Genomic DNA, 72089 nt, shown 5'->3' on the forward strand with positions numbered 1-72089 from the left:
ACAAATATAATTAATAAGCAGCTTTTCTGATGTTCCCTTCTCCAATCAGGTACCTTGGAGGAATCTTTGACATCGAGTCACTCGTTGAGAAGCTGCTTCAACAGCTTGCAAGCAAGCAGACTATCCTAGTGAATGTGTATGACACTACTAATCAGTCTCACCCTATCAGCATGTATGGTTCAAATGTATCAGATGATGGGCTGGAACATGTCAGCTCCCTTAATTTGGAAGATCCTTTCAGAAAGCATGAGATGCGCTGCAGGTAATCAATAAAATCTCTCTTTTGTTGAATGGCATGAGGTTCAACTTGTGTCTGAAATAGGCCTCTCTATTTGATTTACTATGCACTACCTTACCACAAGATACCACAAAAAGTTCTTTAATTCAATAAGAAAGATAGCCTTGTAGTATATTGATATGGTGAAATGGTATGTCCAAATTTTTATGTAATGATGTGCTTATGTCATTATTATTTAATAGATACAGAGAACCTTCCATCTGGGAGGAGCTAAATCGATATTGTAATGTGTTTGACTATATATATGTTGAAACAGTTGCGTAAACGAGTTGTCTCTCAATGCAGATTCAAACAAAAACCACCATGGCCATGGTTAGCAATAACAACATCAATTGGCATCCTTGTGATTGCATTGCTTATTGGGTACATATTCCATGCGACTATGAATCGGATTGCTAAAGTTGAAGATGATTGCCACAAGATGATGGAGCTTACAAAACAAGCCGAGGCAGCTGATGTTGCAAAATCTCAGGTATTTGGCATTTCTATTCTGCTCATTTTCTTAGGTTTTATGCATTATGGCATGCAGTCCTCAGTAACTTTCCAACTTTCTGTAGTTTCTTGCTACGGTTTCCCATGAGATCAGAACCCCAATGAATGGTGTTCTAGGTGAGTTTTGAAGTTATCCATCATTTGTCCAGTATAGGGAACAACACAAAGTTCATGCACTCATGATAGTACCTCTTCTCATATTTCAGGAATGCTGCATATGCTTATGGACACAGATCTAGATGCGAATCAGCAAGATTATGTTAGAACCGCACAAGACAGTGGAAAAGCTCTAGTCTCGCTTATAAATGAGGTTTTGGATCAAGCAAAGATTGAATCTGGTAAGATTGAGCTTGAGGAAATGCAGTTCGATTTGAGGGCAATAATGGATGATGTATTGGCACTCTTTTCTGGCAAGGCTCATGAGAAAGGGATTGAGGTAATATATGTTTCTCGAAATGTGTTACTTGGTTTCCTTTGGGCCATACTTCCTCATCTGTGATCCTTCTTTGGTTCTTTTTCATTGTCTGCTAACTAAATTTTAAATTTTCATTATACAAACTGGTGGGAGAACAGTTGGCAGTTTACGTGTCTGATGGTGTTCCTGAAATGCTAATCGGTGATCCAGGGAGGTTTCGGCAAATTATTACCAATCTCATGGGGAATTCAATTAAAGTAAGTACCCAGCCATGTCTTTAATTTTCTTTGGTAACGAATAAATTTAATTCTGTAAATTGATATGCAGTTGTGGTAAAACTCATTTAACTGAAAATTTGAGAAAACAAACAGTGGTACAGGAGAAAACACAACCTGCCACGGTGTATTGCCATGCAAAGCAAATTTATTTTGAGATTTGATATTGTGCCTCTTTTTCATTAAAACTCTTGATGGTAAGGCGTAGACTTTGGTCTTCACTTTTTTCTAGTTCAGGCAGCTGGATTAGCTAATAATTTCTTGCCCAGTGATCTTGAAGGGATCTCTCTTTGTGCTTGCTATGTTAGGTGGGAATCAGCCCCCTTTGTGACAAAAAAAATAAAAAAAATAACCTTTCTCAGGAACAGTGGAATAATGAATATTGTGCCTTGTCTTTAGGCTCTCCTTTGGATTTTTCCCCTATCAAAGAAAAGAAAAGATATGCTGATTGATGTTTTTTGTATCTCTCCTTCCAGTTTACAAAGAAAGGGCACATCTTTCTCACTGTTCATCCTGTTGAGGAGGTGATGGACTCGATAGATGTCGAGACAGAATCATCATCACTAAACACCTTGAGTGGTCTGCCTGTTGCAGATAGACGCAGGAGTTGTGCAGGATTTAAGATTTTCAGTCGTGAGGGCTCAAGTCATACTCTCTCACCATCCTCTTCTGACCTTGTCAATCTAATAGTGTCGGTTGAGGATACAGGGGAAGGGATCCCTCTAGAAGCCCAACCTCGTGTTTTTACTCCTTTTATGCAGGTTGATCCATCCATTTCCAGAAAATATGGAGGCACAGGCATTGGCCTGAGCATAAGCAAGTGTTTGGTTGGCCTTATGAATGGGGAAATTGGCTTCGCTAGCATACCAGATATTGGGTCCACCTTCACTTTCACTGCTGTATTCAGAAACGGCTGCTCCAATTCAAATGACACCAAGCAGCAGAAGCAGAGAATAAAAAACCAATGTAACACAACGCCTTCAGAATTTCAAGACATGACTGCATTGGTTGTTGACCCCAAGCCTGTTAGGGCCAATGTTTCAAGATATCAGATCCAGCGGCTAGGAATACATGTTGAATTGGTTTCTGATTTAAATCAAGGTTTATCTATCATAAGCAATGAAAATAGAGTCTTCAAAATGATCTTTGTTGAACAGGAAGTTTGGGATAAGGACTCAAGCATTTCAGCTCACTTTGTCAGTAACTTACAAAAAATTGAGAGTGGGGTTTCTCCAAAACTGTTCCTTTTGGGAAATTCTCTCAGTTCTTCCAGAACAAACACAGCAACTTCTGGTGCTTATACTCTAAGAGTCATAACCAAGCCCCTCAAGGCGAGTATGCTGGCCGCATCTTTACAACGAGCAATGGGCGGGAATAAGGGGAATCCCCGCAATGGAGAACACCCCAGTTTGTCTCTTTGCAACCATCTTGTTGGAAGAAAAATTCTTATTGTAGATGATAATAAAGTGAATCTCATAGTAGCTGCTGCTGCTTTGAAGAAGTATGGAGCTGAAGTTATCCTTGCAGATAGTGGCAAGAAGGCGATCAAATTGCTCAAGCCACCTCACCAATTTGATGCGTGCTTCATGGATATCCAAATGCCAGAAATGGATGGGTATGTGATAGTTCATGCCTTTAAGATTTTAATGTCAGTTTTCTTCCTGTTCATGCTTATTTTATTTGTACGCGATATTTTATCTGTATTTATATATCCTTGGATATATTTGGTGCTAATTCTAAAATCAATGCCCTCTCCCTTAGGTTTGAAGCTACAAGGAGAATTCGGGATATGGAGTCAAATGGGCATATACCAATACTGGCAATGACTGCGGACGTGATCCAGGCTACATATGAGGAATGCCAAAGATGTGGAATGGATGGGTATGTTTCCAAGCCATTTGAAGCTGAACAGCTTTATCAGGAAGTTTCACGTTTTTTACAGCCAACGCCCAACGTGAATTTATAGAGAGAGCTACTATTGAAGGCTACCCATGACAGGAGCTCAAGCACCTCTTCTCAAGGGCTTGAATGGGCTGGGAGTTCTCCTGAACAGTGAGTGTTCCATTTCCCAAAGTTGATTCTTGATTTTCGTAGTCTTGCATTGAAAGATTTTTCTTATAATATTACTGGAAACACATTTTTTTTTTCATTTTCAAAACCTGAAGCACGCCTTTCACAATTGTTCCTCGAGTGCTTCATTATAAACCTCAAGTTACATTGGCTACTTTACAAGCTTGTTAACTTCCTGATCTGCATGATCTTTCTCCAGGAAAATATTTGTTTTGTTGCGGAGTGTAAATACAAGCCATGATTGACTGGTTGGGCTCTAGTTTTCATTGATTGGTTTACGAGCTGCACAGTGAACCTGGTTCCCTTTTCCTTGTAGACCTCATCTCCTAGTTGTCAGTTATCATTAGAACTCTTAGAATAGGACTTCGAATTCAATACCACTTTCCATTGGATGAAGAAATCAACTTACCCGAGTGTATCATAGAAAACACGGAATTGCATTTCTCCTCCCTATGAAGTAAGAAATTGCTGACAAGCCGAAGAGGTCTCTCTTTCTTTCGTGGGCCACCGATTGTGGCATGGATACAAGATTCTGCTGGAAGGAAAGATAGCTTCTTGGCAACGAAGGAGAGAATGCTTCATGTATATTATCTCTTTAATAAAGATGTTGATGTATACCATGCTAGGTTACTTGTTAGATGTGGCTTCTAACAATACCAAGTACCATGCTAGGTTACTTCTTGTTAGATGTGGCTTCTAACAATACCAAAAGTTTGTGCTACGAAGAATTGATGTAACTTAAACAGTGGCATTCTAAAAAAATTGATTAATCTCAAGATTCTTGTCTACTCATGACATTTGACTCGCTTCATTATTGTTTTCGAGAACACGTGTGAATCATGGCCCATGGCCGTGTTCTTTGTTGCTGAAGTACTTTTTATCGGAACTTGAGAGGTTCGTCTCGCTTTGTCTAAGTGATAGATGCTGTTGTCCCAAGGTTTTATTCCTTCTGCTTTTGACGAACAGTGCTAAGAAATGAGAGTCCCGTTAGTAATTATACGAAGGATAGGATGTTTTTCGATGGTATACATTATATTATATACTCTTAATATCTTCGAATTTTTTATTTATTTATTTTTGCAATGCATTTAATGGCGCAATAAGTGCATCCAGGCACCGACAGGCATGTATATACGCCACGAGTCCATACATTCTCGGCAAGATTGAATTTAAATTTGATCATCAGCAAAGTGCTCTACTTGCATGAACGAATAAAGGGCAAACAAGCAGCTTTGTGATGTAACAACGTGTTTTATTTTTATTTTCTTCGGATACTCATGTGTAGAAGGGATCCTCATGTGTAGAAGCAGAAGGTCAGGTTATGATCTAGTATCATTGAGTTTAATTAAGCACTAATCTAGTATCATTAGTTTAATTAAGCACTTAGTTCACACCTGTACAAAGATATTTTCTGTAATAGAGTTGGAGATAGTTTTTCTTTAACAAAATCAGATATTTTTTTTCTCTAATAGAATTAGGGATATTTTTCTTTAATAAAATCATAAATATTTTTCTCTTTAAAAAGAAGAGTTAAATGCTATTAGATAAAAAAGATCTTCGAGTCATCTCCATGGGTAAGAAAAATACACTATAAAGACCTATTAAGTCTTCAATAGAAGGGGTTTTTAATCTCCATTTTTTAATGTATATTTATTTTTAAAGTTTTTATCTTAAATATCATCTTCTCTTAAAAATATGCTTATTTAAGTACCATGGAGTTCGTAAATTCACTAAAGTGAATTTTTAACAGGTATTAGACACCAACCACCAGTGACCTTGGCCAGGAAAAATGAGATTGCTAGAACTAAAAGATTTATCGATTATCTAAGATATAAGTTTTGCTTTCAAGCTACTTGAATTTTTTAGAACATAATCATTGGCATCGTCTATGAGAACTTGATAAAAAATCCATAGATAATTCTTCTAAAACTGGTCTATTAACATCCCAAATCACTATTAAAGGTAGATGATAAAAAAACACTTTTAGAACGGGATGTGTGACGGACCTTCTTGCAGTTCTTGACACATCTATTCCATTAGAGTTTCAACAACTCTTTAATGAGTAGGAAAAACTATACAACAACTTGATCGCCCTAAGTATTAGTTTTTCTACCAGCTCGTGGGCTTAATGAGACGAGCAAATTTAGACTAGACATTTGCCAACTTCATGAATATAATTAGACCCTCAATATTTTAGAAATATTTCAACAAGTGATAGAGGAATGTTAGTTTAAACCGTAAAACAAGTGAAAATTTTAAGCAATCTGATCTAATAATCATAATAAATACAGACTTGTTATAAGATTAAAAGAACATTATCAAAAAATTATCTAAAAATAGACTAAAACTAAAAATAGATTGTGGGTTGGGACAAAAAAAAAGAATTTTTCCACTATCTGTGATCAATATTGATGAATAGAATAGAATGAAAGACTCCTCTTCACTATCTAAAATGAAAAAAAGAGAGAGAGATCTAGAATGTGCTTCTATTATGTATCAAATTTATGGTTTTTATTGGTGCAAATTCAATTACTTTTGAAGCTTTTATCGTTAATGTATGATTTGATTTCTTGTACACTGCCCCTTTAATTTTTAATGAGTTTTGAAGATCAAAATTATTTTATCGGTCCATAGCCTGATTTAGGTAAATTTATGAACTTAGTTGTTAACCACCTAAAAGATATTTTTTAGAGAAACTCTATTCTTTCCTCCTTTAGAATGAGATCATGATCTCAACAAAAATATCATCAAGATGATTACACTTTAAAGGGCAATAAAAAATTATACCTGGTTAATGACTAAGAATATAAGTTATATATATATATATGAATTAAATTATTCATAATGATGATGTCTTCTTTTTCTAGGTGATATCCAGGGCAACAATCTCCTAATCTTTCAAGGATAGGATGAACTTATTCTTCATAATATGATTATAAAATTTACCTTGAAAAGGATAAATTTGGAGTCTCACTGATACGGTTGTATATATCTCCAATAACAAAAGAATAATGAAGCTGCATATTTTGCAAAGAAGCTTGATAATATCCTTTGGCTATCATATTGACTTTATACTCAGTTGAAGTTGAGGTGAGCGCAACATGTGTTTTCTTCTCGTCTGAGTTCAGATAAAGCTTGTTGTTTACATCATGAGGAGGAACCTTCCAGTAATAGAAGTAGCCTTAAATTTGTTGCATTCCACCTCTAGGACTAACTAGCCTGCTATACCTTACAATTAGTTATCTCCCCTTTTATTTGTTGACATATGCAGGCTTCCGATATAAAGTTTCTTTTAAGACTCTTATAGGTTTATTAGTAAAGGTAAAAAACCAATACATATCATTACCACCATCGATGTTAGTAACTAGATGGTAACAACTTCTTAAAACATTGACTATAGGCTCGATTCTAATGAGCTTATAAAACTTATCAAAAGTGGACAAAATGATCCATCTATTTGGATGCAACTGGCTTGAAACTAACTAATAGTATTTGAACTCTTCTTTAACTAAACTTTTGAGAAGGAAGGAATACCTTATCATATACATGTAAAAAAGAGTCTAATCTAAAAATAATACTAGGCAGAGCCAAAAGTTTCTCGGCTGGTACACTTAGTTTGGTCATGCATTTGAGTTGTATGGTCTCCTGTTTAAAGATGAGAAATAAACTCCATGTCCTCTGCACCTAAACTGCTTGAAACATCATCTTTAAGGGTTTAGGGTAGCTTTATTTTTTTCTAGAAATTCCTAGTAATGACAGGGGAACGACCTATATGAGAAGAGTTACTCTATTTATTACTAGAGGTGGATGCTGGAGTATTACTCCCTCTAGTTATATGGCCTAATCTGGTAAGCTCCTACCCTCTACCACTTCTCCTAGTCTTAGTTTAGAACTTGAACTTTATATCTTTTATTTTAAAGACAAATTTGACTTCTTTTGGGTCCATATTTTGGTATAAGGCGAAAAAATAAAGAAGTTAATGGTGGAAAATACCTAGAAATGAGTTTGTTTACTTGGATTAGAGCTAAAATAAGTTTGTGGTTTTCAAATAAAATAACTTTTCAAAAATTACAGAAAGTAAAAAGATAGAGGTAAGAATGACTAGGTTATAAAGAAAATATCTTTCTACCCATATCATTGGATGAATAACTTTTCATGTCATTTTAGGTTTTCAATAATTCACTCAATTACCGCACAAAATACAAGTCATCATTTTTTCCCCATGGGCCAACCCCTTTAATAAAGATAAGCCATCTTGCTAAGAAAATCGCAATAGTTCTATGCGGGATAACCAAATCCTATAAGGAAGGTAAAAAAACTTTTATATTCTACTAGTAACCATTAAAAAATCTTTGCATAAAAATACACAAAGACTTATAAGGCTACTAATAGAATAATATATTTTTTTGGATCCTCATTTAAAGGAATTAAAGCCCAGGTGATAACTGATTAGTACTTAAAAGTATATTTTTATCAAGATTTTATATCATCATTTTGCACTTGAAGTATCAATAACTCCTTAACTAAAATATATTTTATAATAACAAGTCTGATAATATAAAATACCTTGAATTTATAGTAAGTGTTCATCTTAAATGCAGTTCTATCACATAAATCAAATGATTTATTAATGAGTTTAACTACTGAAATTGAGAAGACAAAGAGAGGGCTAAGCTTATGAAAGAGATGCTGGTTAAATTCAAAGTGGAACACCATTTGATTACTAGATCATAAATGAAGATGTAAAACTTAGATTTAAGTCTGGTATATATAAATAAAAAGCTAAGACATAGGCCTAAAACTTTCATAAAGAGTTCAAGATTTAAAAAGTCAGTTTTCAAGTTCAAATTGTAGCAACAACAAAGAAGTTAGAATCTGTCCTGCACCCCATACATTGTTCAGTGTTATACCCATTTCTCGAGTTCTAGAAGTCTAAATGCACTAATTATTTTTTATTAAAAAATTGAGACAAATTTCTAAAACTGTCATGAAGACTATTTGTTCAAATTTTAATGTTATCAATGATATTTTATTCAAAGAAGAAGATAAAGATTGTCATAAAGTCAAGAGGTGGCCACTCACTCAATAATTAGTCATCAAATCAATAGTTCTGAATTTTGGCTTATAAAAGGAGGCATTTTCCATACGTTTAAGCATCTTTATTTTATTCAGAGAAGAAGATAAGGATTGTCATAAAGTCAAGAGGTGGTCACCCACGTAACAATCAGTCATCAAATCAATAGTTCTGAATTTTAGCCTATAAAAAAGGACATTTGCCATGCGTTTAAGTATCTTGATTTTCAGATCAAGATCATATTCTTGCTTTCTTTCTTTATATTTTTGTAATGTTTAAGTTTTACTTTCATTAATATCTTATTTATGCCTTTTATTTCCTTTACTGTACTTTTATAATCATGTTCTCTTCTTGTTTATTTATGTTTCTCTTCTTCATTATGTTTAGCTAAGTTTATTATATTTAGGTGAAAAAGTTTCACTAATGGTGTTAGGATAAGTATAATATAAACTTAATATTGACTTCAATGATTATATCCTAAACAACTTGCTATTAACATGTTTTATCATTTTTATCTTATTAATTCTTAATACCTTACTTGTTAAATGGTTAATTTAAATTTATGTTGTATAACACTTCGTACAACAAATACTTGATACTTTCATAGCCAACTGTATGATATAACGTACACCTGTGTTATGAAAGGAACTTGATTTATTGCTAACATAAGTTAGCATCATGAATTCCTGAAAATATTTAAAAGTTTGATATTACTTAAATAATGTAATTAATATGATCATGTTAATAAATTATGATGAGCTATTAATGAGCTATCCGATTGCAACCTCTTTTGTGTGTAGTTTCTAGTTAAGTAATAAAAAGAGTTTATATTATATTTATTTGAAATACCATTAGTGAATCCTTCAACCATAACAGCTGTTTTTTATTATTTAATCTTCACATTAATCTTACATCATCATTATTATTATTTATAATTTATATATTTAACCTCCTTGTAGTTCGACTCTGGTCTTATCAGGTTATTTATTATTTCGACACTCTTATATTTGGGAGAAGACATCAATGTTTTGGTCGTGTCGATAACTCATCATTTTTGGGCTTAACTAAACACTGAGCTCTAGCATATATAAGCCTAGCAAACCACCAGATGCAATATACCTGGACCTAGTCGAGCACTTATTTCATATAGTACAAATTTATTTTTTCTCTAATAAAATTAAAGATTCTTTTTATTAAAACTAGGAATATTTTTTCTTTGTCAGATATATTTTACTCTTTTATAAAGTCAAATAATTTTTTTTAAAAGGGTTAAATACTACTTTCAATAAAAAACTTATGAGTTATTCTTTCAAAAGAAAAATAAAAAAAATGAATTATAAAAACTCAAATTATTACTTTTGAATATATTTTTTTGATTAAAGATATATGAAAATAATATTTTTTATATTTAATAGTAATATGTTAAAATAATTAAAAATAATTTTTTAAAAATAATTTTTTTTAAAAAAAAACTGTTAGGTGGCAATGCAAAAGGGCACGTGACCCACCCTGCTACCTGTAATATTTAGCCTTCAAAGTGTCCAGCAACATTCTCCCAAAGTAATTAAAAAAACAAAAGAAAAAAGAAAAAGCTTGCGTTAAATGGACGCAGACAAAGGATGTGTACAGTACAATCTTCAAAATAAATCCCTTGCGTTTCCAACCAGCTGTCAATCCTAACCGTTGGATGATCAGATAAAATCAAAACTAAAAAACCCATCCCCAAACCCTCTCCCTCTCGCCCACTCACTGTGAAACGAAGAGAAGAAGAAAGAGAGGGGGAGAGCGAAAGGGAAACAAAAAGAAGAGAAGAGAAGAGAAGAATCGGTTGGAATGGATCCAGACCAAGTAGCAAAGGCGTTTGTTGAGCACTACTATTCTACGTTCGATGCGAACAGAGCTGGATTAGCGAATCTGTATCAAGACGGTTCCATGCTTACTTTTGAAGGTCAGAAGACGCAGGGATCCCAGAATATTGTTGCTAAACTTATTGCTCTCCCTTTCCAGCAGTGCAAGCATCTCATCACTACCGTTGATTGCCAGCCTTCTGGTCCTGCTGGTGGTATGCTTGTTTTTGTCTCCGGTAATCTCCAGCTCGCCGGTGAACAGCATGCTCTCAAGTTCAGCCAGGTATTTCTTTTTAATCTCTTTCTAAGGTGTGCTTGGATTGATCTGTGGTTTTAACAGATTTTATTCGCGATCTAATTGAAATTAATTGTTGCCGTTAGGATCTTAATTTTTTTTTCGAAATAATAATTTGTGTTTTGTTTTCTTGTTTATTTTTAATTATTTATTCGTTTTGCTAGATCTAGGGTTTACTTGTGGGCGCCTTCTAGAAATTACCAGTTATATTATTATATTTGTATCTATTTTATGCGTGTCTAGAGTCTTAAAGGCCTTTTAAGTTCTTGAAATAGCAGGGACCTGAAATGAATTTTTTTCTCGGTACCCATTTTTTTAATCTATTATTTACAATGGTGTAACTTTTTTGGTTTTTTTTCTGCAAATACTTTTGGGCTGGACCATTTCTTAATGTTTATGCAAATTCTTTGGGCTACTGTATGATTTTCAACCAAGTGTGTTTTTCCTTGTTTCCAATTGTTGCTCAAGGTTTTTTTTATTTATTGGATATATATGAGATGCTTAGACACTTATATTTTCTGTTCTTTGAAAGTTTGTTTGGTGCTCTACCTCCGACAATTTCATAGGTGGCTATTCATTTCAGTGGATAAAACTTCAAATGATTAAATCTCTTAGACAAGGGCAGTTAAACGTTGGAGTAAATGCTCTAAAGCTCAAACTGAAAACCCCAACTCTTTGTGGTCTTTGGAGTTGGTCTTCATTATGTTTCTTGTGATGAAACCAGTTTGATGAATGCTTGTGTTGTCAGAAGCTCGCATTGTTGTAAGATAGATTATGAGGACTTTAAGAAGCTCGTTATTTAGGTGGTTTTGAAAAAGGTTTTGGATGTGTTTTGCTAATTTTGTTAGACATCTTCCTGTCAGTGAACTACTGGGAAGTAGTAAGGTTTTCACTTGTCTTAAGGTTCATTGTTTATGGTTTATACAATTTTGGGTACTAAGTGCATACTTTTAACTAGCTGATAGACCTGCATATGCTTAGCAGGTAGAGGATGAGTTCTCCTGTTAGTGGGACGGGTTCTCTAATCATTTGTATATTGGCATCTATCAATTTGGTCCATCTGAATTCTTCGTGCATGTAATTTCGAAGGCCAGTGTTAAGTTAGCATATGATGATATGGCGCTGACCTTTTTTTGTCCTGTCCTTTTTCTAGCATTGTTAAAGTACTTGGTGGATGGTTATATTGATCTATGTGATCTTTAAATCTTTTGAAGTTTAATTCTGTGGTGTATGTTCCATCATGCATCTATTTCTTTATCTGCTATTCTGGGACAAAAGGTAAATATTTCCTTTTATTATCCTAACTAAAATTTCCTGCCGTACATTCTGCTCTCAGATGTTCCATTTAATGCCAACTCCACAGGGAAGCTTTTACGTGTTCAATGACATATTCAGGTTGAACTATGCTTGAAGACAAGAATGGTCACTCCAAATCTAATTTGCTCATAATGTCCTGGATTAAAACATCTTTCATTATATCTGTTCAGTTCTAGGCATTTTAAATGAACACTGGGATTTTTGGTTGGTTTTATTTAATGTTGCGTTGTTCACAAATTTTGTACATTGCTATATTGTGGCTGGTTGAATTGGTAAAGATACTTTGTTGGATTACTGTTTAAAGAAACTGGTGTTGGAGATTTCTGAACTTTCTCTGAAAAATTGAATTCTAAACTTCATGGTTCGGTGTTTGAGATTTTGCTTTCAACTACTGCCGTCTCTTGCTACTTGTAGCATGTGGTTTGTATCCACATTAAATTACCCGAGTAATGCCATTGTTTCCATGTTTAAATATCATGGTGGTTTCCGGGGGCCCTCCTCCATGGAGGGCCAAATGGACCCAATTGACTTGTCAGATATGAAAAAAATGTTGTGATGTATATGTTCCGAAGGCTCCAGATGCACTCTCAATTTTCGAATCTGTTTAGCCTGACCTGGTTGTCAAAGCAAATTCTTCCTGATAGCTGAAGCTTGCTATTGAATTGCACAGCTGTGCTCCATTTCAGCTGTAGAGCTTGCTTACTGTTTTTATGATCACTTTTCAGCTTGAATGCAGGCAATAAGATATTGAACTGTAGTTTTTCGCCGTGTGGTGCTTTAGATAGCTAATGCTGTCTGTGGCTTGTTCAGTATCCAAAAAAATCTCTGGCGCTCCGCTTCCCTTGCACACTAGAACATAGAAATCTGGCCTTATGGTCAAGAAACATGACGTATTAGCATTTCTGGATGTTGAACGTACATAGCAGTCCAGGTGAACCACTATGTACGATGACTATAGCCATAGCCATTTATTGTTGCCTAACGATGGCCATAGCCATTTTCTATTCCACAGCGGCCAATATCCTTAATTTATGTTACATCAATTTTCAACGTTCATTCGGAAGATAGGCTGTTCACCAAATGAAGTTTTGTGGTATCCGCAGTTCTTTTAACTGTTTCTTTACAAAAAGGGAACGCATTGGCTCGGTCGGCTTGGAACCCTCGATGTTGATTATTTAATGATTTCGTTTTGCAGTCGCTCTCAAAATTGCAGTACGGCAGCAGCTCACTCAAAAAGCAGCAGTCCTTGCTGCTCGCATTTTAGACGCGATGAGAAGTAATGTTTTACGTTTTGCTTTCCAAAATCTCAAGCCATCTAAACAAGTCAACATACTTTCCTTTTATACCTGGATGCCATGAAGACTGTTAACATTTGCTTTCTAGAAAATCTGAATATACAAATACAATAATGCATCGGATAGGCAGAGTTCTGGTCCTTCACTTTAGCGATGAATTATTACAGATCATATCACAGGGAAGAGCATGATAGATTACTAGATTACCCTTCCAGGGTTCGCTTTCAAATGCACTCGAGATGTTACGAGTGCTTTTCACCATTAGAACCTAAATCGATATGTGGAAGCTCCAGAATTTAAAGAGGAACGTTGACAGGAAACTCTTCTGACTGCTGTTTTTCTGGATCTTGGTCATCGGCTCTGGGATCTTTCAGCATCCCAGTTAACATGCTTCCAAAGGATTTAAACGGGTGTCTCAACCCATCTTTAACTTTCAAAATGAGGGACACCTCAGATACCTGCCAGGCAACAGTGAGGACAATCATCGCTGAAAGAAGGCAATGAGTAACAAAATTCTGCCTCCTCACTTTTCTAAGCTCTTTCACTATCTCTTCAGCTGCAGCATTCTCCCTGCTGCCACCATACGCAGGACCTTCTTCCCCATGTTTTGACACCGCTTCACGGATTGCAGGAGAATTTACATCCTCCGTTGCAGATGATAACTTGCACAAGTTTGGCATCATCCCCATTTAGTGATTCCAACTGTTAATACATGCGGGACTAGCTACGTTAATTCTAATCTTACATTCAAACCAAGACAACGAGACATATATTTCTTCCTCCCGTGTTCAAATATACCAATACGAAAATGAAAGATATTATTTCTAGAAAGTCAAATCAGACACGAAATGATTTCAAAACTCCTCTAGAGAGATGTTTTTACCTCAGAAAGTAACTTGGAGAGAAGCTGATCACTATCATCCGGGAGGAGACCATCATCACAAGAGGTTTCGTTGTTTCTTTTCTCCGCTAAGAGCTTCTTGATTGCTTGATCAATGAGCTCCAGTTTCTTGGCTGATTCTTCCATGGCTAATTAGGTTAGGCTATGAATATGATATGGATGGGAGGAGAAATGACAAAGCAAGTCAGATGATGAAATGAATCTAGTCGAACCCTCTAAATGGAAGCTTATCATGTTTGAGAAGAGGCCACGTGGCCTTGTAATATCTCAAAATGACAACCATCCATAGCGCGCTGTCTATTGCATTTTGCACTTCGGCCAACAATTTCAGGCGACACATCGGAGTTCCTTTTGCTTGCATTTCTACTAGTTAAGCTCCAACAACATCAATTCTTCATTTTACGTACATAAAGGGAAGATTTTTTTCTTTTCTTTTAACAATGACTTAGATCCTCAATATGGTGAATTCTTCCATCTCAGTTGCCTAGTTAGCGATGTCCAGAGTTACCTCTGAGACTCTGACTCACGAGGCAACTAGGTTCTGGTACATATCTTTCACCAGACCTTTAAGCCCCACAATTTTATATATATATATATAATTGCAATTGTATTTTTTAATATTAAGTTTATTAAAACATGAATTACATATTTTTTTAAATTTATTTTAGTTTTACCAGCTAATTTGAATAACTCAAGTTTTTTTTTAATTAATTTTATTTTTTAATATTTGATTAATAATAAATTAAATTTCATGATTTATTTCAGTCTTCTTTCTACAAGATTATTTTTATTTCATCACTCAGGTATTAGGTTTGGCAAGTTAACCTTGACTGACATGGTTGGTTTTTTTATGGTTTTTTTAATTTTATCTTTTAATATTAAATTGATTGAAAATTAAGTTTTATAATTAATTTTAATTTACTTTCTATTAGATTATCTTGTTGACATGATTTGGATCTCGAATTTGATAGGTTAATCCAAGTAAACTTAAATTATTTTTTTATAATTTTATTATTTAATTATCTTGTTGACATGATTTGGATCTCCAATTTGATAGGTTAACCCAAGTAAACTTAAATTATTTTTTAATTATTTTTTTATAATTTTATTATTCAATATTAAATTTATTAAAGTTAAATTTTATAATTTATTTTGATTTATTTTTTTATAATCTCATGACTAAATATATAACTTAATAGTTTAGTTCAAGTTGATTCAAATCAATAAAATATAATTTCTATCTCAATATTAAAAAAAATCTCATCTTAAATATATATTTTAAATCAAATTATATTTTTATTAATTATTTATATTATCTTTAAATCCACTGAAATGATGATGAATGATATCAAAATCAATGTACATAGTTTACTTTTCCAGAGAGAGAGAGATCAGGACTATCAACACGGTCATGCATGTGTAATAGGGTTAGATTTATGACTTTACACATTGAAGAATTTATGTTGGTTTCCAAGAGAAAATAGAAACTACATCAAACTCACCAGAGACCATTTACAGAACTTACAAGCAGCGTCTAACCAATCAACATGGGATAATGCGCTAATCATTCTAAAGACTATTGTGAATGCAAAAGCCATTATACACGGTTGAATCCAGAACCCTCCAATCCAAACTTAACATCAGTCAACTAGAGTGAACATCGGTAAGTACATTAATCAGAAGTTGCTTCTACTTGAAATGGTACAAGATCATTTTCCATCTCAGTCGCATCGACCAGAGAAGTAGATGCTGCTGGTTCACTGGTGCCACCAAGTTCCGCCTGCAAGAATGGTTGAAGAATTCACAAGTTAGGCCAAAAGAAATCAACATCTGTCCACCACAGAAACACTAAAATCAAACGGTGACTCTCTTGGGATAATCATGGTGAAATAATAGTAGGAACGATGATGTTAAAATTTGACGGTTGATTCAAGATAAAATGGCAGAAACTCACAATTTATCCACCTCTTCATACCTGACTTTATATTTACCTGACTTTATATTTTCAACAGTGTAATTAGGCTAAAAATAACATTATCAAACAACTTGATATGGGATTCATCATATTTCAAGAACACGCATGAAAAAAGAACAAAATTACATCATTGTTTCTTGTTAATTCTATCAAATTGATTCAAAAAAATCCCATCAATTGCACAATCATCTGATGCTTAGATCTAAAAGGCTTAAAAAACACTAACCATCTGCATTAGAAATCATGGACATTCAAATTCCATGTAAAGTGTAAACACATTTTTCTGGTCTATTTACCTTAGCTTGGCGGTATTGTTTCAGCGTCCGATGATATTGCCGACGTGCATCTGGAGACTTAACCATTGATAGCACACGTGAGACAGCCTCATTAATAGCCCCATCCACTTTCTGTTTGCGAAAAATCTTGAGAATATCTTCATCTTCACTGTCATCAATGGATTCCATCACATTCCGGAAACCTCGCAAACCGATTCCTTTGCGTCGCCACCGCAATACTGCCTTATCTAGAATTCCAACAGCCCAGCATATTATCTTGTAGTTCCTCCTAATCTGATAGCCTCTCACATGAGCCTGCCAAAATACCAAAAAAGTGCTCAATCCAGGTTGCTGTACTCATCAAAATGAATGTATGTTATATACTCAATGGCTCATTGATTGTGCTATTTGATACATCAATACACGAGCTGTCTACATGCTGACTAAAGCACACTGGTCATGATTTTATTACATGCTATTTTGAAAAACAAAAGATAAAATTAGATCTGTGGTGAAAAGATATAGAACCTGTATCTTCACAACTTTCTGTCTAAGTTCTAGAAAATCCTTGCGACCTTTCCATCCTCGATATTTCTTCTGAATGGATAATGCAGCTGAATTAATCACATGAGAATTATTACGAAAGGCCATCTTTGACATAGTCGAAAGCCCTTGAATTTCACCAGCACAGATACCATACTCATCTAAACTAGTAGCTTCTCTCTGTAATCGCTTTCTGAAAGAATGTGCACGAAAAGCAGATTGTATTCGTGCAGCTGCCAGAGCTGCATTCCTTGCCGCAGCCAAGGTATCTTTAAGTAAAATCTGATCATCAATGGAAGCAAAGCTCTCCTTTGAGATGCTATCTAAAGTTCTTTCAGCTTGAACCTCAGCAGAGCCTATAGAAAGCTGACTTTCCTCCAGTCTGAGAGATGAAAGATGGCTAGTTAGTGCCACCTCCGAAAGATAACCTGCAAGTCCCGTGTGCCCCCTGGTGGCAGCAATGGATGCTGGGGTTTTGCCAATTGGATCTTGTGGACTCGGATCAGTCACAGCCCCAGCTGATGCACCAGAGGCTAAAAGGGAAGCAACCATTTTTTCCCTGTCACAGAAAATAATGATCACCATTCAAAAACTACTAGGCAATTATAACAATTTTGGTATGAGATTTAATACATTCTACGTCATAACCTCACAACATCATCTGTAGTCATTTTCTGCTTTAGTTCATTTGGTAAATAGGCGAGTTAGAAGCTAATTCTGCCATTCCATCTTTTGCTGTCTCAAAACTAGTCAACTCAATCTTTTCAAGAGCTCCAAACATATACTGGAAATTACAGGTCTATAACTAGATGCCCTTTCCTTTTGTTGAAAGTATCCATGGATATTCCCTTGAGCTATAAGTTGTAAGCCTCTTCTTTTTTAAGACCAACAATCTCTACAGCCAAAATCAATATATAAAAAACTATGAAAACACATCAGGTTTTAAGTTACCTTCCAAAATGAGCAGCCCAGTGGAGAGCAGTCCATCCATTAATGTCACGGAAATTTATACTGATTCCATGACTGAGAATTGGGCTTAAGGCCCACTCAAAGCCTAACCCAGCAACCATGTGAATGATCCCTTGCTCTTTCTTGGAAAATGAACACCCAGGTTGATCATGTCCTTCCTGAGACTTGGAGGAAAGCCACTGCTGCAGCTTGTCATTCAGAAGTTGTTGCAGAAGCCAATCAACTGTCATGGATGAAGTTCCACTGCCAACTAGGAGAGCCTCTATGATATCACGCCATGTATCATCATCAGCCTTCAATTCTCTCAGAAGATGAATTCCCATTTCTACAGAGTCTCCTCTCTGCAAAGAACAATCAGACAGCATCTGCACAAATCTGAAAAGTAGCAATAGCTCATCTGGACTCTTAGTAGCTTCTGTCTGGGATAAGATACAGTGAGCACAACTACTATCCTTAGCTCGGTACTCAAAGCCTCTGATCTCACTGCAGGACTCCCGATTGCCAGAAGTAATGCAGAGAGTGACTTTTCCGGGATGGTGGGGAGGAGACTCACAACGAATGACACCTTCTTGAATGATTTGAAGAGGAACCTCAATGTCACCGAACATGCACATCCACGAAGACTCCGATGGGTCACAGAGAAACGATCCAACAATGATGACCTGCATTGAGAATCAAGGCTTGAAAATTTGGACTTGAATTTCTTAATTGAGATCTAGAAAGAAAAAACTCCTCAAAACAATGCATAAGAGAAGTCCAGTGGTGCATCAGGAAGGTTTATGAGATCCTTGCTGTTTAGTTTGCAAGCGAATTGGTAGTTCAAAGAAGGTTCACCAAAACATTGAGTAAAGGAAGGACACTTGAATTTCCAATAAATAGTCTTATCTGGTTTTTCAAATGGTACCGATCAGAACCAGGGTTGGGATTGCTGTCCATGAAATTTTGAATTACTCTTAGCCTAGAAAGAGAGTGCAGCAATCTATCACTTAGAATTGGCATCAGACAAGCATAAGATGATTCTGGTTCTGCACTGATTTTATAATTTATTTTCAACATGATCATGGAGTACATGCTGCATTCAATCACCTCAGTGTCCTGGAATATATAGTCATGTTTTTCTAATTTCTTAAAACCTGTCTTCATTGAATTCAGGAACCAATTTAGCCAGATCATAAACTAGGAATAAGTTATAAGAGATTTGTTTCCTCCATTTCCTTCTATCCTGGTGAAGAATGAGGTTGGTTGCAAATAGGCTGTCAGGTAGCATAAAACTAGTCACATCTCACATGACATGGTGTCAGATGGATGCATCTGTGAAAGCATAAAAGCAAAAGAAATGTACGAACACATCCAGAAACAAGGAAAACTGTACTATCAAATTAGAAGTATGTCACGTTGCACTGAAGGAGCAGCCTATTTTTACATGCATATTAATGGGTTTGTACATTCTTCAAACTACACAACAGTTCCATTCTTGGAATAATACTGCCATCTTAATGAATGAATAATGAGAAATGTTGTAAAGAGCATAGCAGTTCATGGAATCTGATGACCCGTACCTTTGTAGCCTCAGTGGCATAACCCCATTCTGGGGATATTTCATGGATAGTAAACTTCTGCTGCTGTGCAACTGTCAAATTTGAATCTGCTTCATTGGGTATTCCAAGATGGTCTTGGTCATATAGCATTGCATAGAAGTTGGAGTTGTTTTCATGTGTTTCTATCACAGAAGCATATGCAGGGAGTTCAAAATTTTCAACTTCTTGAGGCAGCAACAAAGAAGCTGGTAATATGAAAAAATGTTAAAAGCTTGATGCAAGTTCATTAGATGCTGAAAATTAAAATGTCAATCACTATTAAGGGAATAAGATATCATACAGTTTCTGACATTGGGTTCATTGAAATTTATCCAATAAGAGTTTTCTTGCTCTTCAGCTGGTTCTGTACTTAAAGAGGACTTGGTCTTTTCCTGTTGAAAAATGCAGCCATCCATAAACAATACAACCATAATATAAGAGGATATCAAAGAGGTAACAGAAAGCTATATGCCCATTTACAGTGTCCATATATTTCACCTGGTACTCAATGCCTGATGAAGTCTTATAGGACTCAATCCCTTCATTCCAGGGAAGGGGCTCTTCACTTCCATCTGTATAATAATGTGAATATGGTTGCTGGTAGGCGCCACTATCACCTAAAAACCATAAAGCCATTAGCAGCTCTTTATTGCTTTCTTTCCTATTATATCTTATTTATATATCAATGAAGAAATGAAGGCAGATACCTAAACATAAACTTAGTAGATCTCGTAGTTTCCATTTACAGCACCAATGCAAGAACAAGCATGGAGTGACACTAGCAAGGAATGACTAAAGAATCTCCAAGAAGTGTTTTCAGGAGGTAGCAAGCTGGTTGCCAACAGTCCAAAATTCCAGGTTTTCAAAGAACAGGAGAATAATTGGTGGTCAGACCACAACTAAAATAAAAGGATCATATTGAACAAAATGTGGACCTTGGAAGATGAATAACCTCTCCATCCATGATCAAAAGATCACTTTTAATCCATTAATTCTCAGAGGCCATGTACAAGCTAGTGTGAAATATCCTGAATAGCAACTTCAAGAGTAATGAAACTCAGTGCCTCAACCTCATCAAGCCTCAACATCTGATGACATTGAAAATTCTTTTCCCTTTTCAACACAATTGTGATTCTAATAGAACTAAAACATATGCTGTAAGAAAGACAAGTGTCAGGTCCACAATCTCGAATTTACATTGGGACAATTACAGAATCAGAAAGATGTATATTGTATTCACCTTCCAATCACGACTCTAGTATTCCTCTCAACCATTTATTGACCATCATACCAAAAACAAATCCATTGGACTTCATCTGTGAGGGAGTTTTATTTTCCCTTATTTTATTTGAGTATTATGGTGAGATTTTTACTCACAAACTGTCTGTCAAATAAAACCTCTTCCGGAATCTCTGGTACGCCTCTCTCTCAACAGGTAAGATTTGAACCACGGATATAAGACAACCCAGCCATTTATGACCACCTGAGCTAAGTCATAGAAATTAATAAAACTGAAACCCAGAACAATAGCAAACAAAACATTGCACTCAAGAATTGGACTTGCAAAATTTTAAGCCAGTGACACTGAATAAAATTAAATGAAACTAATGATACGAATAAGAAACTAATGTCAGATATAGAAAAAAAGACGCTTACCAATACTAAACATGACACAAGGATACAAATGAAATGATTCAAATAAAATTAAATGCAGCCAGACATAATGCAGCTTCGATAAACTAGCAGAAGAAGAATGTCATGTTTAAATGAGTACAAGCACCGAATAAAGACAAAACAAACCTGCATCCTGAAGAGGTGCAAGATTGTTTCTCTCTAGTTGATGTCCAGCAAGTCCACCATAAGATTGATAATCAACAATATACTGGGATCCATGAAGTAAATTCTTAGATTGATCCTCTTTGGAGATGTTATTTACATATTCCAGAATTTTTGTATCATTTATGGCTCCCTCTTCAGCACCAAATGGGCCAATTTCTTCAGCGCTGTCCTCATTCAAACTCAACTGCTCCTCCAGCCTTCGGAAAAATTGAGTAACCTCATTATTAGCAGAACTAGTTAACTCTGCTGTCCTATCCACCCCATTGTCCTTGATACCTAATCCAGAGCTAACATCTACAGATGCTGGACTGGAAAAACTCTGGTATGGTTCATATACACTACTAATTGCAGAGGTAGATCCTTGCGTCTGACTAGTATTAGTGCCAGGACTATAAGAGAATATGGGTGATAGCTGTGCAGCAGATCCAGGAGACGGTTTTCCCTGTAGACAAATAAGTGAATGGTGACATTAATTTGCTACTCATAACAGACTCTGCAACATTTGACCAGAAATTATTTGATGCCAAACCAAAGGACCGATAGCCAGCTAAAATAGAGAGGGTGAAAGTGATCGGTTGAGCAAGCATGATGGAAATAGCAAGGTCATATGTTAACGTTGAAACAAGAAATACTACAGAATTTGTTGTTTTTGCATAGGTCTTAACAGCTCACCTCAGTGATGTCTCTATAATGGACAAGCACGATGTGCTCAAATGCCCTGCCAAGAAAGTAATATGTCAGCAGATATGACCCAACACTTTTACCATCCATTCCTTTCTCATTAAAAGTGAGAGTTAAAATGGCCTTGATTCTGAGGATAATGTTAGATTAGCTTTCCTGTGTTTTGCATAAAACTTACATTTCCACTTGCCTCAAAAGCTTTAATGAATATGAGATATTCTCTAAGATCACAGCACATCATAAAAGGAAACAAATAGTTGCATAACAGTACAGACTATACTCACCGGTCCAGCATCCAATAGCTGCGTCTCTGGAAATTTTGGTTTTGCTCGCCATGAGCATAATAACAATTTAAAGCCTCAACGTTTCCAACCTAATCATCCAAGTAAAAATGTCAATACACAGAACACCATGGACTTTAAGATAAACACTAGAAGTGTTTCGCTAAACCTGTCCACCAGGCATTTTCAACTTGTAGGACACCATTCTAATGCATTCATCCTTATAATTGATGCATCTAATACCTAATACTATGAATGGGATCAATAATCATATACTTAAAAGAAAATGATGACAACCACACAAAAAAGTGAATGGTGATTGTATGTGCCAAGGAGTTGAAGCAATACAGAAATGAATATTGAGATTAGAAGGCGTTGAAATAGCACCTTAAGCCTTTCATGTGCTTCTCCAACACTTCTTCCATCCTTCTTTTTACGCCAGTTATGACCATCTCTTCTAAAGAACTTAAGAACCCTCTTATTAAATAGAAACAAAGACCCACCTGTTCAACACTTTCACACTGTAAGTGACTAATTAGTACTAATTTTCAATTATTAATTAAAAAAAACCATAAATTACTTACTGGTTGGCTTTTGAGGTGGTTTCTCTGTGAACTGATACTTATCATGATTCTGTAATATAAAAACCACTTCTGCTGGTTTCAGCCACCGCGTTTGTGCTTCTTCAAACAGACTATTGATATCATACCCTGGTTCCATTCCAAATTTCAATAAAAAAAATTGCTAATCATCTTCAGAATATTATTACAGTAATTCATTTTAAAACAAAATAAATAAAAATCTTACCTGATTGCAGCATGTTCGAATTAATTTCTCAAAAAAAAGAGAAGAAATTAATCCAACTGGAAGAATTGCAGAGAGAGAACCAAAAAAAGAAAACAAAGAAAGACAGACTTCACTTCACTTTGTACTCGATCATGTGAACCGGGGACTCCAACTTATTGAGCACGAATTCTACTGGAACAAGAAACGGAATTCTCTAACTAGTATACCGTGCTTACGGCCTGGATGTATCAATCCTGGACCGGTTTTTTAAAGCTTAAAACTGGAAGAAACGAACGAGAGGGGGCTGGAATTTTTTACCACACCGTTTTTGAGGTTTCAACTATTAAGAGAATAAACGAAAAATTAAAACAAAACAGCGGAACGAAAACGTGGAGACACTGAAGGAAATTATCTGGTGTTTCGATTATACCCGATATATTTTGACGTTGACATTGTTCTAGGATTTGTCCCTTGTACTAAACTAACCCTTTCACGAAATATCTAGATGAGCCCATAGCCAGCAATTTAACTTCATAAAAACAAGGAACTATTATGAGGTACCCTGCCCGATATAATTTCTGAGTTACCCCTGACTCCGTCAGATACAGAGAAGTCAAGCAAAACTTTGTTGTGTTGTTGACTACATCATCCGAGTCCACTCTCAATCATGATTCCGGCACCGGTGGGGTTCCATTAGATGTGGTATCAGAGGGTCGGTGTATTTCAAGGGTGTTTCGGTTATTTGACTGTTCTCAGTATAGTGGCGAATGTGGTGGGCGGGGGGGGGTGTGGGGGACCATATAGACAGAAGCGTTGACAACACGTTGTTAAAGATGCATTCCACTCGATCAAAATTTATTTTTTTTTTCATGTTTTTATATCTTTAAACATGTTGATTTCAAAATAAATTTTAAAAAATAAAAATATATTATTTTAATATATGTAATTAGTAAATAGAAATTAAATATAGGTAATGTTTGTTTTTTAAACAATTATTTTTAGAAAATTATTTTTTAAATTTTTCTGTGTTTGTTTGTCAATAAAAAAGTTGGTCACCAAAAAACAATTTTCGGTCAATAAAAAATACTTTTTGGTTAATGGAAAACACTTTTCAGTTGAAGAAAACTTGATTTTCAGAAAAATATTTTTTTTACTGTGTTTGTTTTTCAGAAAGTGATTTTTAAGAAATCACTTTCTAAATTTTCTTATATTTTTTTGCTGTTAGGAAAGTTAGTCAACGAAAAATATTTTTTAGTCAAAGAAAAATTTAGCTTGGTTTTCATGAAAGTATTTTTCTGAAAAATTTAGATGGAAAACACTTTCTGAAAATTGTGAAAAAATTAAAAATATCATTATTTACTGATTATATCAAATTTGATCCTCAACTTTGATTGTTTTATGTATATATATATATATATATTGTTTTAAATATTTATTTTTTAATTTCATTTTTAAAAATTTAATTTTTATATTAACTTTAGTCCTTATTTTTATAGTTATTATCTGCTTTTCTCCTATTATTTTTTTATTAAAATTTTTTATTTATTAAATTTGATTCTCATTCTTTTAATTGTCATTTATTTTATTTAAAATACTTTATGAAATATTAATTATTATTATTTTAATTTATTCATTTTTTTTACATTTGATATTTATTATTTTGATTATTATTTATTTTATTTGAGATAATTTATGAAATTATATATTTTTTTAATTTCATTCTTATTTAACTTTTTAATTTGTAAAATTTGTTCTTCATTATTTTAATAAATTTTAAAAAATAAAATATTAATAAATTATTTTTCATAACATAATCAAATATTAGAAAATATTTTTTAGTTTATTTTTTATGATACTATTAAATATAAAAAAAAAATAGCTTTCTTACATAATCATGATATCTACTTACATTTTCAAAGCACAACATCCAAACATTGGCTGGTCCAATCATAAATACGCTTTGCATTAGAGTCATCCTTGTCCTCATGTTCAAACGACCTCACATAAATTCACAACATTTGATTTGACATAAATATGTTAAAGTCCTATCAAACATGGCAATAAACTGTTTTTTTTCTTGAGAGCGTTTTTTATTTTTCAAAAATAATTTATAAAACTTTGGTTTAAATTTCATTTTTTTAAAACAAAATGCAATAATTAAGAATCCTTATTTTGCATTCTAATGGACCACAGCCAGATCTATAATTTCTGTTTTATTAATAATCATGTTAAATTAATCACATGTTTATTTGAAATTTATTTGACATGTATTGAAAATATGTGGTCCAAGTTTTTATTTTTTTATATATGTAACATAAACGTGTATAAAAAAATTAAGATGATTTTCGCAGTAGTTGTTCCATGTATTTCATTGCCCTAATGTCACAGTGAAGATAATATATGCATTTTTCAAATCAATTTAATTTTAAAAAATAAAATATTAAAATATAATTTATATTATTTTCTAATATATCATTTCAAGTTAAACCCCTTTAAATTTTAACCTTGTATAGTCTCATACAACCTAATATTTAATTTTTATCTAATAAATAAAAATAATGATATATAAATTTGTAATTGCTTAACTATTATTATTCTGATATTATATTAAAAAATAATTTAAATTTAAATTTAAAATTTTTAATATATACTTTATATTATTTCGATTTTAATTTTAATTTAAAATTTTTAAATAAATTTTTAATATATACTTTATATTATTTTTCAACTAAAAACTCGATACATTAACACTTCATTTCCATGTTAATTTGTAACCGGGATGCCTTGTTGAGAATGGTAGATGATTTGCGACCGCTTATTTTGACGGCAGGTGATTTTCCTCGCCGGTTACCACAAGTGTAGGAAAGTCCACCATGTTTCACTCAACCACGACCGCAATAAGTAATCCCCTTGAAAAACTGGATTATAGATGTATTAAGTCAATCTACTTTTTTAATCTTTTTTTAAATAGTGTAGTTTTTTTCTAATTAAAAAAAATCTATAATGATATTTTTTATAAAAATTAAAAATATATATCTAGAATTGATCTAATTAATTTTTTAAGTTTAGATAGATTTAACCGGGTAAATTACTACCTAGATTTTATCAGATTAATTTTTAAATTAATTTAAAATAAAATTTGATTTGAATTAAGTTTAAAGTAACCAAATCATTCCGTCAAAATGGATATAATTTTATACTATGTCACAAAATACAAAGCAATTAACTGAGAGGGTGGGACAGATTGAGAAGTTTCCATGTCTTCCCTTGTTGTCAACGCCAACCAATTTGTAAGTTCCTTGTTCATTGAATAGGAATTGTCATTGTCAAAATAAATAAAAAAATCGGCATTTAAATTTAAACATAAAACACACATTTAATATTAAAAAAATACAAATACATATTAAATCCAGTGGTTTCTATAAAATTAATGTTGGTTGAATTTTGTTCATTTAGATTTTTATCTGAGTAAATTAAAAAATAAAATTATATTTTCGTAAGCAAATTGACAACAACATGTGAATCCGCTAACTAATTCGACAGTCAAAACGGGTGGAATTCAATGACAGGAGTGTTCATGAAAACTTGAGGTTGAAATTTAAAAATATTCAAACGATGTCAATGAAGGAAAAAAAAAAAAAACTTGAGGTGGAATTGAATTTACCCCAAGAAGCATTATTTCCTTCCATCCATACAGGATCATTCTTACAAATAATTACATGTTTTTATAAAGAATCATCATGTTCGTGAATCAAACGAACTTAAAAATCCTTCCATCTAATGGAAGTTCTCTCATTTCTTGACCATCTTTTTGTTCATGGAAGGTTTGTCTGGCATTGAAAATCAGAGGCAGAGTGAGAAGACAAAGTGGTCCTGTTGGTGTCCCAATTAAAGCCACCGGCATAACCCAATTCTTGAGAAAATCTGACGATGAAGTCGAGCCCAGCTGCTTAATCCGACCTCCCGTCTCTGAATCCAACTACGTACTGAGAAAAGGCACTTGGACACGGGGGTCTTGTTCCCTGAACTTGCTTAAACAGAAAAAAACACCGTATAAAATTTACGTATTATATTATCAATCGATACTTGTCGTTTCAACACTCCAATGGCCGGCAGTCCTTTAATTTGCTTGGACATGACACATTCGATGGTATGTATGTGTTTGTGTATTAAAAAGTGTATAAAACGCACATGATAAAGAAAAAAGTGTATAAAACATACGTAAAAGAAGCATGATTAATGAGCAAGCTATTCTTATACGAATTGTCACCTGCCCTTTAATCCACAGACTTATTTTAGATTCGTTACAGGGTTAGATATCAAGCAATTAATGCAGATAAATACGCAAATAATAATAATAGTAAAGCATTTGTCGACACACCCTAACTATCCATAAATCACTTGTATTAACTATGCATAATTATATTTATGTTACATTAATTGTTCTTTATCATATTAAATATGCGGAGAGGACCGGCAGGCCCGGCCCTGAAAAGAAGAAAAGCCATTAATATTATTATGTCCCTATAAAAAAACATTGAAGTTTTAGAGTCAAAACTAGAAAAAATAAACTTTCAAATCTTAGCCCCTAGCTTCGGCCCTCGGGACAATGACATTCCTTGTAATTTTAGTAATAATACATTGTTTCTGCAACGAGAACACTGTAAAACGAGGATATTATTACAACTTAGACAAGAATTATAATAGCATCTTGATTATAAATATACAAAGAGCAAAGGTAAATCCACCACGCTAAGAGCATCTCCAATCCAAAATGTTATTTTAAAAAGTTAAATTAATAAAATAATATTTTGAATAGTATAAATATAACTTATTTTACTATATTTATTCCGATAAAAAAAGCCATTTAAAGAACTATTTATATTAGAATAAAAAAAATAAATATTTTATTATTTCTTAGTATGTTTAATGTTATTTTTTTTCACATGTCTTTATTTAATTGGTCTACTTTTTTAGTGGTCACACTTTGTTGGTTTTGGTTTTTTAAAGAGATATGTAGAAATAACATTTGTGAAAAAAAAAAACATTTTAGTATTTTATTTGGCTTTTCCTTTGAATTGTATAAAACAAACAATAAAAAACTAAAATATTAATATTTTATTTTTAGCTATTCATTTATCTTCTCTATATTGGAGATATTATAAGGGTGTGAAAATAATATCTTTGAATAACGATAAATTAAAAAAGAAAAGAAGAAGAAGGTGGTGTGGTCACATGCCAATAAGGCAAAGACCACCAGTTTGAGAAACGAGACGGTGGTGGTTGGCAGAGAATCCAAAATGTGACTTGATGGCTAAGTTCCGCCCCACACAGCAATCCCTCTTTGTCTCCCTTTCCATCCATATAAAAACCCCTACACAATTCTATAATTTTCATTATTGCTTTCTTGTTCTCTCTGCCACAAACTCAGTTCCTGACAAAACCGAGAAAAATAACCGAGCAAAATGTCAGACTGGGGTCCAGTGTTTATGGCTGTGGTGCTGTTTATTCTGCTAACTCCAGGGCTTTTGTTTCAGGTACCAGGGCGACATCGGTACGTTGAGTTTGGCAATTTCCAGACAAGTGGCGCATCAATTATGGTTCACACTCTTCTCTATTTTGCTCTCATTTGCGTTTCCTTGCTGGCTGTTAAGGTTCACTTGTACCTTGGTTAGCACGTAGTGCTCCTGGGTAATGCAATTGACTTGCCCCCAGCAAGTAGAAAAACAAGATTAAGTGTAATAAATCGTAGATGTTTTGTGGGGTTTGCTTTTCTGTCAAATGCAAGTTATATCAAATATGATGATTTTACATTTTAGAGAGGGTTTGATTGATTGTTATATGTGTAACGTAATGATCATAGCTCTTGCTTGCTTTGTTACTTCAAGAATTTGTGATGCGTGACCTCAATTAGTATCTTAATTATTCTTCAAAGAAAAAAAATGTAGTAAATGGCAATGGAATTACTATAACTCGATTGTCATTAGTACTGGCAAGAATTTGAGCTTCCAGCTGCCAGTGCTATAAACACAGGTTGAGTAGGCACAGTATCCTGATTTCTTTTGTGGCTAGGCTGACATGGAAACATTTTACCAGTGAGAGACCGAGAGTATTGATCTATTAAAGGCTTTAGCGTGCTGGGTCATCATATTCTTTTATTGGCAACAGATACACCTTACTAAGCCAGAGCACTGATTCTTGCTCGGCACTTCGTCACCTCACGCTGCTACATTAGCATCTAAAATGTAAGCGGGTGGTTGTGGTGGTAAGAAATCCATTGCGCATGCCTAACATTACTCAAGAGAAAAAGGGAAAGGAAGAAAAACCAAACCTGCTGAATACTAAGTTATTATGTGGTGTTGTCATGAACTGTTAAGAGTGGTATCATCACCCCCCTCAAACATGATATTGTCTTTCTGTGTTTAGTAGCAGAGTATACCATGGATCGGACGCCTAGGGTATGTATAATCACTTGCAATACAAGACAGTGTCAGTGACATTGCAAAATTTACCTGAATTCAAACAAGCAAAGTATTAATATTCCAACTTCCAACTAGCCACTTAAGTTTTCCTGAGAAAATCATGGTACAGCGCATTGTAAGCTGACGTGTATGGATGCCAATGTGGAGGGAAGAGCTCCCTGAGATGATTCCAAGGCACCGAGGATGGTCGCCATTAGAGCTTAAAAGAGATCGCATGTGCTGCTATAGTGCGACGACCTTCTTCATATGCCAGACACCTTTTCCATTACATTTAATCTAGTTCATGATTCTCTAATATTTTTTTTATTTAGATTTTAATTCTTTAATAACTGTTATATTTTTTTCAGTCCTGGTTTAGTTTTGTCCATTATTCTTGACCACTCTTTAATTTGATTCCAAATTTTATCCCACCTTAACCCAATAAAAACTTAATTAGGGAGAGATGACGACACAAGAAAAAAATGTTCCAGCACGCCTGAAGTGTAGCGCGGTCGAACACAATAGGAGGGCAGAAATATACTTGCACCTCAAATATAATACTTTTGTGCTCATGTTTAACTATCAGATTTACACATTTCAAAATACTATCATCAATTGTAGATAAAAAAATCAGGCGTCCAAACACCTTGAAACATATTATAGGCAAAGGAATGGGTTAGAAGGTTTAAAGTTTGATCAATTTAGTTAGTATAATGATAATATCAAATAATTCTTTTAATAATAATATTAAATAATTCTTTATAATTTTAATTTTTATTAAAAAAATTAATTTGATTTACAGCGCAACATTGAAAGTTATCTAAGTATATTAAAAAAAGCAAGAAGCTAAATCTCAGGTCTACAGGTTGAATTTATTTAACATGATAAAATAAAATAAAAAATTATATTTAGAGTTTTAATATCTTATAAAAAAAATTAAAAAATAATTTATATAAATGTAAACTGTAAAAAAGAAATGTAAGGCATCAAATATAGTATATTTATCCCACATTAATAAGTTAAAAAATAATTTATATAGATGTAGGCTATATATAGTTATTTTATATTAAAAAGTTAAAAAATAATTTATGTAGATGTAAGCTATAAAAAATTATGAGGCTGAGTATTTATAAATTAATTTTTTTATTTTTTAAATTTATTCATTATGAGGCTCAGTATTTATAAATTAATTTTTTTTATTTTTTAAATTTATTTAAAAAAATTCAGATTTCACATGAGTTATACTGGATCACCTCAATCCGATTAGGCTAATGACAACTCTGAGTTCTTATGATTTGAAACATGATTAAGATCTCAGGATCCTAGTCCCAAATCAACTTATCCCACTAAGCTGGGTTTTTATCTATGTTCTTAGTGTCATAAATGTTTTTTTTAAATGAATTTCAAAAAAAAAAACAAGAATCCACGGAAAACAAGAATTCTAAAGAAAGATTTTTTTGTAGAAATTTATTTACTCATCGATTTCAGAAAATTTAACAACGATATCACCCACTTGGACATTTCTTCATTTCCTAAAGATTTCACTAAGCACAAGTAAATTGTAAAGTAACTGATTATAAATTTTCAATAACTGATTTTGAACCCGAACCAAATCCGACACGAGTTGGTTTGTTCTATTAAAATTGTTTAGAACTAAGTAAGTCTCTCCCCATGGTTCTACGTTGCAAATCAAATCTTTTTTTTAATAAAAAAACCAACGAATAAAAAAATAAATGATAAAAAACAATTTAAGTGGTTTAAAATTAACCTAGATAATCATGGTTTGAATTAAAAAAAGAAGATAAAATAATATTTTTTTAAAAAAAATATTAATTTGAATTAAAAAAAAATATTTTTTTAAAAAAAATATTATAATAGTAACATAATTTATTGACTCAGGTTCACTCAATTTTACTTGACATAATATATTGACTCAGGTTCACTCAATTTTACTTGTTAAACTCACTAGTTATATATCGTTGATAACACTATAAAAAGTAAATTATAGTAAATTAATCCTAAAAAAAACCTAGAACATAATACAAAAATCAATTCAAAATAAATTGAATACTTTAATTTTTTTTTAATATGGAATCTTGGTTTAAAAATTATTAAGATATTAACATTGAATCGACTTGGGCTTCAAAACTTAACTCATAACTCAAGTTATGGATTTTATTAAATTTAATAATTTTAATTTTTTAAACCATAATTTACTAATTTTATGATAACAAAATTAATAAAAAAATTAAAGGGTAAAATTAAAAAGAAAAAACTTCTAGGACAATAAAAAAACCCATGTGTGGGGTTTCCAAGCCCATGCTTCCAGGTTTTTTTCTTTCTTTCTTGCAAATAAATTGTTGTCCACCCCTATTTTTTTAAAATAAATAAAATTAGATAACTATTGAGGTGAGGGAAATGAGAGAACAATCACATGATCTCGTTTTAAATAAAACAAGACAACGTATTGTTTACCTTTACCAAGAATTCAACCACTATTGTGGTGGTTGAGAAATGAGGGCTGTGATTTATTTGTTAAAAAATTTGAATTTTGTCACTTATTTTGACCCTAAAATACTTAGTTAATACCTTTATAAATAATAACCAATCAAATAACTCATAAAACACCAAAACCAATTAAAAATACAAAATCAAATTGGGAAGTTTTTTTTTCTCCACCTAATCTATTTTTTTTTTGGCAAATGAGGGCCCAAAACAACCATAATCAAACTCTTATAATTAAATAAAATCAGTTGACACCAAGAATAAGGGTTTCATCATTAAAAGATGAAGAAATCAATATTTTCTTTATATTCTCATTATTTTATGGTAAGTTTTTTTTTCATCTTTCTAATTCAAGAATTGAAAAATAAATAAAATAAAATTTAAAATCAAAACCAAAATTATCATGAATTTAAAAGTAACATGTATTTTCTCCAGATCTTACTTTTCAATTCTCTGTATTTTAATTTTATGTTATCTCTATAATTTCAAGCATAATTCCATTTAATTAGACATGAGTTGAGGCAAATGAAATTACCCGACCAGTTGTCCCCTGAACATGGGCTTTGTCATGCTCCAGAGTGCATGGAGCTAAGTACTGCCCGAAAACAAAAAACTTGATGATGGAAGCCGCGACTGAGCTGCTTTTGGTAGTGGTAAAAGCATAAACGTTTTGGGAACACCTCGAAAATTCACCGAAAGCTTGTGTTATGTGTAGTGCATTGACGTGCGTAGAACCATTCAAGTCTCTGAAGAAAGAAATTTTCGTTATGAAAAACGGAAAAACAGGGGAGGAAAACTAAATTAACATGATCAATCAAGTCTGAAAAATCACTGGAGCTGGTGACCCTGCTGGATAACAGGGAAAAAGCTGGACCTACTGGTATGAAAGTTAATTTTTCTTTTGCAACAAATGTGATTATTTTTGTTGTTGGTTGTGATTTTTTTTTTTGTGTTGTTGGATTTATTTTGTCGATATCTTTTCAATGCTAAAAGTGGCGTCATAATCGGAGTTTTGGTGTGCCTTTGAGTCTTTTTTTTTCCCTATCTCCTCTCTTCTCATAAATTACAATAAGAAAAGAGAGGAGAGAAATATATATATATATATATATATAAAAGCATATTGAAGCTCTAATTATGATATCATTTATATCATCAGAAAAAAATATTAATGAAAAGAATCTAACAACATCAAAAAAAATCACTAACAATAATAGGACGGGTCACACTTGCCACCAAAAGCAAGTAAGCTATCTGTTATATTAAAGCTCTAATTATGATATCATTTATACCATCAGAAAAAAATATTAATGAAAAGAATCTAACAACATGAAAAAAAATCACTAACAATAATAGGACGGGTCACACTTGCCACCAAAAGCAAGTAAGCTATCTGTTATTTTTGGGGGCAAGTGTGACCCATTCATATCATTGCTAATGATTTTTTTTCATGAGATTCATCTCGTTGAGATCTTTATGTGATACTAATGATGTTATAATTGAAGATTTAAGTTATCTGTTATTTTTGGGGGCAAGTGTGACCCATTCATATCATTGCTAATGATTTTTTTTCATGAGATTCATCTCGTTGAGATCTTTATGTGGTACTAGTGATGTTATAATTGAAGATTTAGTGTACCTTCATGGTCTTTTTATTTATTTATTTATTTTTTCTCTATCCTCTCTCCATTATTTATGTAATCTTTTTTATAATTTCTTTGAAATGTCACGCTTCTAAATACCAACAAGTTTGAATATCATGTTTTCTAATCACGACAGGTACAAATTATGCTATTTCACTAATTTTTTTTAAATTTTATTATTATTTGTTATCTTTGGGGGCAAGTGTGACCCATTCATATCATTGGTAATGATCTTTTTTCATAAGATTTATCTCGTTGAAATCTTTATGTGGTATTAGTGATGTTGTAAATGAAGATTTGGTGTACCTTCATGGTTTATTTATTTATTTATTTTCTATTCTCTCTCAGTTATTTATGTAACCTTTTTCATAATTTCTTTGAAACGTCACGCTTGTAAATACCAACAAGCTTGAATATCATGTTTTCCAATCACAACAGGTACAAATTATGCTATTTCACTAATTCTTTTTTAAATTTGTTATTTTGCCAATTTATTTTAAAGAACATGCTAATTTTTTTATAAAAAAATCTTTAAGCATTGGGTTTTTTAATGGTTAAGGGTATGTTAAGCATTGTTGTTGCTAGACACATGTGGATAAAATGTCATTGGTCAATTATAAATGGTCTCATTTTCCCTTAAGACAACGACATGACATCTACTTTTAAAAATGAAAAATATTCATCATTATCATTGAAAAAACCGAATATCAATCATTCAACTTCTCAAACTTTTATTTATTGATATTTAATATATAAAATTCTAAATATATGGACCGGATATTATAGAATAAAGATATGCTTAAACTACCCTATTCTAACAAAGATTTTAAATATTAGTTTAATAAGGATTCTAAATACAAATTCTTTTAGACTAGGACTTTTACTCAATTAAGGAATCGTTCTCTTATCTGAACAATCCCTCACTTAAATTGATGTTCGTAAACATTCAATTTAATAATAACGAACTCTTTTAACTAGGTTTTTCACGTAAAAAAATTGATTTCACATCTAATTAGAAGATAGGTCATGAATTTTGAGTTGCCAAAGCAATAATCAATCTAATTGTATCATGTCTTGCAACCATAGCAAAATATTCTTTATAATCGACACCATACTCTTCATTGTAACCTTCAGGTACTAGGCATGCTTTATATTTTTCAACTTCACCGCTCTTCTTCAACTTTGTCTTTTATATTTATTTTACGTCAATGTTATTTTATCCTTCTGGAAGCTTTATTAGTTCCCAAGTATTTCTTTCAATGACATCAATTTCAATATCCATAGTCTTTTCTGACTTTGAATGTTTTATAGCATATTTGAAAATCATAGAATCATAATATGAGAATAGAGTAAAATGAGTAAGTAGATCATCATATTGATTGATTTTAGTTACCTTATAATCACTCATCCATATAGACCTTTTTCTAACACGTTGTGATTGTTAATCATTAAGTGTGCTCTAATCATCCACTAGTTATGGTACATCATCAATAAACTTTTCCCTTTTCTCATCGTTATCTCCACCTTAATCCATTAGAATATTTTGTTCAACACCATTATTACTCTATGTCCATAATTTAGCTTTATAAAAAATAACATTGTGACTAATAACAATTTTTTTGGTGTTAAGATTGTACAGTTTATAAGTTTTTGAATAATTATTAATACCAAGAAAAATGTGATTTTCACATTGATCATTAATTTTTTTCCTCTTTTAGTCTGGAATATGGACACAGGTAATGCATTAAAAAAATTCTAAGATGATTTACCATTAGTCTTTGTCCATCCTAAACTTTCTCTAATATCTTATTTTTAACAAGTGTCGGTCTTCCATTCAAAATATGAATGCTCCAATTTATTGCTTCAAGCTAATAATATTTTTGGTAGGTCACTCGTTATCAAAAGTCTTTATACCATATCTATAATAATATGATTCTTTCTTTTACAAATACCTTTTTATTGAGGTGTATAAGTTGCCTCTTTATTATATGGGTCTAAAAAAATTTAAAACGCATGTGAATTATACTTTCCATTATAATCTATTTTGTAAGCCTCGTGAATCTGATGATGATGATGATACGAAAGATTGTTTTAAAGGTTAAAAAAAATATAGAGAGAGAGATTCAGACTAAGTTAGTTTAATTAATGATATTAAATAATAAAGGAAGTTTAAGAGAAAAGCTAAAATGATAATTTAGAATAATTTTAGGGTAAAATTATAATCAAGTAAAAATTTCACTCTCTTTTAAATTCTAAATGGACTGGCAGGATAGCTATAAAAAGAGGGGAGGAAAGTTTGAATTTTTTAAAATTTTCTCATGCTAAATGCTCAAGAAAATATGAAATTGAGTGATAGAACAAGTTTTGATGAAGGATTAAACGTAATAACACTAACATTAAGAATGGTTTGAGGAGAGAAATTAGAAGAGAAAGAAAAGAAAATAGGGGCGGAAAAAGGAGAGAGAGAAATTAGAAGAGAGAGAAAAGAAAATAGGGGCGGAAAAAGGAGATTTGGGAAAACTTAAGTTGATGAGCGTTAAAAATTTAATTTATGATTTGGTAGGATGTTTAGAGCTTATTTATGTTAATTTGAATGAAATTGCTTGATTTTCATTAAGATTATAAAAAATTGATTTATAGTTCTTGATGTGAATTTGAGGGGGGGGAAATTTCTTTGAAAATGAGCATTTAGGAATGTTATAGGTTATGAAATGAAGGAAACTATGATGAATTGATGAAGAAATTAAGGGGCTAAAGAGGTCTTAGATGGTTGGCCATGGGTAAAAGATAAATAGTGAAATGTTTATGATAACTTTAATAAAATTATATTATAATTATGTTATGAATGATGTATATATTACAATGATATATGGATGATTGATGTTATTTCTTGTAATGGTGATGAGCTTTTAATGAATTAAGAATTTTATTCAATTTGAGAAATTATTGACTAAAAAGATAGGAATTGATTTTTATTATTTATATGGCATGCTTTTATGAAGATGTATTGAGAAAAAAGTTATTAACGAAAGATTTTGAGGGTTTAATATGTGAAGGATAGATTTAAATTGATATGGAGAATTATCATGAAATATGTTAAAAGTAAGAATAAAAGAAAGAAAAAAAGAAGAAAGAGAAATGGTTGTTTCTAAATTTCAAAGAGTAGTGTTGATTAATGGATAAATTGATTTGCAAAGGGTACTATAATACCCCACTACACTCACAAGGTATTGTTCGTTTTGGCCCATAGGCCTTACAAATTTGTTCTTGGCAGCCACGCATGGCCTTAAAACACGTCCTACTAGTCAAAGTGAGAATGCTCATATAAAACCGTCCCCTCAGTTCTCACCTACCAATGTGGAATATTACATGTACCTTGACAACTAAGCCATTCACTTAAGCCAAAAGGAGACTTTAAACACAACAGATAGATACCTAATCCCTTTAAAATTGTTAAGTTATGTTTTTATTATTATTGTTGAATTTTATTCTCTCATGCACGATATTATTATGGAGAATAAGTAAATAAATGAATAATAGAAGAAAAGAAATATATGGATGAAAAACTTGATTAGCTACTCCTAATTGGAGGCTAATGATGATAAAGGACCTTTGATATTGATATTAAAAAAAGGAAAAATTAAAGCATTTAAAAGAACATGGCTAGTTATTTCTGGTTTGGATAGATAATAATATCGATGAGTTAAATTAATATCGGTATTTACATAAAATTTGATTATATAAATCAAGTTGGATAGCTAATGATTTTAATGGGTTACATTGATATCAACATTGGTGTGGAACTTGATTAGCTACTCGTAGTTGGTGGCTAACAATGTCAAGAGATTTCTTGACATCGATATTTTTAGATGACAAACTTAGATACCTGTAAAAAGATTAATTAGCTATTCCACACTATGATAACTAATGATATCAATTGATTATATTGTTATTGGCATTGTTTGCCGACTCTAATTAGTTGATGTTGGATAATAAAGATTAATAATGCTAGTATATTTATTACCATCAATATAATCCTAAGAATTGGGATAACAAAAAAAAAACCTAATTTATTAGTTTTGGGTATTCAAGGAAGCTAAGAATTGATTATAAATCAATACTAATGACCTACTATTAGCATATTTTGATGGACTCTTGTAAAATAAAGAAAAAGGATGTTAGTGATTAATAAAAAAGTCATGAGAAACATTTTCAACCCTAAATGATTAAGGTTGATTTGAGAATTTAAAAAATATATATAAATTAAATGGATTATTATTTAAGACTAATATTTTAATATCTTGTAAAATAAAGAAAAAGGATGTTAATGATTAATAAAAAAGTCACGAGAAACATTTTCAACCCTAAATAATTAAGGTTAATTTGAGAATTTAAAATATATATATAAATTAAATAGATTATTATTTAAGACTAATATTTTAATATTAGATTATAATCAAATGATTGTATATCGATATAATTTTAAATGTACTCATTATTGTTTATGATTACTTTATTTATTGTAATATTTATATTGTGTTTTTCAAGATCATCTTATTCACCTCAGGAATAGTTATATCTCATTTCACTTTTGTTATCATAATTTTGAAATCACATGTATTATTTTGGACTTGCTTGTAATAACTATGATAAACTTTTCCTTTTGATATATGAATGTAAAGATGTTTTTATAATTTTATGCAAATGTTTGATTTATAATCTCCTTAGGATATATGATTGTCACAAATATTTTCTTGAGAATTTAGGTGAAATAATAAGAACCATTGATAAGGTTAAGATCTAAAATGATTAGATCTTGAATGAAAAATATGAATTAAAAATCTAATAGGTTATTGTCAATAATTTAAGATTTATAATTTTAGAGGAGATTGTCAAAATTTTGATAAATTAACTTTTTTATGTTTTAATAAGTATGATTGTACTTTTCTCAGTCAATATAATATGAAAAGAAAAAATTAAAAAAATTTGACAAATAAAGTAGAAAGAAATTAAAAGACTAGATAAAAAGATAAATATTATTACAATTCATCTTTCTTCTCACAGGCTATAATACAACATAAGTTTTAGATTTATTTTTATTTTTAATTTTAATTTTAATTTGAAAGCAGTACAGTTTGAAAGATGCCTAAAATCTTGAGAAAAAAAAGGATTGAATAAAGTAATGAATTTTTTGAACCGCAATGAAATAGTAGAACGCAATTTACTATTTTCTCAGGAAAAAGAAAAAGAACTTACTAAATTCGAGTTCAATAATAATATAAATGTAACCTATAATGAAAATATGCCCACCTCATAGCACAACAGTTGAACTCCAATTCATGGACTTCTTAATATTTTACAAGAATAAACAAATAAATGATGAATTAGAATAATACCTCCCTCTTAGAGAGAGAGAGAGAGAGAAAGCAGTACAGAAGTATCATCTGTCATGAAGTTTGGGCCAGCAGTAGCGCCGGGGACGAGGACTCTAAACCAATGGTTACTGTCGGTGGTGAAAGCGCCGCCGAAATTGACCGTTGACGCAGGATAAACACTGAATCCCACCGTTCATGTGATAGATGATCCACACTTGTGTCACTTCCTTTGCAAAAAGAGACAAAAACGTTACCAGAACTTATGAGAAGCTTGTCATCTTATACTTCAATTCTCTTCGCAGTAAATGGCTTTGAAATCATCGTATCCTGAAGTTTGAAGCTTTTTTTCATAAAACGATGAGAAAAAAACAGTGGGGAGAAAGTTCAACCTATTTTTAATCCAAGCAACTAACAACAAGGAGTTTTTCTGGGATTCAGTAAAAAAAATTAATAAAATAATACAAGGCAAAAGATATTTAGAAATATACTAAAATTTTAAAAGTAAAATTTAATATTTAGTCATTTGTGAGTCACGTATATTATTTACAACTTTCTCATATTGAAAAATTATGGAATACAAAATTTATATATAAAAAAAATAATTCTAAAAATACATCAAACTCTAATTATAATCACACCAATATAGTTAAAAAAACTTCAACATGATGAACCCAATAAAATCAAAAAAGCAACCAACATTGATTGGAGGGGTTTACATTAGGGATGATATTTTTGGATAGCTCGTATTATTTATTGTATTAATCATTTGAGATCTTTTTTAATGTTATTGAGTTTATCTTGTTTAGATCATTCCAATAGTATTAATAGTATTGTTATTAAAACTTTTATGTGCTTTCAGGATTATTTTATTTTATTTTTTAATTTTTTTTTCTATCTCTTCACAAATTATAAAAATAAAAGAATAGAGTTAAAAAAAACTAAAAAAATAAAGAGAAAAATACTAGAGAAACATCAAAGCTGCAATGACAATATTATTAATATGATTGAAAAAATCTTGAGCGGATAAGATTAATAGCACCAAATAATCACAAATAATAAATATACTAACCACACAATCCTTTTAAAAATATAACTTGTAATTTTAAATTATGATATTTTTTTTAAAAAAAATTTATGAATGTTATTTTATTTATTTAGTTTTTATTAGAATCCAAAAAACTCAACAATAATAAGATAAGGGAGAACTGTGATCACCCTTAGCCAGGGGAGTGATATTTATTATTTTGCAGAAGGTTCCATTCCATATTTCCAAGCTTTGATCTGAGTTCACAAAGAGCAACCATATGCTCTGATCGAATTGAACGGAGCAAGCTGTCGGCTTCATCCCCTGCTCCAAGGGGCCTAGGCCAGAGGCACAGCTGACCTTATCCCTTTGGATTGTCTCTTCTATCAAGTGGGCTGATGCGGACATCTGTTTCTGCCATGAAGCAACAAATACAGCAATTAAAAATCTGAAATGTAATTTGCTATAAATTCTCTCGATTTCAAGATATACTTTGCTACCTTCAGTTTTCCTGATAAAATAAAAAGAACCCTAGCAGAATAGAGCACTAACTCTCTGTTTATGCCAGGCTTGGTTGCTTTGCAGAATATGCAAATTGCCTTACAAATTGCTTTTCGTTTCATGAAAATATATTTTTTTAATTTTAAATTATTTTTGTTATTTTAAAATTATTTTAATGTATTGATATAAAAAATATTTTTAAAAAAATAATAAAATTATTTTAATACATTTTTTAAGTAAAAAAACGGGTAGTCAACAACTCCCAATGTTAATATTACAGGCACCTTATTATATATATATATATATATAAAAAAAAAAAAAAAAACTCATCTCCTCCATCCTCAGTTGAGCACAAGGATTCAGCATCTAACTAAACCATGGTAAATACGGCTGCATTCAAAATTTCATCAAACAATAAACAAATGAAAAATGAAACCGCTCATGTGAAATCTCAACTCTTCTCCTTGTTAGATACAAACAAGTAAAAACCTCATTCAGTATATCTCCGTCTCTACTTCCTCGTCAGAATTAAATATGGCCATAAGACAAAGAATGAAAGATGAAATAAGGTAATATCGTAATGCTGATGTATTGTTGAACAGATGGGAATTAAATTTCAGAAATACCCTAAGAACAATCCTCCCATTTCTTCCCATGAGTAAAAACTCATTACACACTAGTTGTTATAATCTTCAATGTTCACCATTTCTACTTGATAAAAGAAGCCATATCCACAAGTTTAAGCCATCAGGAAAGACAGGTATCCACGGTTCCTGCATCAATTCTTGAAAAAGCTGGGAAATCTCATATTCCCGTGTCTGTAGTTGCAACATCACTCACTGCAACATTAGTGCTACTCAATAATCCCGTACACAGTTCGACTCTCTGAACCACATTGCATTCACAAAAGTTTCCATGCTGCGGTCACAAGAAACGAGGAAAAAAGAATTAACAAATCAACATATATATATATATATATATATATAGGCGTTCACCAAAGGAAAGTATAATAACACGAACGGAAACAAAAGTAGAGAGAAATGGATCGATAGAGAACATGCCATACGTATGTTAATACAGCTTCCTATAGTTCTGTGTTATTGCAGAAAAGGCAGGATGACTGATGCCACTAAAATACTTGTCAAATATGTTTAATTGTTCCTAGCACTTCTGAATTTTCCTGGATTTATTTTGCACTAAATATATCCTCATACAGTATGAAAGTGTGAACAAAGTGCAACACCATGCAAACGCATCTCAATTTTACTTGCCTTGTTAGAAGAGTAACACAAGCTTCAGTTTTTTCCATTTACAAGACAAAATAACCATCGCCTAACAAACTCTACCAATTACAGATTTGGAGGTGCCTTGAAGGCTAATCAGTACAGATTTTCACGCCTTAACTACACCCAACTACAAATAAAACATTGTCTTCTGTTAACAGGACTAGACAAATAGGACTGCAAATTCTTCAGCAACTTGAAATTTGGTATTCAAACAATAGAAAAGTATATATATAAGCAGTGAAAAGGTCAGAAAAGGGATATCACAGTCTCTTTGCATTTGAAAGATCCAAATTATATTTCCAAGATGAGATTCAAACAACTGGCAGAAGACATATTTATGATATTAAAGAAAATTCACTCTTTGCCTCCATGACCATAATCCCAAAATAACAATCGCCCTAAATTAACTTAAACCTCACTCCTTGTATAGTATATATTCTTTAGCATCTAGCCAGCATTCCAACGTTGAGTTCCAAATAGCAGCAACGTATTAAATGGAAGATTGCAAGGCAGGCATCAAGAAAGCAGGTTTACCAGAATTGACAGATAAATGGGATGCAATGTTACATGATACAAAATGATAATGTGCTTTAGAGAATCAGTTCAAGAAATCCTGTCAATCTAAGCTTCAGCCGCGTGTGAGACTATAGTTGAAAAAACGGAAAGAAAGAGGGGAATTGGCTGTATCCACGAAAACATCTTTTATCGTTTCAAAAATCCCAAAACAGAACTCCAAAGAAATATGGATAGTTCGACCTTATTGATCAAAATATAGGCAAGGGTGTAAAGGATTATATTCTTTTTTTAAAAAAAAATGTCTCTCTTTGGGTTTTAATAATTCAATCAGCATAAATATTATAGATAAAAATCTGCAGAAGATGGCACATCCATGTTCAATTTATCAATCTTCATGATCGTCAAAAACTTCCCAACCTCCGCCAACCAACACATATTCAAGTCCAAAATAGCAAGGCCGAGCTACATGAGTTTTACAGGTGAATATTCTAGACACCCTCTCTCTTCATCAATCACAGCCTTACATAGAAAACAAACAGAGACAAAGAAAAAGAGAGATCCAAAAAAATACCAGCAAGGATACCCTTGAAAAGATTTCATGAAATTAATGCATAAACAGACAAAAAAAAAAAAAGAGCACACGAAGCATAACAGAGTAAACAGAACAAAACAGGGAATTCTCGAGTAATTACCAGGAATCTCCTTTCGAGGAGAAGAGGGAGGAGCCGTGGCGTAACAAAGAAGAGAGCGGCCCAGCATGGAGATAGTTGAGACAATCCCGGCAACATAAAACACCATGACCAATCCAAGAACCCAGGGCATCAACAGAAACCCAATAAAAAACGTCACCGATCCACATAACATCAAAGTCAACGACATCCCTAACAGCAACGACGCAAATCCCGCTGGCGTTATCTCCGGCAACCTCCTCCTCACCGGCGTGGTGGGCATCGGAATTTGATCGGAAAACGAGAGAGGCGTTGGTGAACGGAGGAGATTTAATACTAACGTTGATAGCTCTTCAAACACGCGAGATTGTTGGTCTTGATTCTGCCTTCGCATCATATTTTCCGTTTCTTGATTTTATTTTATTTTTAAAGAAAATAATACCACCAGAAATCTTGAAAAGTTGACGACCTTGCTAATTATCTGACTTGAAGACGTTGGAAGTTGAATAGATTTTAATGCTGGGCGTGATTTTGCTAAAATCGAGACAAGTGGATAAACACAGAAACTTTTATCTACTGGAGAAACGCTTATCAGAGAATTTTCATAACTTTTTTTTTTTTCTTGTAACAGCTGAGGGTGAGTTATAGTAAGCAAAGACTTGTTTGTTTCTCGGGAAATTCTTGCATGGAAGTGAATAGAGGTAAGTGTTGGACGCGGCGATGGATGGAACTGTTAAATACAGTGTGGATGTTAGCAATTTTGTTTGAAGAAATTCTCAGTGCAAGAGTTTGGATTCAGAGATAATTTAGAGGCTTGGAAGGTGATGTATACGTGTACTTTATCCCTTTTCTTTGTGGATTGGGTTGCTTTGTCCATGAAGGAATCCTGCTTTATCACGTACTTTTTTATTTCTTTTAGATTCATCATTAATTAAAACTTTGATTATGACAAGTATTGATTTTTTTAATTCCTTGCATATCAGTCTTTTAATTTTACATAATATTTTTTATATTTTAAAATTTATTTTTAACATTAATACACTAAAATCAATTAAAAACTTAAAATGTAATAAAAACCAAATAAAAACTCAATCCAATCAACTCAAATTGCAATCATACTGGAGGGTCAAGGACTGCTTCGTAAGTAATCCTATTATTCATTCAAGGATGACAAGAGAGTGACAGGGCTACACGCTGGTGAAGGAGGTGTATACCACGCTATGTGGATTGGGTTGGAGGCAGCTTACGTGGAGTCAGATGACGGGGGACGTTATCAAGAAAGATATTCACGACCTCGTGTTACTATTGTGCACTGTTACAGCGCGTGGGTAAGATTCCAATTATTCATTCAAAGATGACACGAGAGTGACATGGCTACACGCTGGTGAAGGAGGTGTGTACCACGCTATGTGGATTGGATTGGAGGAAACGTACATGGAGTCAGATGACGCGGGACGTTATCTAGAAAGGGTATTCACGACCTCGAGCTACTATTGTGCCATTGTTACAGCGCGTGGGTAAGTTCCCGGATTTGGTTTCAGTTACTTGTCGCGGATCAGTAGAGTACAAGTGCACGACACAGAAATAACTAATTATGTAGATTTGTTTTTTCCCGTGATACTTAATAAGTTGCCGTCTTAAAAATGCTTTGACCGGAATCTCACGGTTTTCCAAACTATTTTTCAATTATTATAGAATTAATATCTTTTTATTAAATTGTTTGTTAATATGATTATTCTAGTTTTTAAAATATTTTTTATTTAAAATATTTTAAATTATTAAATTATAAAAAGATAAAATATTTTTTTATAATTTATTTAATAAAAAGGAGTTTGGAAGTTCGGTAATGAATGCCTTTAAAATATTTTTAATTTAAAAATACATCAAAATAATATTTTTATATTTTAAAAAAAATATTTTTTATATTATTATATTAAAACTATCTAATTAAATAAAAAATTATAATTTTTTTATAAAATGTTATTTGAAACATAATTTCAATGGCGTATAAATCTAAATGGTAATTAGTAATCACTACTAAGTGAATAATATTTATTTTATTTTTGATAAACAATGAGTGGTAAGATAAATTATTATAATACAATATTTTAATAAGATTTTTCATTTTTCAACGTATACCGGGTAAGGGATGAAAACCGGGTAGCCAACCCAGAATTGGATAGCCGGCTGATCTTCAGGAGGGGAAGCTATCTTCTTTCTTTATAATGTAACTGCTGGAATGGCAATCGCTTAACACGCAACTGGTCAAGGGAATCTCATTTCTTTTTTGCGGATAGAGCCTGGATATTAACATGTAAATGTTAAAGTTGCAACTTCTTTTCCTACCACCCCCTCGACTACCCGTATATATTTTTATTAAATATATATTTCTGTTGCAATCTATATCTTTTAATTCCTATACATTCCATGGAATATTAAATACCATGGAGATAAATTGGAGATGTCGGGAAATAAACATTACTTGTTTAAAAATAAGATTGTGGTTATTTTTTAAAATATTTTTTATTTATAAATATATTAAAATAATATTTTTTTATTTTTTAAAAAATTATTTTTAATATCAACACATTAAAATTATTTAAAAATACCAAAAAAATATTAATTTAAAACAAAAAAAAATTAAATAAAAATTAATTTTTTTAAAAAAAATATAAAAACATGCAGGACCCTTTTGATTAGATAATAGTGTGCCGGTTGCACGTATAAAATTGTATTTTTTATATTAATAGTGTAGTAATATTTTTTTAAAAGAATATATTACACGTAAAATATACTTCTTCTCGAGCTTTAAATAGTAAATTCACGTTCAGGCTGATGCATTGACTACAAGATAATTTTTTTTATGACTAGTCGTAAAAAAAAACGTAGCTTGAATGAATACATTAGTACATTAATTCAAGGCTGCTTTATTGTAGTTTTGTTTGCTGTTAACACGCGATAACAAGCATGGCTTTGTAGGATTTTGTTGTGCTTGAACTTCAGAATCTTACGTCAATTTCATAATTCATTATAATTAGTTTTCTGAGTTCATACAAGATAAGATACATGTTGAAAGTTTTAATTCCAATTTATCACCAATGAGAATGAGACGGGGAAAGTACAATTCCACGAGTAGCCGAGGGCACTCGCTTGTTCTCAGGTAACAAACATGTTCTCCCTGTTATTAATTATGTAGCTTTTTTTACTGTGTTTTGGGAGTGAATTTCAATTTGTTTTTTTTATTAAAATCTGAATTTTTTACTTTTTTTTTTTATTAAAATCTGAATTTTTTACTTTAAATTATTTTTTAATTTTTATTTTATTTTTTTAATGTATTAATATTAGAAATAAATTAAAAAATACTTTAAAAGACAAACACTATTAAACTCTATCATTACCATTATCTCAGACACCCTTCTATCAGCAAAGTTTTCTTCATGATATTACTGTCCCACGTCACCCACTACATCAATTTTTAAAGTTATCTCGTGTAATTATATAAAAAGAAAAGGAAAAAGAAAAAAGAAACGGTTGCAGCATGCTTAAGATGGAATATTTAAAAATTCCGGTAGACCAACCAAGAAACGCACGGCCTTGCCTATCGCCGTCATCATCATCGAGAAAGAAATGAAAAATGTTCCCCGCCAAATCACGTGGGTGTGTGTGCGTATGCCAATAGAAAAAAAAAGAGGAGGTCTTTATCATAAAAAGAATAAACGAGTTAGGCATGAATTATGAGACAAAGATGTCTCAACAAAATGAAATTATTGCATATACTTGATTTGTGGTCTCTCGATTTGAATCTAAGTATTATATACAGCAGTTGATGGTACACAATTTGTTTTTTAAAAAATAATTTGTTATCATTTGAGTCACCTTTGTTGCTGCACGAGCTGCTCGACAGGTTTTTTTTCCTGTTCGGGCTATTTAAAAAAAGTAATTTTATTGATATGAGATTCATACCAAACAAATTAGTCTTTATATAAATATGTATATTAAATAAAAAAGACTTGGTAAAAGCTCTTCATAGAACTTTCATGAATGACAAATAAAGCTTTTTGGACTTTCTCTTAATCGAGATTTTTTACAAATCGGGGGCATAACTATGAGTCTTTTCTATCATAAATTAATGGTAGAAGATTTCAACCGTCCAGCATTGTCGAAAAATGTCAAATCCCTTTAAATAATAAGATAAAATTTCAAAATATTAATTTAAAGGATATAATATCTAATAACTGGAGATGCAGAACCCACATACAGTACTAAGAGAATTATACCTGTAAATCATATTTGCAAGAATCAGACCCTTTTTGCAGAAAATAAACAAAAAGATGAGAAAAATCCCGTTCATATAAAAGAAAATAAGAGAAATTAGAAAGGAAAAATAAGCTGGTGACAATTTAAAATGTTGCAAACTGATTATTCACTGAAAGATGCATCTCAACAATCTCATTGTTGAAATAAGGGGAATTGATACGGATAACATTTCTCCTTTCAAAGGCCAATAAATTTAAAAATGAAAAAAGCCTCTAAATTCAACATCAATCTTTGTGAAAAATTAAAACAAAATTTTAATTTCTTCCAACATAGCCAGCAACTCCGCCTTTATATAAATATAAAAATAAATATGATTTAGAAATAAAAAAAATCAAATTTATAAGAGAGAAACTATGTATATATCCCATCTGAATTAAATTAACCCCAAAGTAATATGTAGGAAGGTTGATTAAAACTTATTTGTTTTTACATTTTAAAAATGTTTTTGAAAAAAGTATTTTTTTTATTTTTTCTTTGTTTTAAATTAATTTTTTATATTTTTAAAAATTATTTGAATATATTAATATCAAAAATATTTTTTAAAAAAATAATTATAATCACATTTATAAATATCAGGAAAAGGGACGACCCTTGGTTCTGTTCAAAAGGGCCGAACACAGCGAAGGGTAGAAAAGCCCACCTGTCTACAAGTCTGTCTCGAGCAGCATTTGAGGGTTGGGGTGTCACGCATTTGCCTTGCTTCAAGGCATCCGTTCGGAGATCAAGCGATATGTCTCCTCTTGGTTTTACCCTAATTAGCTCAAATCAAAACGCTTGAAGTGTTGTCAGCTGTTACCTTTCTTCACAAATAAACAAGAAAGATGCCTCAAAATACTTGTTTCTCATATCTCAATTTGCACACATCACACGGCTACTTGCTTTGCTTCTTTGCACATAATCAGTAAGTGCTCAACTGCTGAAACTCTCAACTATCTTCCCTTGATTCGAACACGTTTATTTTTGACCAAAATGTTTGATCAGTCTAGCATATGCTTAAGTAGTCTGGAAATCACTTGTCATCAAACTGCAATTAGTACCTTAAAAGTTAGATGTATACAGACCTTTTGGTGCTGCTTCTTTTTTCCTTTTTTGATGACTGAACTTTTTGTACTTGTGTGATGTCTAACTACAACAGTTCAAATATAAATCCTCTGCATCGTTTGATCCCCAACCTTTGAGAGTAGTACAAGATGAAGAATAATAAACTACATAAATTAAACATGCATGGGAAGTATGAAATTTGAAAAAAAAATAAAAAATTCCCGGGCTAATTCCCACTGAATTCGAAATTTGGAAAACCCTTCAATGATAATATGAAATAATCACTGACGAGGATAGATTCAGGCAATTGGGTGGGCATAGATTGGAGACGGGAGAAGGAAATAGGAAGGGTAGTCTTTGTCCGTGAGCTTGCTCTTCTAGATTACTCCTAATGAGTTTTATTTATATACTACAAGTGTATTTTTAAATTTTTCGATGAATTTGTCAAGCATCTTTTCTAATATAATCCAATTCTCCGCATGTTTCCATATGAATATTTAGTGCAAGCTCCTCAAGCTCATTTATTTATATACTCTTACAATGAATATCAACAGCAGGCCATAATAGAACAATGAGTCAATGACGGAAAAATAAGCTTTTGATTTGTTGGAAATGCTTGAAAACAAGAGTTAAGATGCTTGGTAGTCTGGAGGAAACTTATGCACATAGGCTCAGATAAGATAGAGAACAGAGGCATAAACAGTGGAAATGCAACTTTGGCAGCAAGACAATGAAGGTAAATGCAGGCTACTAGTACATGCACGTGAGATCAAAGAGGTAACTACTAGAGTGTCTGCCATTGTGGCGCATCTCCATCGGTAAGTTGTCACACATGCGGTGCTGCCTTGCTATTTAAGTAAACACAGTGTTGTTTGTTGTGGAGGATGACCCAAAGGGTGATCCACCTTGCCGTTATAAATTTCACCACCATTCTTCATTGCTACAATCTGCAAGTAATACAATCAACCCAAAAAAATCCAATTTGCACTTGCTGAAAGAGCTAATGGAAATAGGCTACTTGTATACAGGAGTGAGTTTCTGGATTATACATTACCTGTTTCTGTAGCAGTTGGTTTTCCTCTTTCAGCATCTTTTCCTGTTGAAAGCAAAAGGCATTCTTCAGAAAAATTGAAGGTACCTATTTCTGTTTTACCAAATAAATAAATAAAAAAAGAAAGAAATCTGCTTCTGATATTACTTCATTAATGTTGAATTGCAAACAAGCATACAGCAACACCTGAGCACACGGCACCAAAGAAAACAGCAGATAGCAGGCATGGGTTTTTTTTTTTTCCTTCCTATTGTGGCGTGCGTTGTATTAATAAATTACTGGCTGTCCTTTTTTGTGACGTTTACTTTAGTATATTTCTTGCTTTTATTCAAATTAATCCATCAGTTTATACCTGATGATGTTCCTCGATAAGAATGCTGTCAGAATAGCACATCACAGTTGGTAGAGACTATGCTAATCAGACAATACCAGGGAGAACTCAGGCGGCCCAAACTAGATCATCTCACCATAAGATAAACCACAAACTAATCTTCCATGATAAAGTGCAAAGATTCAAAGTATTTAACAAAAGAGTTTTTAGTCAAAAGCTTCTCATGGAGCTTGCATGATTAGCGAGCCTTAATTTTGATGTCAATTTTGGTATTGGCATCCCTAGGGAAGTCTTTAACAGGCAGTAGCGAAGACTTGCAAATTGATCATGCCCAACTATTAAAAGAGCCCTGACATATCATTAACGAAGCAAAGTTGTGTTGACACGATCTGACCATTTTAGCAGCTATACAATGCAGGATGCATGGAACAGGCAGGCGTTCTTAGTTATGAGCAAGGTGTTTCGGAGGGCCCAAATTCTGGAAGCTTCTTGTGGTCCTTTGTATCAGAATGCTATTTAGGTCAAAATTAGAGCTTCCAGATAAAAACGAGGATCCTAAGCTCATGATGTCTTGCTGTGTCCATGATGGATTCATGCATTGATTGCAAACATAAACATAGATATTGCATGGATGATTTTCAAAGCTCACTTTTGGTGTTGGTGATCGACTTTTAGAGTAAATTTCGGGCAAAATGACGAGGAATTATGTTCATTTCTACCGGTTCAAGCATCTATCACCAAGTGAACCAAATATGGTCCAGTGGATTATTATTTTTCTGTTTCGAACGAAAAGATTCTAATTCATGTTCTAGATCAGGTATTGAGGGATAAAGCTTGATTCCAAAAAGGCATGGTTTGGTGGAATTATTGGGGCATGATTTTCCTTTCCCAGGGTTTCCAATATAGAGTTTTTAAAACGTCGAATGGAGTGACATGAAACATAGAACAGGGTAATATGTTACTCAGAATGACATTCGCCAAGTAACACTGAAGCGGTAATAAGACGACACACTTGCATACCTTGTCCTGGAGAGACTTCACCGACTCCAGCATCAGTTGCATCTGAAACCAAGTAAAAAAAAAATGATGAAAAGAGCAGTAGTGAGACTTTACGATGTAGCATTGTGCAGGTGAATGAATGTGCCCAGAAATACAAAAATACACCAGGTCTAAAATCCTGGAACAGAAAACAAACTAGTAATCGTGCAACAGATAGTGGACTGAAGATAGTGTAAGTCAAAGTTGAAATCAGACAAACTTTCATCTAGTTCTTCCACTTAAGGTAGCTAGTTGGACAATTAAAAACGCTCACGAGCACCATTGCTTGAACTGGGGCTTGAGAGATGTGATTGCTAATAGAAATGGTATATCAGTAGGAATACCATGGATGCTTCCTGGATTTCTCACCTGAAATTCAAGAGATGGATTGCTTGTATTGGATCCCTAGGTCCATTATTTTTTACAGGGATACGTTGTTTATGAGCAATTTCTAAAAAACTCATCTAATTTCGGCGATGCTTAGACTGAAGTGGTTGACCGTAGCCTAGGAAATCTATTAAGGAGTTTAGAAGGAGACGAACGAAAAAAAATGGGACTTAGCTTTGCTACAAGGAAGTTCGCCTATAACAAGTCTAGAAATCAAACTACTTAGCCGAGCCCATTTGAGGCTGTGTGGACAGAAACTTTCTGGTGTGCTTGAGTTAGCATCTCTTTTTAGTATTGAACACTTGATGTTCAGACTGAAGATATGATAAATTATCTACTTGAAGTGCACAAATAGGCCAAGCAAGCTATTTTAGATAGTAATGCCAAGTATAATCCCTACGTAGATACTCATTGTAGAAAGGTTTTCTTTAAGGTAGGCGACCTTGTTTGAGCAATACTTACTAGATTTACAGTGAGAGAGTGCAATAAACTCAAGGAAAGGAAGATTGGTCGTATTGCAGAAGATCAATGACGATGTCACAATGCATATAGACAGAGTCTCCCTAATCGGTCGAAAACTTTTGGTGTGTTTAATGTGTATTATTTGTCTCTGTACTTAATGGATGACTAGAATTTAAAAATGAGTTTGTTCCACCTCATGGATGCTGATGTTGGCAAGTTCATAGAATTTGATAGTTTTAAATAATCAACTATGAATATGCTACTAGTGGATCATGCAGAGAGATTATAAACTCTTTTGGAAGTATTATTATGGTTATTTTTTAAAGTATTTTTTATTTAGAAATATATTAAAATAATTTTTTTTATTTTTTAAAATTATTTTTAATATAGCGCATCAAAATAATCTAAAAATATCAAAAAAAATATTAATTTAAAAAAAATAGAAAAAATTTAATTTTTTTTTGTAAATACTTTTAAAACACAAAAACAAATAAGAAAGGTTCAAAAAGAAGTATGACATAAAAAATTTATTACTTTCGATTCAATCATTAAGTCAGACTTAAATTTTATCTTACATGTCTAATTTTATAAAAGAACAACTCATTTTAACTAACTCATTGAGCCTTAAAAACTCTCAAATTGGATTTGAAAACCTATTTATTTTTGAATTTTTAGCCTAGTTTTCAATTTTATGTTGTCTTTCATTTTTAACTTAGTATTCTTATTTTTTTACCTCATAAAGATTGGTTTCCAATGCATATTTAAGGATTAATAAGCTTCTTGAAAAAACAGATCAAATTTAGAGAAAAATATCTAAAAAGAAAATTCAAATTAGTGTTCTTATAGTGATAACCCTTTTCATTAACAATTTAATCTTTTTTTACTTGCTTTCTTCTTGTATTTTATTTTCCATAAACGTGACACCCTAAGCGAAGATCAAATCCAGAAATGCAGAGTTCATCAAGTAGAAAATGGTGCAAATACCAAGGAAGACAATCTGATATCCAAATGCTTGTCCAAGGAAACGTATTTAAAATGGCAAAGGACAAAAGAGATACAGTTGACCTTTCTAGCTCTGACACATGTTAGTGCAGCATCAAGCTCTGTCGCTAGTTGCACAAACTCACTCAAGGTCTGCTCCCCAGGACATGAACCTTCAAGTTTCCTGTTGACAGAATACAGGTCAATAGATGCTTTGAACTTTTATGTAAACCAAGTGTATGGAAAGTTGTACGAGATACCTTTGAGGTATTTGCAGCATCTCCGCAGCTGATTTCAAATTTGCGTATTTACCAAAGTATACCTGCTTAGGAAATAGGGGATGTTTAGCAGATGGTTCCATGCTACAAGGAAATATCAGTTAGAAAAGTAGAAGAATATTGCTAGGTCAAAAACTAGGAATACCAGGCCATAAATTTATTTTTACTCTCCAAGGTTTTCGCTAGTGCAAGTACCAATAAATCTAAATGACACAAGGGTCGCATACCTCTGAATCATTAGCACCTTTAGATGAAGTAGCCATCACTTCAGAATGACTGTTGTAACGCTCGAGGATTTTGGCTATACTGAATTGCATAACAAGGGGACAGACAGCCTTGGTAACTAAAATCAAATATTTAAATAAATAATATAGTTATAATGGAAATTTACATATAGCAAGATGGCAAATTGTGTCAGGGTGAAGTAAATTAATACCTCAACAGGATCAATGCGATGGGATAAGATAATGACCAAACAGACCTGTAGCCTTTTGTTTTAGTTTGATTTTCCCGAGTTGTCCTAAATTTTGCAGTGTAGATAAAACCTTAGTATACTAACTAATTGTTTGCCATTTTTTAAGTTTGTTTTGAATTGAGATAGAAGTTGTATTTTAAAATGTTTTATTTTACTTGAAAATACATTAAAAAAAAAACACTAAATTTCCTTAAAAAGAAAAAAATTATAATTCTTAAAAAAAGTGTTATTTTCTAGGATGTAATTTAAAATATAGGTTATTGTCTTGCATTAATTTTTAACTCTTTTGAACAAACATTAGCAATATTAAAAAATTGCACATTGTATTTTTATTTATAGATTTATAAAGACATCCATACTGTAAGTTCTAGTAATCAAAATAGCACTAAAGCATTTAATTTAAAGATAAAAAAATAAATTATCACATTATCAATAAATTTTCTTTAAATCTTTAATTTAAAGATAAAAAAATAAATTATCACATTATCAATAAATTTTCTTTAAATCTGTGATAGTATTAGAGCGTTAAAGATGAAAAAAAAGAAAAAAAATCATTTTCTTTCAATAATAAAAATTCATCACTTCAAATGAGTTATGGTTATATATATAAAGTGGAAGAAATGATTTTTTTTTATCAATTCTTTTAAATATTTAAATCAAACCTATCATGAACGGATCATACCTAACTTAATAACCAATAATTATTAATTTAAATTAATGTCATGTATAATTTTTTTAAAAAAATTAATAGTAAGTAAAGATTTTTTAATAGTTATTATATTTAAGAGTTGAGTATATATAATTTTTAAAAGACAATCTCCTTTAAGTCCAATATTTACTTAAGGGGTTAAAAATCATTTATATTGGTGAAAAACAAATAAATTAATTTGATTATTATTATTATTATTATTATTATAAAGATATATATAAAATCACTTGAAAATAAAACATGTTAATATAATAAAAGATAAAATTTATCCCTTTATAAATTAAAAAAAGAAGTAACTAGTTGATTAAAGCTTGTACTTTTTGTTTCTCGGTAACCAATTTTTCATGAAGACTAGGTTATGCTAATGTTTGATAACGAAGATCTTGACAGGACACCGGAGGACAGACAGACAGACGGGAGTGTTGACACTCCATTGCAGAACAATTACTAGGAGTATTATTATGTGTAGTTATAATCCATGAATGAGAGGTTTTTGGCATTATCCAATCTAATTTAATTCTTATGGGCATGTTGGCGTGCAAACATTCGTTGTTAAAAAAACTTATAGGATCCACAAGATCATATCATATCTGTACAATCAGAAAGCATTAAAATTGAGTGATGCAGTAGAGCCAATATAGATAAATAAATAATCAGCAAGTTCCGCTGCCATATGTTATTTCATTTTTTAACTCTGGATCAAAGCATGTATCAAAGGGCCATGGATTGCCCCATCAACGGCAGACCGTCATATTTCTTCAAGGTGAGTTGTGGACTCAGGTGAGGATGCCCACTGTCCCCCTACTTGTTCACAATCTTATCACAGATTCTATCAGCAAGTATCTGTGGTCTAAGCCTAGGCCAATTAACAAGTGTGAAAAAGCCCCAAATGTTCAAGCAATCAAGCACGGACAGTAAGCAGATGACATCATTCTCATGGGGGAAGCTAGCGAGTCTGAGGCAAGATTTAACCAGTGGAAGTAGCAATAGCAGTGGAAGGGGCAAGAATTTTCTTCTCTGTGGAGTCAACTCATCTTCCCCTAAGCCGAACACATGATCTACAGGGTCCCAAAATCTTGAAGCAACTCTTTCAGAGTTAATTTCTGAGGAGACCCGAACACTATGCAGCCCAAGACTAAAGATATGGTCATGGCCACTCCAGCATCAGGCCAGTATGAAGATCAGTCAGCATCACAGTCTCGACCTTCTTCTTCCCCTGTTATAACTTCTAAACGGCTTTGTCATAGGGATAAAAACTTAAAAGCTTTGGCAGAAACATTGTTCGATAGCTCTTCTAAGAAACCAACTTAAACTATAAAAGCCATTCTGTCCGAACTATCTGTGAGAGACTCCAACTGCTCGGATTTATTTATTAAAAAAATGAAAACCATGGAGAAAACAATGTGGATAGGAACAATGTTATTGTTTTTGCTTCTTTTTTTCGCCTTTCAAACAGAAAAACCATCATACTAACTCCTTAAGGTAAAATGGTATTTTTACAAGGATTCTTTTGCAATTTTAAGATTGACCAAGGACAATATAATACTTTCATCTATTTTTTAATCTGTAAAATGACTAAAATATTATTAAAAACAAAATCTATAAGCATATTGAGACTTTTTATATTTTCACATATAAAAACATAATAATTGACATTCTTATCCTTGAAAAAAAATTCTTTAATTAACATGCAGGAGTTTTTTAGTCTTTTTCCTTTTTAAAAGCACATTTAAAATACCTAATTACCCATAGAAGGAAAATATTTCGGCCAAGAGGATGTTTGTCATTAAGCAATGGGTTTCTTGTTATTATTAGGTACAGTGAATAGCAATTTGATATTTTTACAAATATAAAATATTAATATAAATAAAAAATGGCCACTCAGCCGCATTAAAACTACGCGTGCGACTGATTTCAGCAGCTATAAACACCTTTCAACGGTAGTGATCGAATCACTCGGCAGCCCTCCTTCCCTCAAGCAGAGTAATTAGCAGAGGACATTGAGTTTGGCATTTCAGAGCATTGGAGTGGCATATGGAAATATCGAAACATCTCCACTTTACGTTATATAAGCACTTTCACCGAGGGTATTAACCATGACCAAGACATTCTTGGGTATTGTCCCTAATAATCTACACCATTGTGCTGGTGCCTATGCTTAAGTACGTCTTCATTGTTCTGTGGGTCTACGACAACGGTTATGGTAAGATAACCAAAATTTAATTAATTGTTAAGAAGATTCCCAAATCATTGAAGTTGAATCTTGTCTGCTTTACTATATATACAAGTGTCTAAACTTTTGTGTAGGGTTTTCTGACATGATCTTTATCATCCGTCTCAGTCGCAGTTTATGATAAAACGACCATATTCATGTTGGAACACTGTATATATATTTCATTTCCTCAGAAAATTAGATGGACGCGGGTTGATGGTGGGCTTTTCATGGAAATTAATGAGAAGTGTGAATTTGAACTTCATTTACAGTATTTCCGTCACCTGATATACTAAAGGAATGGAAAACGGAATGCACATGTTTATGTGAAGCATGCCATATATATGTTTTTTGTGCAGATTCCGATTAATGAATCAATGTCCTATTATATATATGTGTGTGTGTTAATCCGTTTGAGCGCACCTTCTATAAAATTTAAAATTAATAATTATATAAACTTCCAATATCATTAAAAATAATGATATATTTTTTTATTATATAGAAATGTGCCATTAGTTTATAGGCCTCCTTAGTTTTTTTTTCCTTCTCCAACGACTATTCATACGGTGAAATAAAAATTAAATTAAACTAAACCAAAACTAAAAAAAAAATTGATGTGTCATGTTGTCAATGCAGAAAGATTTTTATAAATGAGTGTGTATGTATTACTAGTCTTCCCTTGCTAATATTTTACAAGTATTTTTTTGGCCGAGTGATCATTAAAAACCTGAAGATCTCAATAATTTATAAGCATCATGCTCGGATCAATAGAAGTAATGTTGCAGGGGCTTTAGGACTGGAGACTCTGTTATGGATGCATGATTCTTCATTTTGGGTTTGTTCGGTTTTGTTGTGCTTCAAAATAAACGGTTGTTTTTAAATATATAATTATACAAGAAGCAAGGGGATGAAATTATTACCAAAAACAATTATCCAGGCAAGGGGGTGAATGCCTCTTTCATAATTTGTTTTTACACGTGTTTCTGTTAAATAATTGTAGATTCTCACGTGTGGCGAACATAATTTTAATTTGGTATTAATGATTTTTTTTCCTTTTTATTTCTTTTATATCCTCGATTTCCACGCATCCTCACTAAATTTTCAATATAGCCACTTAATTTATTTTTCCTTTCAATTTAATTCTTGTGTCAATTAATGTTGTTACGAATACTATTAAGAATCCTAATAGTGACATCCACAAACAACTTGTACAAAAATATTATATTAGAAATCCATGAAAAGACAATCCGCATAAAAATACTATAAATCCATGATAATGTAACCCATACAAAATGATGTTTGTGGTGGAGAATATTTTTTTAATGAAGTGTAAACTCTGGTATGAATTTTTTTCAACTCAAAAAAGTTGATGTATGAGCTTTTTATTAGAAAATAGATATTTTTCTTAATTGATTTTGTTTTTTTTTATTTTTATTTTTCTATCATGTATTATTAAGCTTTTATAGATTTTTTTCTATTTGAAAAAAATAGTTTTTCTAGTTCACTTACCATGAGTGGAATGGTTTACACGCGCAACTTATCAAAACTGCGTATTAATTCTCAATTTGTAGAACCTAGTTAGAATCTCAAATCTTCTTTTCCTACTCGCTATTCCTTAATGAGGAGTATTTTTGAAGATATAAAATCTAAACTTGTTGCTCACGTACATTCTATTAGTTTGAAAAAATAAAAAACTGGCAGGCAGAAAAGCCTGAAATAGAAGGATATATATGTGGAGCTATTTATCCTAAATTCCCAGCTCATATTGAAACTATTTATGTGAATAGAAGATTATAAGCTTAATGAAAAGATTAATTTAATCACTCAAATGTATTAGAATGTAAGGGTATATATTTTAATCAAATTATAAGCTTCGGGCAAGAAGTTTAAATTTTTATATATAGTATGGATACGTAAAAATTATAAGCTTAATGAAGACTCGCAAGGATTTTCCTTTCAAAGAAAGGAAAGTTCATCATGTGCAAGCGGTGAAGGCTAGCGTGAAAGGCAAAGAAGAAACTAAGAATCCAAATCTATCTACCCGTTGATTCATCAATTAAATAGGGCATCAACAACAGTAAACATCTCGCTTAAAATAATGTAATCGATCGGCAAATTAAATTACTACAAAACATTGAGAATTCATATTGCATTGTAAACATGGAAAAATTTTTGGTAAAAGAGGACAAAAAAATCTATAGTGATCTGACGTTAAGAGTCTATCAAGTATATAAATCACTATTTGAGTAATGTACTCAGTTTTTAGAGGGGAAGAGGAGTAATGATAGCACCAAATCCCTAGAAAATTAACAAATTAAAGCAAACAAATCAACAAGCTATTTATGTGCAAGAACAAAACTAAAACAATGTAATTATGTGTATTAATAGGAAATCAAGGGACCTAAGAATGAAGTTTTGATACAACAGACTTTTTTGAAATTAAAAAAAAATTGAAGCTCATGAACAAATTTCAGACATGACTCGGAGAAAAATTAAAAGTTCGAAAAGAGTTTGGTACCTGCCAACGCTAGAGAATTCGTAGAGCTTGCCTCCATTTGAAAAGATGAGGACAGCTACTTGGACGTCACAAAGAACAGAGAGTTCGTGAGCTTTCTTAATCAATCCATTTCTCCTCTTTGAAAAAGTAACTTGGCGACTGCTCTTGTTTTCGATTCGTTTTAGCTCCACTTTCTTACGACCCATTCTTTCTGCCTATCTATCTATCTCGATCGATCCAGATGTTCTGACCTAATTTCTTTCCTGATTTTGCAATGTAACCTTTCCTCAAGTGAAGACAAATAAAAAGTTACTAGTCGATTAGTAAGAGCTCGTTTAAAAACATGACGATTATGGCGTGGATGCAGTTTCACTCGGTTCTTAAACCAAAAATATTGATGCTTGTAGTTAGGTAACACGGATGCAATCATAACTACATCCCCGTTTCCAAACATGCTAACAAAAAACAAAAAAGAATAAAAAAGAGAAGAAAATGGAATGGATGTTTAGATTTTTACCAGCGAGAAAGTAGAGGCTCTTCCTCAAGTCGGTCAATGTGAGGCGAAAAATCCGAATTGTCTCCGCCACGGTTTAAAACTGCATGTATGGATGTCTCTCCTCTCCTTGTGGCGGCTTATGCTCTCTCTTTTTGATGCAACACGTTGTTTTCTTTTTACCATTTTTTAAGATAAATATGGAGCCTAAGAAAGACCCTTGATTGATAAGTGCACTATATAATAAGCAAGTAGGTAAAAACAATAATTTAAATTTGTTTTTTTCAAGAAGAGATTTGTTCTTCTTTTTCTTTTTTTGGTTTAAGGCTCTCTTTATTTAAGTGTCAAATAAAAATAATAATAAAATTTATTAAGTAAAAATCTAAAAGATATGCCGTTTTAATCTTAGAGCCCGCACTGTTCACGTACAAAACATTATGAACATAATATGTATTTTTTAATGATTAATTTTGATTTTAAAGTTTACCTTTTGACAATTTAATCATAATTAAAAGCTAATTACTTCTAATTTCTTCGTTAAATGTGAAATTAGAAGACAAGGATTGGGATAAAAAATACGTGGCATGCTAAAAATTCCAAGAAAGATATATTTTTGTCCTGGTATTTTAAAAATTAAACAAATAATACAATTTTGGTACATCAATATTTCTCCAATTTAATTTTAGTATATAAGTTCATTTTTTTTTTAGTCTCTACATGAGAAAGGTCATCAAATTCCGATAGTAGAGAGAAAAAGATATTATTAACATCGATTTAGACCATTAAAACAATTGATATTTGTGTCAAATAGTTTCATTTGATGAGAGGAGTTCATATTAAGTGTTTTTTACCTTTAAAATTAGTGAAAAACAAATATAAATTCATGTTTATTTTTTTCAGGTTGATTTTAGTTTTTTGGATGGTTGTTTGGTTTTTTAAGCCATAGATATATTTATTACGGTTTATAAAGGTGTTTTTTTAGGTGTTTTGTGTCAAAAAAATAATTAAAAAACAAGTTTTTAGATAAAAAATATAAAATTTTAATTTTTCAACCATCTGGTGGTTAGAATTTAAACAAAACCAAACAACGAGTCATCATAGTTTTTTTTATGGTGGCAAAAAAAAGAAGCCCAATCACACAAATCCTCACAAATAGGAAGGGTGAGCTAGCTTAGTTTGCTAAACCTAGTAATGCCTGACCTTTTCTTTTTCTTTTTCTTTTTTGTTTTTTAAATTAATACTTCTTTTTATATGTTTTATATGTTTTTTATTTATATTTAGATTAATATCTTTTCTTTCTTTTATTTTGTTTAGAAAGCTTTTTTTAATTGAAAATTATTTTTTTGTTATACATTTAATTTTTAAAAGGCTTTTATAATTCATCTATAATAATTTTTTTTATGGATGAACTTTATTTTTTAAAAAATATTTTTTAAATTTTTATATAATATTTCTAATATGTTTAACATTTCATAATATTTTTTTCTTTTTATTTTAATCAATGAATTTAATATATGTCTATTTTTATAGTCGTTTGATTGAATAAAAAATTATTTTAATAAACATAACCTGGTAAATATTTCATCATGTAAGATTAAATATATTAATCCATACCTGTTTTTTAAATTTTATTTTTGAGTTATTATTTATGATTTTTTTATTTATTAACCTATATAGTTTTTGATTTATTTTATTGTATGTAAGAATAAATTTTTTTATTTTTTTATATTTTTTTAACTGTAAAAATATATTAAAAAAGTACATATATAAATTTTGTTGTTAAAAAAATATCTAACATGTCACCGCGGGTAAGATAAAGATCTAATATCTACTTTTAGATTGAGAGGCTAGGTGTACAATTCATTGCCATTTTAAGTTAAAACGGTGATTATCTTTACTCAAAATAGAAGATAAGCTGCCGTTGTTTGAGCAGCGAGCAGACTGCAAAACGCGGATAAGTCAAGCGCCTATGGTTGATATTTATAAGTCTACCAGCACTGTAGTCTCTTGCCCCGTCTTAGCTGACGTCTGCTATGGTTGATATTTATTCGATCGTCGGATAGTGCTGCCATTTAGATATTTTTAGGGGTAAACTGCATTATATATATATTCTTTAAGATATGTTTTGGTTTTAAAAAATATTTTCTTGATTTTTTTTTATAATTTTAATTTTTTAATATTAAAAATATAAAATATGAAAATATTTTACATAGCAGTACCAATTAATACGTATATACCCCTAGCTTAAAGTTGCCTAATATTACCCATATAGTTATTAAATAGTTTCAAGTTAGCCCTTCAGAATCAAATAACTAATAAACTGTTATTTTCCCCTCCTAAATCCTTATAAAAAAAAACTCTGAAACCTAAAAATCCTCAAAGTTAAAATTAAAAAATAGGGTGGCTGTAATACTTCACTCCTCCTAATCAATAAAGACAATTAAATAATGACAGGTGCTTTACAATAATGCTTATATTTTAGAGTAAAGGTTATAATATTTTTAATATAACTCGAATAAACCTATTAAAATTAAATAATTTAAATATTATAAATGACAGCGCATAAAAATCTTAAGAAATTAGATATTATGTATCCAGTTGTAGGTTAATATTTTTTAAATCCCAATCAATTTGATTCAATTAATATATCATGTACTTATTTTATCTTTATATCTATAACTTGTGAATTGAATATTTATTTTTATTTTATTTATAAATGTTTCAAGTCTAAAGTTATTGTTAGTCAGTTTTTTATTGTATTTCTTTAATGCAATTAAAAAAAAAGCTTGTTTCTTTATTGGAGGGGAGAAATGAAGTAACTAGAATTTAATTATGATGAAAACTATACAAATTATATTTAATATTAAGAGTGTGATGATATCTATACTTCATTTTGTAGGCCTCTTTAAATACTTATAAAAATTAATAATATAAACTAAAGCCTTGAATATTTATAATATTAAAAAAAAAAGTCCAACTCAATATAGTTAATTCCCTAGAATCCTAAAAAAAATCCAATAAATTAATTTTATAATCATATTTCTATATTGGTATATATAAGTTGAACGAAACGATAAATTAGCAGGAATGTGAAAAAAAAAATAACAACGGACAAATATGGATAATTGTCCTCGAGTACATATTTCACTTCATTTTACATCAAAATTCAAAACCATGCTTCTTTCCTTAATAAACTATTTAAGCTAAAAGCCCTGAATTTTTGTCAACACAGGCTTGGATCCGTAATTTCCAATTCCAAAGTTGTTCTCCTCTGAACTCTTTTTTTTTTTTTTTTACCATACCTATCTCGCCAAGGCAGACCCAGCAGAAGCAAAACTCTATAAAAAATGTCGAAACCAGGCCATTAATTGGAAATTACGACAAGAGCGGGACTCATGGGAATTTGTATGTATAACAGATTGGGCAGATTGGCCATACTCTATAACCCAGAAGAAGGACAAGAGCGGGACTCAAGTGTCTGTACAACAGATAAAAGGCCATTCTCAATCACAATTTTACTGAAGCAATGAGACCAGGCCATTAATTCGGAGCCCAGGGAAAACTGCCCAAACTTCTCCCTTAAACAGAGGCCAACTCTGGCTGAAAATCCCATGAGCCAGTTACCATTTGCGTTTCCGAGAGGCCCACGAAACTCCGGTGAATCTCCTCCCTCATGACGTAATTAAGCTGTCAAGTTCAAATGGGCTGTGGTAAACTGAGCAAACAAAAGTTATAGAACTATACGTGAAACGAAAACTATAAGTTCGAAACCTATTCATGAATGCTCAATTAGTTCGAAAAAATAATTTAGGGATCTGATTAAAAAATGGTGTGCTGATTAAAGACCTATAGGAGATTAGCCTTGCAATGTTTTTCCCATTTACTCAACTTCATCAATCTTAAATCGGATTAAAATTCAAAGGAAAGTTCATATTGTATAATATAGCTATTAAAATGTAAATATTGATTTGTACATAGAATTTTGGAAGGCAATATAAAAATTAATTAGTAGACACAATCGTATTTCAGGTTAACAAATTGGTGAAATAATTAGATAATATTTTATTTTTAAAAAGGTAAGAATTACTGAGTCTATTATTATCTTTATAAAATAATTGATTTTTCAATACATTATTTTTAACTTTTTCTGTTCGAATTAACATAATTAATGGAGGAGCCACAAGAAATAGGAAGATTTTCAATAGGAAGTGATTATCAAAAAACTATTTCATTTAAAAGTTTAAGTTTATAGACAGGATCTCAAGATATTATTTATATTATTTTATAATATACTTCTTTAAGTAAAAGCTTTTAGATTTGAAACTTATACGAACTCACATTACATTGTGTTTAATTTTTTATTAAATAAATAAAAATTGTAAGATTCGAACTTAAAACTATTTGGTCATCAGGCTCTGATACCATGTCAAAGAATCATCTCAACTCAATAGCTTAAACTATTAGATAAAGTTTTATGATATGATTTATATTATTTTCTAACTGAGATATCTAATCTTATGTAATTTTTTTTTAAAAAAATTTTATACTAGTCACGTATTTTACTCATGATTAACATGGTTATAAAGCTCAGGGCACTTAATCAAGTCATTTGCATGACTGATTTAATTCATTTAGATGAAAAAAAAAGTTTACAAAAAATAGACTGGAACTCGTAAGAGTAAAAAATGAGAGGAGATAAAGGTTTCTAATAGGGATAGGGAAGGTATGGAATCAAGGATTTTTTTTTTAATTTTTTTTTATTATGTTTGCTACACAAAAATAGATTGGAATTCTATTATAAAAAATATATTAAAAACTCACCCCCAAAATAATTATTCTTTAAAATAATGCAAGAAATACATTTTCTTTTATTTTTATTTCTAAAAAAATAGTCATAAAATATCTTTATGAATTAAAAGTATATATATTTTTGGATTTTTTGATTTGGCCCAACTCAACTCCGATCTAAAGCTTAAATCACAATTTGATAGAGTTGAACTAGGTCAATAATTATTTTAATTCTTAGTGTATTTTAATTCTTATCCAAATTAGTGTTATTTTGAACTGTTTTCAAATTAAAACGAAATTATTTTGAAAAAGCATAAAAAAATTCATCAAATCTCACATGCATTGTAAGTTAACCAGTTTTTCTGGATCCACTCAGAACTCGGCATGGTCTAGAGCCACGGTCGACGAGCCCTCATGTCTATCTGCTGGACCGGATTGGGTTCTAACACTGCTTACGGTATACAACAGAGACAACTTTTGCAGTTGTTAATCGTGTATATCCTTTCATTTCAGTGAATTAGGCCGTGACGCCACTTGTGACGGGCCAAAACTCGGCTAATACATGTGTTGGAGAGGCCCAAACAGAGGAATACTGGGTCAGTTGAGGAGGCTATGGGTGAAGCACCTTCGCACGACGCCACTTGTCACGGTGCTTCACGTGTTGTCTCCAGGTCAGATATTGAAAGATTCAAGGGCATGGCTTTTCACCAGGCATCCACCCAGGCGGCGAGTTCTGTACTCTGGAATCCGAGTGTCTCCGGCACAGAGCAGAGTTACCCAAAAAAAGCATGAAATTTAAAGAAACTCCATGCACTGAATCTAAAATTTCGCAGAATTTCATCATCTACGGTGAGGAATCATCGCGAAACGCAATGTCGTGGCGCATAGGGTGGTGTGCAAGCAAAATCGCAAGAGACGAGAAGAGGTAAGGATGATCCATATCCCTTACCCTGAACCTCGTTCTTCAAGATTAACCCTACGATACCTTTACTCGTGCAGGCTTCATTAACTATATATATCAGGTTATTATTATTTTTTTTAATCAATTACATGCATGAATTTTTCAGTGCCAAAAAATGAACGGCATTTTTTCTCTGAAAGACGTTTATTTTTCAGCATCTTTCCAAATGAAAAATCCAGCACAAGCTTTTCAATTTTATTTACTGTTCATAACAGAATTCAACAAGAGAACATCGTGCATCAGTTCCGCATAAAACACAGACAATAATGACGAATACCATTCTGATCAGAGACGCGATGGTGACATGAGTCAGATGTCGAGGAGTAAACTTTACACCCCTTAACGCGGCGAAGAGAGAAACAACAGTGGAAACACAAGAACAATATAATGAAGTTACATTTTTTTTCTCCTAATGCACATGCACTTGTTTTTTTTATGCACACGAAAAAAAAATCAACTTTACCACACATCTTATTTCTAAATATACAATTAGGGTCATCGAAAATATAGTAATTATTATTTTTTAAAGTATTTTTTTACTAAAAAATATATTAAAATAATATATATATATATATATTTTTTTTAAAAAAATAATTTTTAATATTAGCATTTTAAAAATAAAAACAATAAAAAATAAATTTAAATATATTTTTTTAAAGTTTTGTAAAATTTCATTTTAGCGTTTCATAACTTCGAATGCAACACACGCAGTCTCCAAGCCTATTGTATAAGAAAGTTAATTTAGAGCCTGTATTTTTTTAAAACAATAATTTTTTTTGTTTTATATTTTTAAATTATTTTAATATATTAATGTTAAAAATAAATTTTAAAAAATAAAAAATTATTATTTTAAATATTTTTTTTAAAAACAACCATAAAGACTATCTTCGCGTCCCTTAATCCGGAGTATACAGTGGTTAGAAAATCCAGTTAGCTTGCCACTAGTCTCATTGTCATTCTTCGTCGCAAGCTACAAGCAAAATAGTCATCTCAACAACATCCTATAGAAAACTTGATGAATGTGCTAACAGAGCGAGCATATTCTAAGATTGTTCATTCTTATCACCCGTGTCTATTTTTCCTCTCTCAGTGACTTTCATGTTGAGAGCAAGAAGGCATATTTCAGCAAAATTAACATCCAATTCTGGATGGCGGAATTAGCATTCCACTAAACGTTAATGGCGTTCCACATTCTCACTCTAACTGATTATTTTTCTCTCTGTAAGTGGAGTGGCAAAAAAAAATGGGTAGAGTGCTAACAGTCGAGACCATCCCTGATTCTGACACAGTTACTCATGTTGAGTGACACGTGCATTTCACCTGTGCACAAACACGGGATACACAGACATTCTGGGAGAGAGATATTGTGGAAGAACAATATATATGTTTCTGCCAAGACACAGAAAGCATTTTAGATAACAAGTCCTGATCATGATATTCATATCAACTTTAAATTTATAACTTACTGTCGCCGTTCTTTGTGATATAGTCAATTTCTTGACCTTGTTCGCCTTTATCTGACACTGTTCCTGGCTTTCTGCATGCGGGTTGGAAGGCCGTAAGAACAAGTGAACAACACAGTACCGTTCTGTGTCTTGGCTGCCCCCCTTCCTGCAAGTCGCTTGAAGCCCAAAAAGGGTCACAAAAGGCATCTTCATTTTCAAAGTTGCTTATGCTCACACAGACATACAAACACATACACACGTTCACAAGCCATGAGAACGAAAATAAGATTTTTCTAATTTTGTTTGCCTCTAAAGCAACAATGATTTCTACTCTGAGGCCACAATCAAGGCAGAAAATTTCACAGCACCAAAAAATGACGATGGCAAAGGCACATTATGAGCGCTGCTTGTAATTTGGCAAGGAGACTATACAGCAAACAAGGTGTGAGTAAACGGTCCCAACTAAGGTAATGCCTCATCTGCGGCATTGTCAGGCGCTTGTATAGCAGAAATTACTCGGAAAAGGGTCTGGTCTGCGATTGAAATTCCAGTAGTCTCCATGTCTGCAAGTATTGCAATCGCTGCGTCAAGTTCCCCTGGCTCAAGACACAAGAAGATTATTTCGTCGTATAGCGGACTGCAATACAAGAAGATTAGCAACAAAAATTGTTGGATGGACATTCAGTTTGGAACTAAAATAAATAATTGAACACTTGCTTTGATATATAACCTTATAGCTTGCAAAAAGGCAATTCCTCTTCGTTTTCTTATAGCAATGCACATGATCTTACCTCCCAATGCACTTTTCCTTTTTTCTTTCAATTTAGTCCTTATATTTTTAAAATCTCTTCAATACAGACCCATACTTTTTAAATTGTTTTTCTAGATTTGGCATTTTCCCTTCCTTTTTTCTGTTTAGTCCTTTGATTTTAAAATCTATTCAATTCAATTCCAGGTTTTTTTAATATATTTTTTTCAATTTATTTTTGGATTTTAACCTTTAATATTGGGTTAACTAAAAATTGAATTTTATAATTTTTTTTTTGTTTTTATATAAGGTTATCGCGATGTTAAACAAATATTTTGACATTAGATTGATGATTGATTTTATGAATGTCTATTTACTTAATATTTAGTTAAATAAAAATAGTTTTGGTAAAATATCAAGTTATTAAACTTTGTGGACTTTAAAACCTTATTTGTGGGTTTGACAAGTTTAACATATTTTTTCCCGATTTTATCTTTTAATACTGGGTTAATTGATAATTCAATTTCATGATTTATTTCGTTTTGTTTTCTATGAGATTATCATAGTTTAAAAAAAAATCTTATTATTGTGTTGTGCTTAATTTTATGATTATTTTTTTATCATAAATTAATAGAAATAATATTTTTTTTAAAAGTAATTAATCCCAGTTGATTTCTTGATTCCATTACTTGATTTGTGGGTTTGAAGTGTTGATGCCGATTACCTGATTTATAGATTTAATTGGTTTACCCATCAAAGCCGATATGCTTTTATTTTTATTATTTGATTTTGTTTTTAATTTTATCATTTAGTATTGAATTTGTTGAGTAATATACTTTATAATTTTTTTATAGGATATTATGGTCTAAAAAATGTTTGTTACAAACATTTATTTTTTATTATATAATTAAATAAAAAAATATATATTTTTTAAATAAAATTATGAAACTTAATAAAGTTCATGATTGGGTTGTTGAGTGATTATAATCGATATACTATATTGTCATTTATTTATTTATTTTATTTATTTTAATTAAATTAGTTTTTTATTAATCATTCATGTTATTTTTAAAATTTATAAAATTGATCAATTCACGTCATAAAACTATTTACAGTACTATTTTCGATTCGCTGTAGCTCCACTTTGTTTCTCATCCAAAATTCAATCTGACCTTTTTCTTTATAAAAGTAGAGAGAAACTAGGAAATGAAAGGAAAACTTTATGGTATCTAGGGTAATTAATGATATTATATTATCCATTTATTTTATTTTATATTGAAAAAAACTAAAATCTCCTGGGAAATGCAAGGATGTTTTGACTTCTCCTTTTCGACGAGTATTTAAAAACAATATGGTCGAGAAACTCAGTCAACGTAAGGTCATAGATTCGAAAAGTCTGGGCTGTTCCACGTGCTGTACGTGGATGTCTCGCCTCTTCTTATTGAAGAAATTTTAGCTGCTTTGACGAGCTTAGGTGTTTTTCTTTTTTCATTATCCAAAGAATATATTAGAGCCAGAAATCTGTAAAAAAAGGGGTTAAATTTAGGTTTTATTTATTTAAAAAAACTCTATTAAGGTATAATAGTATGAGATTAATACTAGCATAAGGGTTTTTTTATATATATATATAAAATAAGGGTACTTAGTGATTTTATTTACATTTTGAAGATTAATTATAATGCGTGTTAAGGAAATAAAAGAAAGATACATTCTATCTTCTTTTTCTTTTTTTAAATAATCATAAATGCAGAAAATATATTACTCTAAAAGAAAGAAAAACTGATTTATGCACTAAGCTAGAAAATGTAAGAAAGTAAAATTTTCGGAAAAATGAGCTTCTTTAAATGTTGATTTGATTGATTATATGTTGATGTTGTTTCTATCCTTTTTACCTGTATTTGTATTCTAATTTGTTCTCAACTTTCTCGTTATGACTGGACCAAAATATTAGCAATAAATTAAATTGCGAAACAAAAACAAAAAATGTTTTTTGATTTGGTCGTTTATTCTTAAAGAACTAAAAAAAAAAACAATTAACCATTTTCACAATTTTCAGAACCATCTTTTTATTTCCAAACTTTTAAAAACTGATTGCTTTGTCTTTTAAAAACGTTTTCAAATAAAGAAATATAAATGATATCAAATGACCTAACGACTAATTTGGTTTTTTTTTTTTTATATATAGTTTTTAAAATAAATTTTAAAAAACAATAAAAAATAATGAAAGAACATTTAATTTTTGGGGACATAAGAAAACAGTAATAAAACTATTTAGATTTTGAATAATTAATATTTTAATTTAATAAAAATAAAACTATTTACTTTTAAATAATTCAAAATGATATATTAAGAAATTTACAAAAAAAATTATTTAATAATCAAATAATACATGTAGTTTTTCTTTGGGGGGGGAGGGACAGAAAATAAAAAACCGCTAGTTAGAAGATAGGCCTAAATAAATTATGAATGAGGCCCATAATAAAGAACCGTGTTTCTATTTACCATGAGAAGCATAAGTGACAAGTCCAGTAAGATGCCGGTGATGAAAAAATCTTTTCCAGCATACGCTTCATATGGCTTGGCAAGTTAAATAATAATAATAATAATAATAATAATACTAAATTAGCTACTGTAGTGATTAGTTACTGTTCACGAACATAAAAATAGAGATAATAAAAATATAAATGTGTTTGGTTGAAAAGATAAAAATAAAAACATTAAATTTGTCTTTTAAATAATTTTAAAGTGAATTTATGTATTTTTAAAATATAAGGTATAAAGAAGACATGTCTTGATAAATAATATTTTTTATTTTTTATTTTTAAAATATCATTGTAAGAAACTCTTAATTTTAAAATTATTCAATAAAAACATGTAAAGATAAATATAATAATTATTATATTTTTAAAATCTAAACTATGAGTTGACTTTAGGTAAGACCCATATTATAAGTTTGAAGGCTCAACTTGAGTTGATCATAATTTTTTTTTTTAAAAAAAATCAAAACAAAGTCGTTTTGACTAAAAATAATTTTTAGAAAGAAGTCCATGATTATTTTACTGGACCCAGTTTGCTTACATGGCTGACATGTCATCCGGTGCACCACAGATACTATTTCACCTGAAACGTGGTTTCATCTGCACCATCCATTAGTTTAAAAATTTGTCTAATTAGATATGAGCCATCCAAAGTTTGATTTGGGTGATTTCATAGTCGTTTCCAACCTTTCCAACCATTTTGAACACAACCATGAAGTTAGATTCAGTAAATTCAAACTCTAAAATTAGCAAAAATGGTAGATGAAATAAAAGCTATTGGAATTGAAAATTTTGATGGGATAAATTTTAGATGTTGAAAAATACAAATTAAAGACTATCTATATAGGAAAAAACTTCATATTTCTCTGTTGGGGAGCAAACTAGAGAATATGCAAAAAGAAAAATGGCTATTTTTTGATAGGTAATTTTTGGGTATTATCCGACTATTCTTATCAAGAAGAGTTGCTCACAACGTTACAAAAGAAAAATCTACTGCAAGATTAATGGAAGCCTCGTTTGTGATGTATAAAAAGCCATCAACAAATAACAAAATGCATTTGATGAAAAAGTTATTCAACTTAAAGAGGATAGAAGGCACCTTTATTACACAAAACCTCAACAACTTTAATACCATCACAAATCAATTGTCATCTATTGAGATTAAGTTTGATGATAAAATTTGTGCACTCATTTTGCTAGTTTTACTTTCAAGTAGTTGGGAAGGTATGAGAATGATTGTGAGTAACTCAGCCAAAAAATTCAAACTAAAATATAATGATATCCGAGATTTGATTTTAGCTGAAGAAGTGCGAAGGAAAGACTTAGGTGGAAGTTCAAGTTCAAGTTTAGGTTCAGCTCTCAACATCAACACTCGAGAGAGGAGACATGCTAGAGGCTTATCCAGAGGTAGATTAAAATCAAGATATAGAAGTAAAAACAAGTTTGGATCCAGAAAGTAGGTTGAATATTGAAATTATGACAAACATACATGAGGAGCTGTACAAAATTGAAAAAACCTAAGGCTAACTCTGTGAACGTTACCACTGATGAGGTACAAGATGCTTTGATTCTTACTGTACAAAGTTTAATTGATGGTTGGATTCTTGATTTTGGTGCTTCATTTCACTATATACCACACCATGAAATGATGCAAAACTATGTTACTGGAGATCACGGTATAATCTATCTAGCTAATGGATAACCAATAGATATTATGGGTATAAGAAATGTACAAATCAAGACCATGAATGGATCGATATGGAACTTATAAAATATAAGACATGTTCCTAAATTAAATAAATAATTATTACAAGATGAAAACTCAAGCAAGTGAGAGTTAGTCATTAAGGATGAGATGAATTCTTTGTTGAAGAACACGACCTGGGAGCTAACCACACTACTTGAAGAAAAGAAAGCTTTGCAAAACAAGTGGGTTTATAGAGTAGAGACTGAGCATAATGGAAGCAAATGGTTTAAGACAAGACTTGTTATAAAAAGACTTTAAAAAAAGAAAGGGATTGAGTACTCTGAGATGTTTTCTCCAGTTATGAAGCTCACAACAATCAGAGTTGTTCTGGGGATAGTAGCTGCAAAAAATTTACATCTTGAACAACTAGATGTAAAAACAACATTTCTTCATGGTGACTTGAAAGAAGA

The 72089-nt window shown here is 31.6% G+C and overlaps 6 protein-coding genes, 1 long non-coding RNA gene and 1 pseudogene across 10 annotated transcripts in view; 4 read left to right on the forward strand and 4 right to left on the reverse strand.

Moving 5' to 3' along the window:
* Positions 1 to 4357, forward strand: part of LOC105133705 (histidine kinase 3-like) — a 7053-nt gene extending 2696 nt beyond the window's left edge. The window contains exons 4-12 of one of the 2 annotated variants that reach the window (XR_843849.1): positions 50 to 262; positions 584 to 770; positions 856 to 907; positions 997 to 1226; positions 1364 to 1462; positions 1957 to 3095; positions 3242 to 3532; positions 3750 to 4176; positions 4223 to 4357. Coding sequence is in view for 1 of the 2 variants with exons in the window: in XM_011037789.1 (XP_011036091.1) it covers positions 50 to 262; positions 584 to 770; positions 856 to 907; positions 997 to 1226; positions 1364 to 1462; positions 1957 to 3095; positions 3242 to 3446 (2125 nt within the window). In the remaining variant the exon portion in view is untranslated. Of the gene's footprint in view, positions 1 to 49; positions 263 to 583; positions 771 to 855; positions 908 to 996; positions 1227 to 1363; positions 1463 to 1956; positions 3096 to 3241; positions 3534 to 3749; positions 4177 to 4222 lie in introns of those variants that run through there. The other variant, XM_011037789.1, reaches the window with a different exon arrangement.
* A 5949-nt stretch (positions 4358 to 10306) lies between these two features.
* LOC105133707 (nuclear transport factor 2) lies at positions 10307 to 12696 on the forward strand. 2 transcript variants are annotated; one of them, XM_011037790.1, is made up of 2 exons: positions 10307 to 10754; positions 12103 to 12455. In XM_011037790.1, exons 1-2 carry the CDS (start codon positions 10458 to 10460, stop codon positions 12175 to 12177), a joined length of 372 nt encoding a protein of 123 aa, XP_011036092.1. In that variant the 5' UTR covers positions 10307 to 10457; the 3' UTR covers positions 12178 to 12455. The 2 variants fall into 2 exon arrangements, with proteins under 2 accessions (XP_011036092.1, XP_011036093.1); XM_011037791.1 differs by lacking the exon at positions 12103 to 12455 and adding an exon at positions 12459 to 12696 and having other exon boundaries at positions 10319 to 10754.
* A 978-nt stretch (positions 12697 to 13674) lies between these two features.
* Positions 13675 to 14857, reverse strand: LOC105133793 (uncharacterized; annotated as a pseudogene).
* An 813-nt stretch (positions 14858 to 15670) lies between these two features.
* LOC105133708 (calmodulin-binding transcription activator 4-like) lies at positions 15671 to 23960 on the reverse strand. The gene is made up of 13 exons (XM_011037792.1): positions 23227 to 23960; positions 23004 to 23129; positions 22807 to 22922; positions 22423 to 22511; positions 22130 to 22175; positions 21419 to 21899; positions 20117 to 20235; positions 19920 to 20010; positions 19601 to 19824; positions 18024 to 18703; positions 17058 to 17631; positions 16551 to 16844; positions 15671 to 16059 (listed from the first exon to the last, which is right to left on the reverse strand). The coding sequence occupies exons 1-13, from the start codon at positions 23237 to 23239 to the stop codon at positions 15952 to 15954; spliced, it is 2961 nt and encodes a 986-aa protein (XP_011036094.1). The 5' UTR covers positions 23240 to 23960; the 3' UTR covers positions 15671 to 15951.
* A 4660-nt stretch (positions 23961 to 28620) lies between these two features.
* On the forward strand, positions 28621 to 29086 carry LOC105133709 (DUF3339-domain containing protein). The gene has a single exon (XM_011037793.1). It carries the CDS (start codon positions 28671 to 28673, stop codon positions 28878 to 28880), a length of 210 nt encoding a protein of 69 aa, XP_011036095.1. The 5' UTR covers positions 28621 to 28670; the 3' UTR covers positions 28881 to 29086.
* A 12181-nt stretch (positions 29087 to 41267) lies between these two features.
* On the reverse strand, positions 41268 to 43829 carry LOC105133710 (uncharacterized). The gene is made up of 2 exons (XM_011037794.1): positions 43206 to 43829; positions 41268 to 41629 (listed from the first exon to the last, which is right to left on the reverse strand). The coding sequence occupies exons 1-2, from the start codon at positions 43576 to 43578 to the stop codon at positions 41613 to 41615; spliced, it is 390 nt and encodes a 129-aa protein (XP_011036096.1). The 5' UTR covers positions 43579 to 43829; the 3' UTR covers positions 41268 to 41612.
* A 5192-nt stretch (positions 43830 to 49021) lies between these two features.
* LOC105133713 (MADS-box protein FLOWERING LOCUS C-like) lies at positions 49022 to 59643 on the reverse strand. Of its 2 annotated transcripts, XM_011037796.1 has the most exons (9): positions 59478 to 59643; positions 58982 to 59241; positions 53295 to 53373; positions 53050 to 53111; positions 52874 to 52973; positions 50942 to 50983; positions 49594 to 49635; positions 49362 to 49486; positions 49120 to 49319 (listed from the first exon to the last, which is right to left on the reverse strand). In XM_011037796.1, the coding sequence occupies exons 2-8, from the start codon at positions 59164 to 59166 to the stop codon at positions 49388 to 49390; spliced, it is 609 nt and encodes a 202-aa protein (XP_011036098.1). In that variant the 5' UTR covers positions 59167 to 59241; positions 59478 to 59643; the 3' UTR covers positions 49120 to 49319; positions 49362 to 49387. The 2 variants fall into 2 exon arrangements, with proteins under 2 accessions (XP_011036097.1, XP_011036098.1); XM_011037795.1 differs by having other exon boundaries at positions 49022 to 49486; positions 59478 to 59642.
* Positions 49594 to 50942, forward strand: LOC105133711 (uncharacterized). Its single transcript, XR_843851.1, has 2 exons — positions 49594 to 49813; positions 50340 to 50942. It is a non-coding gene; the product is annotated as an uncharacterized LOC105133711 (long non-coding RNA).
* Positions 59644 to 72089: the final 12446 nt, after the last annotated feature.

The sequence above is a fragment of the Populus euphratica genome, unplaced genomic scaffold (genome assembly GCF_000495115.2).
Source record: "Populus euphratica unplaced genomic scaffold, PopEup_1.0 scaffold37.1, whole genome shotgun sequence".
Taxonomy (NCBI): Eukaryota; Viridiplantae; Streptophyta; class Magnoliopsida; order Malpighiales; family Salicaceae; genus Populus; species Populus euphratica.

Bases quoted from the DNA above. Each gene is read 5' to 3' on its own strand.
- LOC105133710 (XM_011037794.1), bottom strand. From the start codon at position 43,578: ATGATGCGAAGGCAGAATCAAGACCAACAATCTCGCGTGTTTGAAGAG.
- LOC105133709 (XM_011037793.1), top strand. From the start codon at position 28,671: ATGTCAGACTGGGGTCCAGTGTTTATGGCTGTGGTGCTGTTTATTCTG.
- LOC105133713 (XM_011037795.1), bottom strand. From the start codon at position 59,166: ATGGGTCGTAAGAAAGTGGAGCTAAAACGAATCGAAAACAAGAGCAGT. The intron at 53,112-53,294 runs GTATGCGACCCT...TTTCCTAAGCAG, and splicing joins AAGGTGCTAATGATTCAGAG to GTATACTTTGGTAAATACGC. The intron at 50,984-52,873 runs GTCAACTGTATC...ACTTGGTTTCAG, and splicing joins CATGTGTCAGAGCTAGAAAG to ATGCAACTGATGCTGGAGTC.
- LOC105133707 (XM_011037790.1), top strand. From the start codon at position 10,458: ATGGATCCAGACCAAGTAGCAAAGGCGTTTGTTGAGCACTACTATTCT. The intron at 10,755-12,102 runs GTATTTCTTTTT...TTCTGCTCTCAG, and splicing joins ATGCTCTCAAGTTCAGCCAG to ATGTTCCATTTAATGCCAAC.
- LOC105133708 (XM_011037792.1), bottom strand. The intron at 20,236-21,418 runs GTTTGTTTTGTC...TATGGTTTTTAG, and splicing joins TGCACCTCTTCAGGATGCAG to GTGATAGTGGCGCCTACCAG. The intron at 18,704-19,600 runs GTACGGGTCATC...TTCTCAATGCAG, and splicing joins ATGCCACTGAGGCTACAAAG to GTCATCATTGTTGGATCGTT.